This window comes from Urocampus carinirostris, chromosome 11 (genome assembly GCF_059441175.1).
Source record: "Urocampus carinirostris isolate Australia breed hairy pipefish chromosome 11, RoL_Ucar_1.0, whole genome shotgun sequence".
NCBI lineage: Eukaryota > Metazoa > Chordata > Actinopteri > Syngnathiformes > Syngnathidae > Urocampus > Urocampus carinirostris.
Genome location: NC_142359.1, coordinates 26,654,001 through 26,716,279, shown reverse-complemented (window position 1 = coordinate 26,716,279; position 62,279 = coordinate 26,654,001). Strand labels below are relative to the sequence as shown.

General features: G+C 41.0%; 1 protein-coding gene and 1 long non-coding RNA gene across 4 annotated transcripts; one reads left to right on the top strand and one right to left on the bottom strand.

Moving 5' to 3' along the window:
• Positions 1-4,558: 4,558 nt before the first annotated feature.
• Positions 4,559-58,166, top strand: dysf (dysferlin, limb girdle muscular dystrophy 2B (autosomal recessive)). Of its 2 annotated transcripts, XM_088346806.1 has the most exons (57): positions 4,559-4,673; positions 9,582-9,637; positions 11,755-11,846; positions 11,920-12,025; positions 12,141-12,264; positions 13,170-13,420; positions 13,484-13,612; positions 13,877-13,939; positions 14,012-14,062; positions 14,140-14,170; positions 14,238-14,353; positions 14,428-14,554; positions 14,617-14,720; positions 16,489-16,557; positions 16,632-16,675; positions 16,765-16,847; positions 17,485-17,517; positions 17,623-17,738; positions 21,652-21,765; positions 21,823-22,000; positions 22,070-22,194; positions 22,260-22,366; positions 24,960-25,155; positions 25,223-25,369; positions 27,646-27,777; positions 28,642-28,808; positions 29,492-29,606; positions 29,685-29,790; positions 29,853-29,995; positions 33,785-33,958; positions 34,030-34,114; positions 34,180-34,257; positions 35,409-35,590; positions 35,653-35,793; positions 35,856-35,885; positions 35,967-36,002; positions 36,173-36,214; positions 36,302-36,404; positions 37,513-37,673; positions 40,595-40,784; positions 40,845-40,918; positions 42,214-42,273; positions 46,098-46,196; positions 46,266-46,394; positions 46,466-46,621; positions 46,690-46,781; positions 46,853-47,023; positions 47,103-47,245; positions 48,032-48,171; positions 48,247-48,335; positions 50,376-50,471; positions 50,540-50,681; positions 50,757-50,856; positions 52,993-53,165; positions 54,532-54,641; positions 54,732-54,879; positions 56,505-58,166. In XM_088346806.1, exons 1-57 carry the CDS (start codon positions 4,586-4,588, stop codon positions 56,559-56,561), a joined length of 6,414 nt encoding a protein of 2,137 aa, XP_088202932.1. In that variant the 5' UTR covers positions 4,559-4,585; the 3' UTR covers positions 56,562-58,166. The 2 variants fall into 2 exon arrangements, with proteins under 2 accessions (XP_088202932.1, XP_088202933.1); XM_088346807.1 differs by lacking the exons at positions 4,559-4,673; positions 17,485-17,517; positions 42,214-42,273 and adding an exon at positions 8,029-8,268.
• On the bottom strand, positions 21,234-25,882 carry LOC148356977 (uncharacterized). Of its 2 annotated transcripts, XR_015851955.1 has the most exons (4): positions 25,529-25,882; positions 25,239-25,419; positions 22,269-22,360; positions 21,234-22,191 (listed from the first exon to the last, which is right to left on the bottom strand). It is a non-coding gene; the product is annotated as an uncharacterized LOC148356977 (long non-coding RNA). The 2 variants fall into 2 exon arrangements; XR_015851954.1 differs by having other exon boundaries at positions 21,234-22,360.
• Positions 58,167-62,279: the final 4,113 nt, after the last annotated feature.

Here is a 62,279-nt window from a genome sequence, read left to right as displayed (position 1 = left end):
AATTGTCCACTCGGGTAAGTGATTGACGACCACTGTATATATGTTTTAGGAAAATCTTACAATGAAAATTGTTTTGCAAAATATTTTTCAATACCCAACTTAATTAGCTGTCATTCACCCATTCCTTTCATCTTTGTTTCACTCAAGACTAACACATCAACCTTCCTTTTAGTCATCATACTTCCGATCTCCTTTCTTCCACTCAGTCGCTTTACGTGTACATCCTCTCACATTTAGTGACCCGAGAACTCGAGTTTGCGGGATCTTTCGGTCTCCCGCCCCCCTTTCTTTGCCTTGCTGTCTCTTAGGGAGTAGAGACAGATATAGAGAGGAGAGGATCCTCAGTCCCCTCGCTCCCTCCACTTTAGTCGCCTCTTACGTCACGCAGCGGACCACGGTGGGAGAATTCTCTCACTCCTTAGGGGGGAGAGGGCCCCTCACCACAGGACATTTTTTTTTAATTTTCTTTGTTTTTGTATGTTTGTCTTGCTGTCGGTCACCCCTCTTGAGGGATATGACCAAGGTTGATTGATAGACAATTTATCAACCGTCAACCTTACTTAATCCGAATGACAGGAAACAGAAGTGTGAGAGATGTTTTGTTTTTTGTGAACTCGTTTTAAAGGGATTCAAATATTGCAGTGTAGCTTTTTAGCCACTCGATGGTGCTTAGAGACATGCCTTTTATCTTAGTCTTTTTGGATGATGTTTTAGTTGCCAGATCCTCAGAAGAAGAGCACCTAGTGTTTGGGCCCTCTTCACATGGATTCACCAGCACGCCCTGATTATTAACCCAGGAAAGTACATCTTTGGGGTGCTGTCCATCCAGTTTCTCGGGCATCTCATCTTTCTTTTGGGGCCGTTTCTCTCCTGTCAAAAGTGGAAGCTATCTCCGTGTTCCCCGCCCACGTTCAGCACGGGGGCTCCAAGAGTTTCTAGGTATTGTCATGTTTTACCACTGGTTTATCCGCCGGGCGGCCCACGTCATAGGGCCACTGTACGAGGCTCTCAGAAGTCCCCCAACCAGAATATTGTCTGGACTGCTAAGAGGGTCCAGACACTAAATAAACGCAATGCCGGGCCTCTATTCTGGTCCATCCGTTGTCCAGAGCCCCCGGTCCCTCTTACAACAGATGCGTCCGAATAAGCGGTAGGTGCTGTGTTGGAACAGTTGGTCAACCGTGTCCTGTAGCCTCTTGCGTTTTTCAGTCGCCAGCTCGTCTCCAGAGAGCGCAAGTACATCATCTTCGACAGGGAGTTCCTTGTTGTCTCGCCACTTCCACTTCAACCTGGAAGTCCGTAAGTTTACAGTGTTCGTCGACCATAAACCCCTTGCAATTTTCCATCTCCAAGGTGGCCGAGCCGTGGTCTACCCGCCAGCATTGCCAGCTGTTATTCATCTTGGAGTTTACTACAGATATCCGACAGGTTGTCGGCAAGTCTTATGTGGTCGCTGATTGTCTTTCCAGTTGTCAAAACCACGCAGCTGGGTCTCGACTACTCACGCATGAGTTTGGAACAGACCTCACACCATGCCGCACAGCTCCTCAAGAGCTCGGACACTGTACTGTGCCTAGAGGAGGTTGCGGTTGGTGACACTGGAGTCAAACTGGTGCGACCTTTCTACCGGCCAGCCTAGGCCCCTGGTCCCTGGTAACTAGCAGCGTTCTGTTTTTGATGCGGTCAACAGCTTGGCCCATCCTGGTAAGAAGGTGTCCACGAGGTTGCAGGCTCAGAAGTTTGTCTGTAAAGGGCTAAAGAGAATCATGCAGACCTGGGTTGATTCCTGTGTAGCCTGTCAATGCGCCAAAGTGCAACGACACAACAAAGCTCCGTTTTGGGACGCCTTCCGACCTCTACTCCGACCAGGGCACACTGGGGCATAATTCAAATTATTGGTGTATAGCTAGGCTTACTTTATTGACCCTTGGCACGTTGTCTTCTCCGGCAGAGCAAGAGCCATGACTGACGGCAGGAGGCACTTGAGCGCACGGCAGTTTAATAGGCAGTTGAGTTGAAACAAATACCAACAACCACAAAGGAAGACTATAGCCCACTTTTTACCATGGTGATTTATTCCTGTGCTGTGGGCAAACTTCTAAGCCCCAATTTGGAATTGTGAAGAATGAAGATGGCAATGTTTATCTGCAGTCAAACGGAGGGACTGGTATTGTGCCGAGGCACATCAATGGCAGACTGTATTCCAGAATTTCCCTTTTTAATAAGGTATGGTTCATGTATTTCCGAGCAATTTAGTTTTAAGTAGGTACGAGTCACATCACAGACATTCAATATAATTTAGCCAGTGCTCACTATTTAGGTTAGTGGCTTAACCTTGTCATTTGTTATTACATAGATGAGCTGCTTTTATTGTGACTAACCATGGATTCGAAACAAATCTTAACCAGTTTTCAATACATGTGATGTTAATTATGCCAAAATGAACTTCCAAATAATCAACAGATAAAATGAGAGACGAACGTTCAGAAGAGAAAACGTCATTTCACAAAAGTCAATATTTTCAATATTTTGCTCAAACTTGAATGCGCGGCTTTACTGTTTTAATACATTCCCCAAAAATTTAGATATAAGGTTATTTTAGCAAGTGTGTGCTTCGCCTGAAGTGCGTGCGACGCTAAAATGCGGCGCCAAAGTGCAGCTTCGGTTTATTTTGGGCGCGGCCCCTTAAATCAAGTGTGCACTTTGGCGCTGAAGTACCCGCTGCCCAGAAGTCAAGTCAATCCTGTTTGTTTGTATAGGCCTTTATAACAAGGAGTCTCAAAGGGCTGCACAGACCACAGATCATTGCAAACCGCAGACTATTATGACACTATCTCCTGATCTAAAACCTACATGAGGGCAAGGAAAAACTCAAAACCTCAACATAAAGTAAATGAAGAAACGTTGAGAAGGGACAGCACATGAGGTCATCCCCCTTCCAAGATGACCAGGCTGCAATGGATGTCGCAATAACAAATGAGACACAGATGTTGTCAACGTGAAATATAGGTCATTTATAAGCTATAGAATAGAAGTGTGTTTTAAGCCTAGATTTAAACAGATCAACTGAGGTTGCGGATTGAATCTCAAGGAGAAGAGCATTCCACAGCACCGGGGCCCGAATGGAGAACGCTCTCGAACCTGCGGATCTCGCTTGGCTCTTGGGATCACTAGTAGACCAGGATTTTCAGAGTGAAGGCTTCGGACCGGAACATAGGGGAAAATTAAACCTAAAAGATATGAGGGAGCAGGTCCATGCATGATTTTGTACATCTTAAAATCACATCTTAAGCTAAGAAGGAGCCAATGCAGGTTAGCTAAAATGTATGTAATGTGATCACACTTTCTTGTTTTAGTTAAAGGCCTCGCTGCAGCATTTTGTACCAGCTGAAGGCTCTTGATTTTGGACTTTGGGAGACCAGAGAGTAGTGCATTACTGTAATCGAGACTGGAGGTAACGAATGCATGAAGTGCAGCGCCGAAAAGCACACTTCGGCCCTGGAATGCACAATTCTGCGTCGACGTACACACAGCGCTGAGTTGCAGCGCCGAATTGTGTTACCAAGTAAAAGTACAGTTACTTCAGAATAATATCACTTAAGAAGAAGTAAAATGTAATCATTTGGCGAGAGAGAAGCTCGGCCTGGCCCGACTTAATGATTGACATTTTGGGCCGGGATCAGGTCAGGCTCCAGTACGGGACCAAGATACTACCTCCAACCAGTAGTAACTGAACAGTGAAGTCGAGAGGGGTCAATTTAGACTCTAGCATTCAGAAGTTTGGGGTCACCCAGACAATTTGGTGTTTTCCAAAGTCACAATTTTTTAATAAAGCAAGTGAGTTTCCAAATACATAGAAAGTATCGTCGAGACATTATGAAGGTCCGAAATAATGATATATATATATTTTTAAATTGTTGTTCTTCAAACTTCGGTTTGTTCGAAGAATGGAATTTTGAAAAATGTAATTGGCACCTTCTATGAAAACTCCAAAATTTGAAAAAAATGTGTGTTAAAAATGTCTAACTGATGATTGTTACAAATATTAAACAGTTATATTCATATCAAATCTTCACAATGAAGTTATTTGTGATTGGTACTTCAGTGGAGTTTTTGCAACGTGACATCATTGTCTAAAAAGGATTTTTAACCTCAAAAGGATGCTCATCAATGCTACTATAATTAATTTTCTTCCAAATCTGAAAAATATTTTTTTATCCATTCTGGAGTACGATTTTCAATGCTTAGTAGCTCTGCTTTATATTGATGTTTCTTTTAAAATAAGTGTTTGGTTGGTCTCAATCTTGTATAACTTGTCTTCTAGTTTTATCTTAGCAAGAAGGGTGATTGGGTATAGCATTATGGTGTGTGCATGAACTTGTGGTCCGAAAATAAAGTCCACTGTTGCTCTTGTGTTTGTAAGCATAGGGGGCATGCTGGGGGGAGTGACACAATTCATTGCAGCAGCTGTGACTTAGCAGTCTGCCTTTTTGGCTCACAGACGCTATCTAATAATTCAAACCTCTCTAAGGACAAGACTGGATATTTCACTACACTTCTACTCCTATATTTGTATGTTTGTGACATGCTGCGAGTGTTCATCCTGTGTGCAGAACGTCTGCAAACCCCGGACGATGACATCAGCGACGCGTACTGCACCGTTACTCATGAAGGTAAGGGTGCGGTTTAGACAGCATGGAAAGGGACGTGAAAAGGAAATAGATAAGAAACACATTATTGTTATATTTTCTATAATTAAGCCAAGCACTTCTACCCCTTCCTTCTTGAAAACAGCTGAGAAGCTATTATTGGAACGCTGACTTTGGTGGTTCCCAGGGGGAGGGGTATGCACGCTCTCCATTCAGGTTATGTATCTCATTTTATTCATTTGATTTTTTTAAGGAGAGTTGAATAGTTTACAAGCAGTTGGTATGTTTATATGCAGGCAAATATTTTATTGGAAATGGAATATTGAGACTATTCCAATAATAATTAATGCAAGTATTCATCATAAAAACAAGCACAATAATGCAACTAAACTCTTAGTCTGACTGTAATTTTTCCAATTGCAATGTTTGGGTTAGTCCTTTGATTTTCCAATTGCACATGTGCAATGCCGGAGGGGCTAATCGGGAAGAACGGGAGATTTCCCGAAGAGTCGGCTCATGTCAAGGTGGAGTTTGGGCTGGCTGGATGAAAAAAAATAATTGGACCATGTACTGTCACTGGCACTATCTAAACTTAATCGTGCATTCATTCTCTTATCGGCTATCTGGCCACATTCCGTGAAACGGATCAGGTAAGTTTTACTATTTGAGGAAATTTCCCGCTCCCAAATGTGTAGTTGGTTTGGCCAACCCCCACTCTTCACTAGTGGTAAAAGGAACACAGAAAAGCGCGAATAATATGAAAGGTGCTAGTTGAAGCTGAAAAAGCCAGGAAAAGAAAATGATTGTTATCATTAATTTCACTCATATTGCACTTTTTGCCTGTCATCCGTGTGTACCCAGGTGTGTGTTGTGCTACTTGTTTGCAGAATTTAGCTGTTAAATGCCTTCACCAGGTAGCTCACCACACTTAAATAAGCACATAGTGATTGCAATTCGGTCTATTTCAAGAAGTATCTCTTTCTTCTTGGCTCCCTAAAAAGAACCGACTCTTTCAGCTCACAAAAAACTCCTTAGATTGTTTTTGTTGCTTCCATCCATGTTAAAATGCATGTAACATTATGCAGAAAATTACTTTTGGGAGACAAATACAGCTAAGAAAAAAAATAAAAGTAGACATAACACCATGAATAAATAAATAAATAAAGACATAACAGGACAAAAAAAGAAACAATGTTAGAAGACACAAATGAATGCAAGAAAAATGAAAAAAGGGAAGGAAAAGCAGGGGAAAAAAAGAGGAAAAATGCTAGAAAAAGAAAAGCAAAAAAAGCTTTGGAAAAAAATAGAAAAAGAAGGAAAAAAGCAGGTCCTCTCACAATATAACTTCCTCACAGATGCCTACCATGTCATTGGGCTGGCATATAAGTTCCTGTTGCCCCTTTTCTGTACTCAGGTTGCACGTGAGCAGAGCTCCTCTGCTTTAAAATGTGTGAAAACTGAGCTAGGAAGCCGATGTACACTGAGAAGGAAATTCTCATGTCTATAGACAATGACATTGTCATCAACATAGTTGCAGAGACCAGTGCTTTGCTCAGGAGGATTTTAATGTTTTAAGTAGCGTACTTACAAAGCTACTTCATAAGAGTTATAGGAGTTTAGTGCAAAGCCTAACAATCAAATGAAATAAAATGATCTGCATCTATATAGCGCTTTTCAAGTCAAGACCTCCCAAAGCCCTTTACAGTGTGCTTCACATTTCCCAATAGCGGCCGTGCAGCCATGTAAGGCGCGAACCTGCTTATTGGGGGTATTAGGGGTTCAGTGTCTTACCCAAAGAAACTTCGACATGTAACACGGAGGAGCCAGGATTCAAACTGTGATCTCTTGATCCCAAGACGAGCGCTCTACCTCCTGAGCCACTCCCGCCCGAATCTGTTTGTAAGGCAAATGCAGTTTTTATTTCAAGTGACTGATACTGCACATTGATAAATGTTTCCATCTATATCAGAATATTTAGATAATTTTCCTTTGAAAAATGGTAAAGTGTTTTCTGCTAACTTTTCAACACATAGTTGGATTTCTTTCCAATAAAAATGCATCATAAGAGCTCGCTGCTGTTCCATTCATTCAAATTCCTCCTCTATCGTTAAGTGGGCCTGCTTTGGGTAAAACACTCTCGGGCTAAAAAAGTGCGGTTTATGGGAACCATTATATGCGGCAATCCGCAAAGAACCGCACCACCATTTTTAATATTCACTTTGTCAGCCCATGCCCGCAGTAATATTCGACTGGGGATAATGGGTTACAGCCACACTGGTCCTGTTCATTTTAAGCAAAAAGAATGGGGTAAAATGAGCAGCCCCGCAAGACACAAATTTGCTCCCTTGCCCCCCTTTCAGTAATAGTTGATTGGAAATAATGAGTCACAGCGAAAAGGGTCCGTTCATTCTAGGCGAGCCACAATGGCAAACTTCAATGTCCCAAACTGGGCAAAAAGGCGCTTTGCCAGCCCCTTCTCTCAGCAATAGTTGACCAGGGATAATGGATAGTGGTCACAACCGTGCATTTCATTTTGGGCTGCCCAGAAAGGCACGCCTCACGACAAAAGTGCCTTCTGACTTTCACTGCTCACAGCAATCTGCACTCAGGGAATATGGATCTCGACAGCACGAGTGCAGTTCATTTTAAGTGGAAATTCGAGTAAACGATTGCTTGTGTGCACAAGTTATCTCCCACATCTAGGATATTTTTATGCCGCAAAGCACTATGGAACTTTCAACATAGATACAAATTATACATGCAAAGACCAGTTTACCATAAAAAAAAGCTTATTATTTTGTTGTTGACCTATCCATTGTATTTTATGCCCCCCGGCAAAAATACAACTGTTGAATTTATCCATATACCATCTAAGTCTATTTATCTGGCACGCCACGACAAGCACACCTTGTAAAAGGACGGGACCTCCACTTTTGGAGAAAATCTCGGAAGTCAAATGTGGAAACAACATCCATTTGCTCCATGACTCATGATGTTGCCCTTGTAATCTGAATGCTCGCCAACCTCATGCATATGCAGTTATTTTTTTATCCCTTGAAATGTGAACTATGTATTCGTATTGCTCGAGAAATCCAATATTTCCTTTTCTCGCCGGATTATCGCCTGCATGTAAACGTAGTCACTCATGTCGCAGATAAAGTCAATAAATAAAAAGGAACTGAGACTGTGTGGTTAATAGGAGAGAACAGGAAATGTTGGGATTTCCTCTGGATGGGAAGGTATGTGTGTGGTTGTGTTTGTGTTCCGCACACACAATTGTTACCCATTTTTTCTTCTGAGCAGGAGTCAGTCCTTAAGAAGAGCTGCCATAAGAAGGACTTGTTTGCTTGGGATTGTTCTTTTTTGTTTTTTTTTAAAGTCTACTTTTTAAATGTGAAACTTCCAAAGTTTCATTATATCAGATATTTTTTTTTGTTTTTCCTACTTTAAAATTAGGCATCAGTGGTCATAGATTCCTAATTTTGGGCCTGGGATGTAACTTTCTTCAGTATCGTCGGAACTGACTTGATTAAGGTTTTTTCGACTATGTTGCGCTGCGTTGTTCAGCGAGCAAATGGCCTGAGACACTCGGACCCCCTGGTCAGTGTCACCTTCAGAGGTAAGAATATGGTTAAGGATATCTGAGGGCAAAGACTATATCCTTCGAATATTCCCCGTCTTTCAGAAATAGATAGAGAGTGGTGGTTCTCACGATCGAACATGTATTCTCACTGTACAGTGGCCACTTTACATACGAGTTTAATTGGTTACAGGAGAGCTTGCATGTAGATTTTTTTCGTATTTCAAATGAACTTTCCCGATAAGAAATAACTGAAAACCAATAAAAAAGCCAGGCCTTTCCAAATCATCATAGTTACCCCTAAATAGCTATGAAGCACATCTTCCTAAACATTAAAACCACATCTAAATAGTAATTATAGATGAAAAAAACAGTAATAATAAAGACAATATTAACTAAATAAAATGCAAGGTTATTATGAGCACAGATTATAGATGATAATTGAACTGCTTCATTTGATTTACTCAGACAAAAACCATGTTCCTGCCTATTATTTCCTGCTTTAATAATTCAATTGACTACATTCATTTTCTCTTTATATTTTTCCTTTTCTTTTTTTTTCTTCTTTTTTTTTTTTTTTAGCAGAAAGCACCTTTCCATTTAATTTTCCAGCACTCATGTCTGGGGTCGCAGTTCTGTATTTTGGGAAATGTACGGGCTAACTGGGATGAGCTGATGCTTGTGGTTTGCAGTCTTGAGTGCTTAGCCCTGTAGTGGTAGCATCTAGAAAATTTTGTAACTTGGGTTGTCTCTCAAATGTCGGGCAAAATTTTCCCTAACAATACATCTCTTATCTCGACTTTCTCGTAACTGAAGTAGCTCGTAGGTAGAGGGGCTACTGTATTTCCACAAGGTATTGTCCGGTTCTCAAGGTGAGGGCTTCTTTTAGCTTCCTGCTTTTGTTTTTTCGCCATTTCCTGGTATGCAGCATCTCAAGCGAGTGCACCCCATCCTCGAATGGTCTCTGACGCCCGAGCAAGCTGGCTGACATGATTGAAACGTTTTCACAGGAAAACGGAACAGAAAGGGTTCAGCAGACTAGGTTCACGGCACCGTCGCCATCTATTCTCGGCCAGGTGGACCTGTGCCAGGTTCAAAACACCGGGAGTCTGCACTGTGCCACTTCCCGTCTCAGAGACATCTAGTCAGAGCAGTAGATGGAGACTAAGCACATGCTCTTGACCTCTCTAGGAAGGGCAGACGTGTTTTTTTAAGATATCTGCTGAGAGCAGATGGGTACTTGCATGTTGTACATGTGCAGAAAACAGGAAAGCAAAAGAGTAATTAGTCTTTTCCGTGAACTAAATCGTGTGCGGTACAGATGGATGATGTTCTCCTTTCACTTCCTTCAGGGACTAAGAAGAAGACCAAGGTCATCAAGAACAATCCCAATCCTGTTTGGAACGAGGTGAGCTTTCTGGAACTTTACAAATCTGAGACTCAGCTTTAGAAATAAACTTCACAATTGCATTTGTTAGGTGTGTGGGTGAACAATCTTAGGTGTTGGGCACGAACAGCAGAGGGCTCAGCACACATCCTTGAGGGGAGTGGGTGTTCAGTATTGGGGTAAAAAATACATGGTCATTCAGTTTCACAGACAAGTGGGGTTAGATAAAAAGTCCATAAACCAGCGGAAGAGTGGGAGAGTTTCTCCTCCAGGCTCTCTGGAGTTTGATTGCGTTGAACACTGAGCTGAAGTCAAGGAACAGCAAACTCATCTTGACGAAGTTGAAACCCGCTTTTAGAATGTGGAAGATGATAACATTGTATTGGCCAGCGAAAATGAAGCACTACGCAACAAAATCGAGCAATTGTGTTTCCGGGTAGAGGACCACAAAAATCGTGACCGGCGCAATAATGTCAAATTGATCGGGCCTAAGGAAGGAAAGGAAAAGGGTCTAGCTATGAATGAATACTTGGGGAATATTCTCCGCGACCGACTTGAACTCAAGAGGAGTCACAGAAGTGGAGAGCCACCCCCAAGGATCATCTTGGTTAGATATCTGCTCTACACGGCACGCCAGGAAATGTCGACAGAAGCAAAAATACATCGTAGGACACAATGGGAGGACTGCAGACTTTTATTGTTTGAGGACATGACCAAAGAACCTTCTGACAAGCGGACGCAGTTCTCCCCCTTGATGAAAGAACTGTGGGACTGATAGGTGAAGCACACCCTTGCACATCCTGCTGTTTTCAAGTTTTAATGTAAGGGGAAAAGACTGAGCTTCACCAACCCAAAGAAGGCCAAGAATTTTATTCAGCTGACAAACGGACATCGGTCAAGCAAGATGCAGAGTTCAACATTGTTTTGAGAACCAGACTGAAACTGAGGCAGAGTTTTCGGTTGCCCCTGCCTCGGGACTGGACGAGAGGAAAAAAGAGGAAGAAGTCGTCTTGGTGAACCGTACGGACCGGAATCCTGAGAGCTAAGCTCACTAAAACTCACTGTCATGTTTATTTTAGATACAGTGTTTTATTTTTTTATTTTTCTAGGGTTGGGATACTTATTTTTGGGGGGTTCACAACAGGCATAACGTGCTTCGTCAATTAATATGTGGAGCAGTGTTACAGGTTGTAGCGGGGTATGGAATATAGTATCTCTCACAAAAAAATGTAATAAGAAGCACACAACGAAAAAAGATACAGATGTATGTTAAGTCCCAAAAATTCTAAATTCATTTATTTCAGATAATGAAATAGGACTCCATCAAAATACATTAGACCATGTATTGATGTATTGAGCATACTGACTATAATCATTTAGAACTGGATGATCAGTGAGACCCTGACAACCACTTCCTATCATCTATCTCAAATAACTGCAAGTGTTATACTGAAAATGACTATAATGGTCCTGTTAATTCTAAAGCAAAATGATCAACTATTCACCTAAACAGTAGAAGTATGTAAACAAATTTTGGAGGAATTACAGAATACTTACAGCAGTTTGAGAAGCCATTTAGTGTTATTGCAGTTTCTGAAACCTGGTTCAATAAGCAAAAAGGAGACGATCTTCAAATAAATATAGTTTAAACTATGTAAAAAAACAGGAAGAGGTGTCGCTAAATATGTGCACTAGAGATTACAATTTTAAATAATACAAAACATGTCATTGGTAATCAATGATTTACTTGGAAACTTAACATTAGAGATTATAAAGAAAAAATAAGAAATATTGGGTCAGTTTTGTTTTCAGATCACTGGGCTCAAGACTAGAAACTTTGACAAATTAGACTGAAAAAACACATCGAGCAATAAGCAACAAAACAATATTCATCTGTGGCGATTTTCACATTGATCTGGTAATCTAAACAACTCTAAAACCGCTGATGATTATGTTAACATAATGTACAACATGAGTTTATACCCAATTACATGAAGACCTAGTAGAATTACTTCACACAGTGAAACACATACAGTATTGACATTATCTCTACAAATAAAGTTAGTGCATTATTGGGTTGGGATATTTCTGACTAACTGCCAGTCAATTTAATTTTTATTTATTGCTATGACTTCCAGGGATTTGAATGGGATCTAAAGGGAGTTCCTTTAGACCCAGGATCTGAGCTACACTGCGTCGTCAAGGACCACGAGAAGATGGGGAGGAACAGGTGACCGCCACTTAAGCTAGCATTAAATAAGTTCAGTTGTTGGCAGCTGTTTCCACTGACACCTTGTTTGCAGGTTTCTGGGTGAAAGTCGGCTTGCCCTTAGAGATGTGCTCAGCTCTCCCAACTTTGCTGCCTCCTTCACAGTTTCGCTCCTGGATACCAAGAGGAATAATACAGGGGTATGAATATCCGACATTACCTATTTCCTCCACTTGACTTATCACATAATTCTATTTAAATTGTTGTTGTGGTCTGAAAAAGTTTCCTTTTTTTCCCACTGTATCCTTTTCCTAGGCCACACTCACCTTGCAGGTTTCCTACATACCTCCTCTTGGATCAGCTCCGGTCTTCCAATCTCCATCCCTACCTGAAGGCGTGCCTCATAGTAACCCCAATGTGGAATTGGACACTGTCACAAGTAATGCCTGACAATAAACAAGATTGATTCGATTAATTCGTAATTTGGAAAATCAATGATTTGAAAAATGTGAAAAAAGGAGAGTTTTAGAATTGAATTGGAATCATTCAAAGATGGTGATGAATATAAAACAATATTTAGTAACTATTCAATTGTGGTATTTCGGCAAGACATAGGCACTAGTAGAGCTGGGCAATATGTTTAAAAAAATAATATCTCAATTTTGCCAGTCAGTCTAGATGACAATACATTTTATTATAAACAATAAACTCCACCTAACACTCATTTATTAAATCAATTTTTATACATTTTAAATGACTTTTAAAACAAGTTTAACCTCATAACTTATGAAAAAAAAGGTTCCCCGCAGCTTGTGTGACTTGCTTTAAGGGATTTTGTGTATTATTTGGCACTTACTAGTGGTAAAAGTAAAATTATTCATCAAAAAATGAATATGTATTTAAATAATAAGGAAAAATCCACCATGGCCACAACCATTCATTTCATTTTACGCTGGCAAGAACAGCACGCCTCCCGTCAAAAATTGCTCAAGCTCAGTTCATATTTGGCTATAATAAACTAATGACAAAAAAAGAGCAGATAAGTCCAACAAAAGTGCACTCTGCCTGTACCTGCTCACAGCAATATGTGATCTAGGATAATGGATCGCGGCTGCATGAGTGCAGTTCCTATTAAACGGAAATAAAGTAATGATAAAAAAGCCACCGAGTTCAGCAAAGGTGTGCAGTGCCAGTCCCTGCTAGAGGCAATATGCGATCGGAGATAGTGGATCTTGGACCCATGGGTGGAGGTCACTCTTTTGTGGAAATAATGGCAAAAAGAGCCACTATTCTCAAAATAGTGGGAACTTGTCCAACAGATTTATTTGTGACATGTTTGTTCAGTGATTTCCCTGGACACTCTGGGTGAGGAGGACACAGAGAGCATGATCATGCTGGAGGTCCCAGAGGAGCAAGGCATGGACGATGGGCACTCCATGGTGGTGGTTGGCCCTCAGGGGCCACAGGGCCGGGAATCGCCTGCCGCCAACACCCCCAAACGCTCGCCACCTTCTTACAAAAGGGGGCTGAAAAGAAGGCGAAGAGGTGCCAACAGTCAAGCCAAACCTTTGGCCAACAAGCCTCAGGATATTCAGGTACTTGAATTGACTGCAAAGGCATTTGATTGGCTTATGCTTAAGATGATGCAACCTGCACAGGTTCGCATTCGAGTCATCCAGGCTCGACAGCTGCCAGGTGTCAACATTAGCCCTGTCGTCAAGGTGACGGTCGCCGGGCAGAGCAGGAGGACTCGCATCCGCAAAGGCAACAACCCGAGCTTTGATGAGGTAAAGGGAAAATCATAAAATATGCGATTGGGGATAATGAACCGGGCCGGACAAATGCAGTTGACTTTTTGGTGGCCAAAAGAGCATAAAAAAGAAAAAATGCTATCTTGACGGCCTTCATTCGCAGTAAAATGCCATCGGGAATGATGGATAGCAGAATACATTTCAACCTGCGATGCACTGAGGCCGCAAAGTAGCGAGAGATTACAGTATCAGAGGGCAATTTGACAACAATCAATTGATGTTACCTTTTCTGGTGTGCAGACTTTCTTTATGAACTTCTTTGAGACGCCCACTGATTTATTCGACGAGCCCATCTTCATCACGGTAAGTGTCCCTTGTCACTTATCCTCTGCTGCTTTCCGACTGATGGTTTTTCCCACATGCTCCCCCCAAAAGGTGTGCGACTCACGCTCCCTCAGAACGGACGCCATCATCGGAGAGTTTAAGGTGAGAGCATGGTTAAAAAAATGCCAGCCTTTCGCAAAGCCGCATTAACCACATATCTCATGCAATTTTGCCCACAGCTGGACGTGGGCGCAATCTACGGCGAGCATCGTAAGTATCTAGTTTTTAGTGCCGCTATCTCACCTTAATCGGAATAAGCAGACCATGTTTTTGGTAGGGCACTGCTACTTGAGGAAGTGGCTGCTGCTCTGTGACCCCGACGATCTGTCCGCGGGGGTTAGAGGTTACCTCAAAGTCAGCTTGTGGGTTTTGGCAGCTGGAGACGAGCCGCCGGTGAGTGTCGAGCGCATAGATTGGTAAATGTCCTCATTGTGAGCAAAATTGAGGATTCTTGAATGGAATTTCAGGCGGACAAGCGCGAGTGTGTGGAAGACAAAGAAGACATCGAAGGGAACCTGCTTAGGCCTGCTGGTCTCTCTCTCAGAGGAGCAGCCTTTACCTTGAGGGTGTTTAGGGCTGAGGACCTTCCACAGAGTGAGTCTTGCGCATGCTTCACTGGTCACAGACACTGACACCTGAAATCCTGTCATATGCAGTGGACGATGCCTTCATGGATGGGATGAAGCAGATTTTTGGATTTGACAGCAACCGCAAGAATTTGGTGGATCCTCTGGTGGAGATCCATTTTGCTGGCAAAACCGTAGGTGTCCGGTGGATTTCAGGTTACTGACTAGGGCACAGGTGTCAAAGAGGCGGCCCGCGGGCCAGATCAGGCCCGCTAAGGGATTGAATCCGGCCCGCGAGACAACACTCAGAGAAGCGCAAGAGAAAAACAAACTGCAGGTTGAAATATGTCAACTTGATGTTGCCAAAGCCAGGTGCCTCTCACAAAGACACTGTTCTTGTATTTCTCTCTCTCTCTCACTCTCTCTCACCCCTTTTCTCCCACTCTGTCTCTGTCTCTTTCACTCTCTCTGTCTCTTTTTTTCTTTTCTTTGTAGCTCTTTGTCTCTTTCTCTCTCTGTGTCTTCTAGGCTCTTTTGCTCTAACGTCCTTTTCTCTTTCTCTCTTCATACCCTTTGCGCTTTTTCTTTTCTCTTTTCTGTCTTTCTATTTCTCTTTGGATTTCTTTCTTCCCCTCCCTTTCTTTTCCCCCTCTCTCATGACTTTTTATCTTTTGTTTCTCCCGCTCTCTCCCTCTCTCTCTTTTTATTTTTTTTGTCCCACCCACCCTCTCTCCTTTTCCCTCCCTCTTTCTCTTATTTATTTATTTCTTTTTCTTTCTCTTTAATCTACTAGTCCGGCCCCCGACAGAATGTTTGTTCTATCGTGTGGCCTCCGAGTTAAAATGAGTTTGACACCCCTGGACTAGGGCATGTGTGAGCAGACCTGACTTGCGGGCCTTATGGTTCTAAAATTTTGCAGAGGGGCCGGTCCAAGAGAAAAAAAGTAACAATTTATTGATTCGATTTTAAGTATTTGCAAATACAGAGTTTATATCCAATTTGTTTCATGATGAAATTGATTTTGAAACAGTAAGAATCACAGCAAAGTGATATAATATGTCCCTTCAGTATTTCCCATATAATTATGAGACCCTGATCGGTGGACAGTCTAGGGCAGGGGTCTCAAACATGCGGCCAATTTTGGCCTGCAGAATGATTGTTTGAACACCCCACCTTAATATGAACATTCAAAGGGACAGTTATATTGTTTAGCTTTAATTAGTGGTATGAAAAAATCACTCATTAAAAAGAACAATATTCATTTAAAAATAATCCAGAATATACAAAGTATGATACAAACATACATTTTAAAAAATACTTATTGTTTGAGAAATTGGCATTTATTTTATATAACATCAGCTAATTTTGTGTGTGTGAGTGTAAAACCTGATTTGGCCCGGTTTCACCTCCAGAGGCCCCCAAGAAAATTGAGACCCGGGGCAGGGTTGAAAATAATGAAAGTAATGTACATTAAAATAAAATGAGTCAACACAGGGGAAGGGACCAAATTTGGATTCATTTCAATAATATTGAAGGCTCCAAAGCAAAGTGCATTGTTGATCAGTGGCAGACAAAGCAGAATCAGTCACTTAAAGCTCAGGCACTTTTTAAATACAAATCCTCAGTAGACACTCACTGATATATATATATATATATATATATATATATATATATACATTAAGGGCTTTATAGGTCAACTGAAACATGTTGATACAAAAAAGAGAACCTTTGATGGTACAGTACTATTCTTTCCATGCCCGGAATCCTCACTGTAATTCTAGTCACCAATAATGCAAATGACAACAAATGATGAATTTAAATGACATTTTAGGGCACCATATTTTGTGGAAATGTGGGCATAGCCGCAAAAGAGGAAATCTTTCTCTTTTTAACATTTTTTTCTCCATGCATGGATTAGGGCAATATCAAGACTTTATTTTGAATGTATTGGTTTTTTTTCAGGTTTGCACAAAAGTTCTGGAGAAAAATGCCAATCCCCAGTGGCACCAGAGTCTCACAATACCAATCAGGGTACGGCCTGCAGTGTTGTAATACAATCTGAAGAGTTTTTCAAGAAGTACTTAATTTTCATTCCTTTCATCCAGTTTCCATCCATGTGTGAGAAGATGAGGATCCGCCTTCTTGACTGGTTGAGCCTTTAAGTTTGAGCGTTAAATATGCTCGTTGAAATCACATACGATGACCCCAAACCAACTCACCCCCATTTTCTTTTGACAGGGACCGAGCCAGTCACAATGATGTCATTGGAACTGCCCACTTATGTATGTCCAAGATCTCTGCACCGGGAGGCGAGATTGACGGTGAATTGCTGACATTTTGGAATAATATGCTGAAGTTATTTGAATAATTGATAAGTTTATAGTTTACTAAAAACTCAAAATAGGGAGAAAAGACATACATTAATTTTGAGCTTGCAAGGGTACAGATGAAGACCATCCAAAACAGTCAAGATGTACAAATCCAACTGGTTCTAAGATTCCTCCATCAACCCCTCTCTTTTTATTAAATAATTATTAAAGCAAGCAGATCAACCCCGAAGTGTATAGAAATCAAAGAACAGCAATATGATTGGCCTCCATGCACGATCATGGGTGAGAGCAATCACAATGATGCAGACAGTGCCCTAACGCTCAATAATAAAGAACAGTAGTGTGCAGTAGTAATCAAAACAACCCAACCCTAGCGAAATAAGCAATCGTCTTTGCAGGTGTTCAATATACAAAATAGAACCACTTTCTGCTTTGTAAGCAAGCAGAACAAAAACAAATGTCACACTGATTTTGAATAAACAATAAATTATGTTCTTATCAATTATTCTACTCTGTTCTTCCTTTGACACATTATTTTCAAACTTTGGGACTGTAAAAAATGTGCTGAATCTTACTATCTTACTTTAAATCTCTTTCTGTCTTTGTGACTTCCTGTCCAATGCTTTAGACGACTTCACGCCAAGGAGAATCCCTTCTGGCAGTATGTCCTCTGTCCCCTTTTTCTTTCCTGCTGTCGATTCAATTCTGTTTATGTCCAAACAAGCAATTCAATGTTTAAAGTATTTGTCCATCTCTCTTTCCGCAGTGGACGACACACTCGGATTTCTTCCCACATTTGGTCCGTGTTTCGTAAACTTCTATGGCAGTCCTAGAGAGTTCAGCACCTTCAACGACCCACATGAAGCCCTGAACCTCGGAAAAGTAATATTTTTTGAGAATGTTATTCTTCTTTTTATTGGGTTGGTTGCTCCCTAATAATATAAAAGCATACAAAACTTTTAGTTTTTATTTTGTAATCTTACACTACTCTGGTTGTAGTCTGTTCCTCGAGAACCCTTAAACTCCCTGTGTTCCAGGTTACCCACCTCCAACACACCTAAATCATATAGTGAGGACAATGATCCTGATCATTGTAATTGGGTGTGTCAGAGGAGTGAGACATAGAAAAGAGGCTGGATGTGGATTAATTTTAAGGACTGGATTGAGAGACTTGAATTTTTGGCACGGTTGACTACCTTCTAATCTGATCTTAAAGTATTATGTATTTAAAGTGCTTATACATGGCCAAAATACTGAAGGTGTAGCGTTCTATAGCTTTTTATGTAAAAACAACACACATTTTTGTTTAATCAAAGTTGTCTTTATTGACATTGATAGCAACAATCTAGTGCCTTTTTCTTAATTTCCTCATGTTGAGGTATTTGACTTTTTTTTTAGGTTTTAGATCAGGGGATTGTGTATACAAATTACAGTGAAGAAACCTTGCTATTCTGCTATTTCTCCCACTGCGAAATCATGGAGGGGTCGGAAATTTTCATATTAGGTACATGTCCACTGTAAGAGAGATAAACTATTTTATCTATCTATCTACCTTGGTCATATCCCTCAAGAGGGGTGACCGACAGCAAGACAAACACATAAAATAACAAAGAAAATAAAAGGGAAAAAAATAGCAAAAAATAAAAAACACACACAACATTTTTAGGACCATGGCCAACCCAATTGCCCAAACACCCAAACACCAAAACCAAAAACCAGTGAAAGAGAGATATCAGTCGTTAAAGAGAGATGAACTAAAAATAAAAATTGGGAAATCACAATGCATGATTTTTTAACATCTTATTTGTTTGATACAGCTGCAAATAAATATTGGAACACCTGTGTGTCCTCTTGAATTAGGACCCTGAAAGACTTGTTAGTCCGCCAAGTAGAAGTCCACCTGCACTTCATGTATCATTCATTCTGAATCAGATGCACCAGTTTGAGGTGTTTGGGGTTGCATAAAGACACCTGAGGCGTGTTCAGGAGAGTGATCAGACATGTAGTCTCTTGTTAATCGCTTGCCGCGCACTGCTGAACGGTTGTAATCGCTCACTGTGATTGCCTTACTGATCCAAAATGGCCGACGACAGTACAATGGATTTCGTTCTACAGCTTGCTTTGAGCGAGTTGGCTGATATGAGCGACAGTTCGCATATTGACACAGTTAAGGTTATCCTTAACGCAGTGGAAGGGCCATACCTGTCTTGCATTGTTCACAAACATTACCAGGCAATGTAAGACGATATATTACATCGCCAACAGCACTCGTCAGGGTGAGATCCTCCATCTTCTGCACTGTCGACGCCATGTTGGAAATCAAAGTAAGCGGTCTTTCTCCCGTGATTACTCGGGCACGCGAGCGCTCAATAATCACTGGCCGTTCAGAAGCTAGCGATAGCTCGCGATAGCAATCACTCACTCTCCTGAACACGCCTCTGTCCACCCCATACAATCAGTAAGACTTTACCTTGTAACATGGCGAAGACCAAAGAGCTGTCCAAAGACACCAGAGACAAAATTGTACACCTCCACAAGGCTGGAAAGGGCTAGGGAGCAATTGCCAAGCAGCTTGGTAAAAAAGAAAGGTCCACTGTTGGAGCTATCATTAGAAAATGGAAGAAGCTAAACATGACTGTTAATGTCTATCGGAGTGGAGCCCTATGCAAGATATCACCTCGTGGGGTCTAAATGATTCTAAAAAGGCAAGGAATCAGCCCGGAACTACACGACAGGAGTTGGTCGATGACCTAAAAAGAGCTGGGACAACCGTTTCCAAGGTTACTGTAAGTAATACACTGAGACATCATGGTTTAAATTCATGCATGGCACGAAAGGTTACCCTGCTTAAACCAACACATGTCCAGGCCCGTCTTATGTTTGCATATGACCATTTGGATTATACAGAGAGTCATGGGAGGATGTTTTGTGGTCAGATGAGACCAAAATAGAACTTTTTGGTCATAATTTCACTAAGCGTGTTTAGAGGAAGAAGAATGAAGAGTACAATCTGAAGAACACCATCCCTACTCCGAAGTGTGGGGGTGATAGCATTATGCTTAGGGGGTGTTTTACTGCACATGGGACAGGACGAGTGCACTGCATTAAAGAGAGTTTGACTGGGGCTGTGTATTCTGAGATTTAGGGGAACAACCTCCTTCCCTCAGTCAGAGCATTGAAGATGGGTCGTGGCTGGGTCTTCCAACACGACAACGACCCAAAGCACACAGCCAGGAAAACTAAGGAGTGGCTCCGTAAGAAGCATATCAAGATTCTAGCATGGCCCAACCAGTTTCCAGACCTGAACCCAACCAAAAATCTTTGGAGGGAGCTCAAAATCCGGGTTTTCTCAGTGACAGCCCAGAAACCTGACTGATCAAGAGAAGATCTGTGTGGCGGAATGGGCCAAGATCCCTCCTGCAGTGTGTGCAAACCTGAAGAAACATTTGACCTATGGAATAGCAAGCAAAGGCTACTGTACCAAATATTAACATTAATTTTCTCAGGTGTTTAAATACTTATTTGCAGCTATATCATAAAAATAAATCGTTAAAAAAACACGTATTATGATTTCTGGATTTTTCTTTTTAGTTTATCTCTCTCAATGTGGTCATGCACCTTCAATGAAAATTTCAGACCCCTTCATGATTTCTAAGTTGGAGGAATAGAAAAATAACAGGGTGCTCAAATACTTATTTTCCTCACTGTAACATAAATTGACTAGGGAACTGTGTTTACAACAAGGTTAAATGTCGTACTGTGGGATTGTCTTTCCTTAAGTCAGACCAGTTGAGAACGACTGTTATGGACTTCTAGAGGAATCAATTAATCTCGACTCAAATGAATAGGAATAACATGTCATAAAAAACTTAAAAGAGAAAAATTCAATTTCAAAAACTGTTTGGATAAATAGGCAATATTTACAAGATAAAGAAGGTTTTTAAGTGCTTTAGAAAAATAATGCAATATGTTTTCTTCTCACAGGCTTTGTTTTACTCCAGAGGGACCCCTCTGTTTTCAGGGGTGAGGGGGCCAACAGATTCGAAATGTCTTTTTCGTCATTGATAACAATATAGGTAATGTTGTTTACAAAGAGATTAGATGTGGCTCTTCGGGATAAACATGTCATTAAAGACTTAAAAGTTAAAAATAAGATAAAGAAAATAATCTTAGGATACATAGGCACATATTTACAAGGTAGTTAGTGCTTGTAAACTGGCCCAAGTTGTAAGTGCATCAGAACAATAGTGCAGTGACATTAGCAGCATTTTTTGCACTGTTAAGTATTTATGTAACAAGATATATTTGAAGTATATCAGCTTTTATTAAAAATGGGATATTTTTAATACAAACTACAAGTTTAAACAAATGTCAGGAACTTCAAGTGAAAGAACAAAGTTCAGCCCAATGTCAAGAAACTACGAGACCAAGGTGCAAACAGCGAACTGAAACTTTGTAAATTAGCTGATAACAGAAAAATGTTGGAGCGATGACAAGCAGAAAACTGAAGTTGTGGTTTCCTGTTGACCTATACAATGCCTCAAAAAAAGTTATAAAATATTTGCTTCAAAATGTCCTAGTGAGAACATTGTTAAGATTGTTCGAATGAAGACTTGTATTGCGGTGGACTTCAGATTATATTCTGCCAATAAAAACTCTCGAGAAGAAGTTCATCTCCAACCTCCTTATTTACCAACATTTTCCTCGCCCGGAATGCAACGAACACACAAAGGACAACATCAGATTTCACTATCTTGCTTCATTCAGCAAAATAACACCTTCTCCTGTCTCTTAGGGTGAAGGGGTGGCTTACAGAGGTCGGGTCTTGCTGGAGCTGAGCACCAAGCTGTTGGACAAACCAGAACCCAAAAACGAAGACATCCAGTCGGATGATCTGCTCGTAGTTGAGGTGAGATGATGGTGAAATTCCACGTAACCAGCTCTAACGTTTCTTTTCACTGAACAGAAATTCCTCAGGAAGAGGAAGTTCTCCCTCCTGGTCGCGTTCTACTCTGCCACGCTCCTCCAGGACGTTGACGACGCAGTCCAGTTCGAGGTCAGCATCGGCAACTACGGCAACAAGTTTGATTATAGTTGCCTGCCGCTGGCCTCCACCACACAGTTCAGCAGGGCTGTGTTTGACGGTACGTCGATCTTTTCCAGTGTTGACGTACTGCCATCTTGTTAGTTCAAACTACAACATTGTCCACCAGGTTGTCACTACTATTACCTCCCATGGGGTTATGTGAAGCCGGTGGTCGTCCTCTCCTCAGCATGGGAGGACATTGCTCCCAGGATTGAGGCTCTTAACATGCTTTTGGCTGCTGTCGATCGACTGGTAAGGTTCACAGTGGCCCTAAAGTTATGTTTGACACGAATATCACCATCTGTGTGTTTGTTTAGGAGGCCAACCTGCAGCGAGTGCATCTCGAAATGAAGGCGGGTAGCGATATGGACGAGCTAGAGCTGCGAGTTGTAGAGCTCTTGAATCAGGTGATTGCGGACTGCAGGTAAGAAGAAAAAAGGAGCAGTGAAAATCAAACCAGGCTTGTCTTACTACTTTATTGTGGAGTTGTTTCTGCAAAACAACTTAGAACCATGGGCCAAAATAGTATTGGGTTTGTCCCATTTCTCACCAAAACTTAACCAAAGTTTGGGTTGATTTGACTAATTATTCTGGATCTTACACAGAATGACCACATTTATTTGGTTGTTCTTCACAAAATGACTGTTTAGCATAAAATAATTTACTTATTTTCAAATTCAAAGCCCTAGTGTGTCGCTTTGACCACTGGAGGGCACTGTTGTCAAACACAAACGGAAAGCAGTGCCACAGTGCACAGCATAGCAGCAAGATCCCAGACCCTAGGTAAGGATTCCACTACGTAAAAGAGAGGCACATTTTTTGACTTCTGATTTTTAGTATTCAATTCATTTTTTTGTTTTTTATTGAAAGAAATTTTTTCTTACCACTCGAAGGCATTAAATATTACCCTCTATTCTGTCAAATATTATTACTCTTTATTTTTATTTTTTTTGCTGGATTATTTTGTGCAAAAAAAAAAAACATGATTCAAAATTATAATAATAATAATAATGCATTTTATTTAAAAGCACCTTTCAGGCCACCCAAGGACACTGTACAGACAATAAAAAAGTACAATTTAAAAAAGTTGTAAGCAAAGTAATAAATAAAAACAAGACATAAAATCATAAAAACATAGGAAATGGAGAACAACAAAATTGTGGGGGTTTATGTCTGCAATATCACTCAGGACAATATGTCAAAACCACAAAAGTATTGGTCTGGTCTCATTTTTGAGCCAAACTTAACACAGGTTTTAGTCGTTTCTAATTTTCTACCAAAAAAAAAAAACATTTTAGGTTGTTCTAGACCAGAGGTCTCTAACTTGGGTCAAGTGGGATTTTTCACAAAAACAACGCTGATAAAAACATTACGCTGTTTTTAAAGGGACAGTGTTAAATACTTGGCCGATAGATGTTTCTGTAATGTGTAGTGCAACCAAAAATGAGCCTAAGGAAGACTACAAACTACTGAAAATGAAAGTGAGCAAAAAGCACCATTTTCTTCCAATTTTTACCCAGCCTTTCTCAAAGAAAGACAGAAATAAGGGAAAAAATATTGGTTTTTTAAAAAGGAATAAAAATTAAGAGATAAGAAATTATCAAAAAGAGGCAAAAAAAGGAAAATGAGAATAAATAAAAAGTAGGGAAAAATAAAATTAAATAAAAATTAAATAGTTAAAATGAATTTTTGTTATCCTTTTTTTCTCGAGTTTTACCTTTTGTCTTATTTCCTTTTTTTTGCATTTTTTCTCCTTTCCTTTGTCCTTATTTTCATTTGTTTTTATTAGAGGTGTTTTGGACACTTTGAGTCTCTGTCATCTGTTGTGCTTTGAGCACTTGAAAATAGAACACACTGTCCCTTTAACTTTCATATTAAGACGGGGGCCTCAAACCATCACCCTGGGGGCCACGAGTTTGAGATGCCAGTTTTAGACAAAAAGACACGGGAAGATTATTATAAAATGAAACATTTTTTAAATTGTTCTTTTAAAATAACTAATGGTGCTCTTTTTTATATCTGAAGCCTCTTGTTCAAAAAACCTAAAACATGATTACATTTTTAGGGGGTTATTTCTGCAAAATAATTTTGGGACAGTGGGTCAAAAAAGGCAAGTGTTGGCTTGGTCCCATTTTTTGGGGGATGACTTGACTCCTTTTTCTGCGTTGTTTTACATAAAATAACCAAATTTTTAGGTTGTATAAAAAAAGACCCTGACTCATTAATATAATGTGAACCATTTTTATTATTTATTTTAAATTTAAAATGCAATCAGTGTTTTTTGGCTCAATTCTGTTGTACAAAAACATGATTTAAATTTGATTATTACTGCAAAACAACTCAGGACAGTGGGTTAAATTAACCCATGTATTGGGTAGGTCCCATTTTTGACCCAAACCCAAGGCTATGTTTGGGTCTAAAATGGGACCGACCCAACACTTGGGCTGATTTGACCCGTGTATCTGTTCCCTTTTACACAAAACAACAAACTTTTGGCATGTTGTAAACAGAATGACCCAGACTGTTTGTAATATTAAATTAAGCTTTTTTAATTTTAAACAAAATTTTGCATAACTATTTTGTGCAAAAAAAGAAACCTAGAATATTACAAAGTTTTGTATGGGGGTTGTAGTCACGGGCGAGGCGGTCAGCCGCCCGCGGTGACATTTTTACCATGACAAATGGGGGACGACACGAGAACTTCCAAAACAAAAACAAAAATCATAATATTCACCTAATTATTTGTATTTATTATTTTAACATATTTTGAGTAAATATTTGCCATTGCTTGGAGGGGATCTCACCCAGTGAGTTATTTAGTGTAGAACTGCCACTGGGGTGGTCATTTTTTTGACTCATATTTGGGTAAATGACCCAAGTTTTGGTCCAAAATAGACAGACCCAACCTGCGTCAATTTGACCCATATTTTGGGTCGTTTCACACTAATGACCCAATAATTTGGCTTATACTGAACAAAATGACTAAGAGTGTTTCGTCATGTGCCGGGACTCTCCAGTCAGGAGCTGCCTTCTCTCAAACATTGGCCATGCGCAACCCCGCTGGACCGAGCACTGCGGCACATCCGTTCCCTCCACCTGCAGCAGATCATGACCGCAGCCCTGGCCCTCAAACACGGACCGGCCACGGAACTTACCACGGTCATGGAGCAGGCGGAAGACTGGGCCAGCCGACTTAAGAGTTTAGCGGAAGAGGTGAGCGTCTCAAGCAAAGAGGGAAGTATAACATTTGTTGAGGGGAGCTAATCCTGTCTTTCTGCAGCCTCAGAACAGCCTACCTGATATCGTGATTTGGATGCTGCAGGGTGAACGCAGGGTGGCGTACCACCGCATTCCGGCGCACACCGTCCTCTACTCAGAGCGGCATGGTGGCAAACAGTGTGGACAGCTTCAGACTGTTTTCCTCAAAGTGAGGGGCAAAAAGCTACAGTTCTTCAAAATTGTGCACCCAGTTAAAACCTGCCCAAATAAATCATCAAGAAAAATTAACAACCTACACAAACCCCTCTCGTTACAAAAACTTTTCGTTAATGCAATATGTACCGTGTAAACATTATTTATTGCATACCTTGTCAGAACCAGAACAGGAGGAGGACCCAGATGTGTAACGTTTACTCACAAGTTTGAGTTATAGAGGAAAACAAACGCCAGCGATCCGGTGCTCTCTGGACAGGGGGAGCAAGCGGCTCACGGGATCGGAGCGTGATCGGAATGTTGAAGTGGATTTGCTGGGGCGTGAGATCTGAGCGTGGTGAAATGGGCATAACGGGTCGATAGCCAGAGTGGGAGATCAGAGCGTGGTGAAATGGACAAAGGGGTCGATAGCCGGAGACAAACGGGTAATCATGAACAGACGGGTAGATAGGGATGAAGACGAGACAGACGGGAGCCAGAGTCAAAGTGCTTGCCTTGCATATGCTGAGGTTCGGTGACAGACGGACAGGGAGAGACTGGCGTACTGGGTATAAATAGGAAGGGAATTAATCAGGCCACACGCAACAGCTGGCGCCAAACGAGCGGGCACAGGTGAGGGCACTGAGTAATCATGACATACATAATCTGAGTGCTCCCAAATCCTTTGAATCTTTCATAGTTTACAACATTAGTTAATAGCTAATTACGATATACACAATTCCTATGAAATCTACAAAAGTGATGTTAATTTTTCTCTTCTATATAGTGCTCTTGCTTCAAACATAGATATTAGTTTAATACATTTCCAGTGCATCTTTAGACAAAGAGCGCCATCTATGGCAATGTTTCTCATCTGGTAGGGACCCAAAAGTGAGTCGAGGACCAGTTTTCAGTGGATCACATGCCCTTGCCTGGAATAAAAAACGCTAAGGGAAAGGGATATGTAAACTCCTTATCTGTAGATGGCAATAATTCCCTGCAAATGGGGAGGACACAAACCATTTGAAACCAAATATAAAGACAGATATTGTTTTGTTTACATGTTGAGCATGGCCGAATGCAGATACAGTGAAGAATATCAGATACGGATTTTATTACCTAATAATGGGTCGAGGACCAGTTTTCAGGAGCTTGCCTTGAAAAAATATCGCCAAGAGAATAAAATAAATAAAAGTATTTAAGCTCCTTAGCATAGATGGCAATAATTCAATGTTAATGCCAGGACACAGACCAAAAGAAAACCAAAGAAAAACCAATGAAAAAGACCGATAACCTTCGTTTTCACATGTTGAGCATGACCGAAAACAAATACAATGGAGAATATGAGATATTATTTTATTAACTTTTAGCCGAAGCCACTAAACTGCACACTCAATCCATTCAATAAATTTGACAGATGACATTAATTTCTAGATTTGTTTTGCGGCCTGTAATTAGGATAGGATTATATGTCCTACCAGTCAGACCAGTTGGGAGATGGAATCAATTCATCTCACAAGTGCTCTAGGAAACCTGGTGTCCATCATTATTTACATTTTAATCACTGAATCCGTTGAGTGTTACAAATATTTACCAGTTACACTCAAATGTTTATAATAAAGTTAGTAATGTGTCTACTTTTTTTTTGGGCGGTTTTTTAAAGTGATAGCATTGTCTAAGAAATTACAAAGATACAATTCTTGTGTTATTGGTAATTGTTTAGAACTTTTTTTGACTACATTAATCTTTGATAGCACATCCATGACTGTTATTAGTTGTCTTTAAGCTAAAAACTTTTTCTCACAAACTATCTTTAATATGGGCGGCATGGCGGGTCAGTGGTTAGCACGTCCACGGCACAGTTCTAAGGTCATGGGTTTAAATCCATCCTTTTTGCATTTTCTATCCGTGCCTGCGGGTTTCTTTCGGAGACTCCGAGTTCCTCCCACATTCCAAAAACATACATGGCAGGTGAAATAATGACTCGACCTTGTGCCCAGATATGAGTGAGCCCATGAATGGTTGTCTGTCTGTGTGCCCTGTGACTGTCTGGCAACTAGTCCAGGGGTTCCCCTGCCCACTGGCCAAAGATAGCTGAAATGGGCTCCAGCACTCCTAGATGAGGATAAGCAGTGTAGATAATGGATTGATACTGGATGGATCCTTAATATTAAAGGCCAGGAGATGGGAAGAACCTGCAATATTTTATTAACCTTAGTGTGGCATAACAACATAATTGAGAATCACAGCTCTAAATGTTACTTTTGTGCCACTTCTGTCTTTGCTTGGTAGTATCCAGAAGGCAGTGAAGGACAAGCCAAACTCCCAGGTCAGCTCAGAATCAAAGTTTGGTTCGGACTGGCTGCTGACGACAAACACTTCAACCCGTACGCCGAAGGAAAGCTGTCTGTGTTTGCCGAAACGGTAAAATGAATCCCTGGATTAATGGGTTACTTTAAATTTACATGGCTGATCTTCTGTATTGAAAGAACAAGTCCATGCAAAAATACGACTGGATGGCTTGACTTGCTGGTACCTTGCTAAGACTATCACCTATTATACTGTTTGGGTCTAAGGTGTATGCCAAATCAGAATAATTGGTCCTATCATCGCCCTCTACCATGAGGCATGAAAATCGCATGCCTCACTTTGCATCTGCAGTTGAGCAGCACAGTAGTATGTTACATACTAATTGTATTGATAATGATAGTGAAAATTCATCAATTTTGAAAAACAAATGGCTAAGTTCAATGGCAAATAGCTTTATTTGTGGATAATTATATCTAATATATATTTTTTTAATATTTCCATAACGGCAGACGAGGCACAGCTTCACATGCCTCGTCTGACTGCACACTACCACTTATGGGACACTCGATAATATAGCGCTTCTTTTTGGTAAAAAAACATTATTCATTAAAAAAATATATTGATTTGAATAATAAGGTAAAGTACATTAACTATCATAAACATATGCATTTTTTTAAATTCTCATAGGTAAAGAAATGTGTATTTATTTAACTTAACACAAGGCTCACGCAGAGGAAGCTGACATGATTATTTTCCATCTTGCTGTAAACGGTACCGCAAAGAAAAAAAAAACCTTGTGAAAGACAAGGGGAAAATTATACATAAGAACATGGTGCGTTTTGGTCACCTTGATTCTCTGTAGTTTACCTTGTCTTTGTAGCACTTGATTTTGGTTTCAATACACAATTCAGCAAGATCTGATGGTCAAATATTACAGAGTGTTCCTATAAAATACTGTACTTTTTTCTTTCACAACAGTATGAAAATCAGACTCGGCTTGCCCTAGTTGGCAGCTGGGGGACTACAGGTCTTACTTGCCCCAAGTTCAGTGATGTGACAGGAAGGGTGAAGCTGCCCAAGGAGAGTTTCAAACCCTCGCCCGGCTGGTCCTGGGCCGGCGACTGGTACATAAGCCCTGAAAGGACGTAAGTTGTTATGGCTCCAAGTGAAACCTTCAAAAGTTATTGTTCATATTGTTGGGAATTAAATATGTTATAAATGTAAGTTTTACCAAATTTTTCGAATTAGTTATCTGACTCCATTAACTAAACATAACCTTCATTCACCAAACGATGCATGCTTGTTTCTTTTTACGAAAAAATGGGCAACAGACCGGCATTTCCACACGGGGGCAGATTTAATTTCTTAAATAATAAACTAAGCGAACTCCATCTAATTAGCCGAATTAGTCTTCGTCGAGCCTCTTTTCCGATTGTCCCTCTCGTTCTCCGATCTTCTGAAGTTCTTTCTCCCGGCCCATGCCTTTTTCCCAAACTGCCGTGTCGGCCACCCCCCTGGGCGAGCCAGGAACGCCCATGTAGGCTACACCTCGTCGCCACCTCGTCGCCTCGATGTCTAAAGAAACTCAAAACAACACCAAGCGCTTTCACGTCACCAGGGCCCCGTTCTCCAAACATCACCCACCATCTGCGTCAGAATTCTGTTATCAACAGAACTAAACAAAGCATTCGCATTCGGAACGGCGTGACCGGTCATTGAACTTAAGCCTTCTCTGTGAAAAAGCTTCATTGCATTCAATAAATGTAACTTGTATAAAATCCTTTATAGTAAAAGGTATAAAATCCTTCAATATGATATTCCAAACCAGACTGCTGTTTGATGCGGATGCTGGTCACATGACCTACGCGGAGGAAGTCTTTGAAAACCAGATGCGGTTACCTGGTGGGCAATGGATTGGCATGCACGAAGGATACACAGATGTGGTACGGTTTTGTTAATTGGCACGCCGGCATAATCAATAATGTGACATCGTTCATCTCAAACTCCTCAATATGGAATAGAACGGGGAGAAGGCCGTGCCTAAAGATGACGTGGAATGTCCTCCAGGCTGGGTGTGGGAGGAGCCTGAGTGGAGTGAGGACCTCAACAGGGGCGTGGACGATCAAGGTTCGTCAAAATGCTGGTGAAATTACTTCTTGACGAGCCTTCAGTTTGAATCGTGTGTACAGGCTGGGAGTATGGCATCACGATCCCCCCGGACCGCCGCCCCAAATCCTGGGTCCCTGCGGAGAAGATGTACCACACCAACCGGCGAAGGCGGTGGATGCGCATGAGAAGGCGGGACCAGCAGAAGATGGACGCTCTCAGAAAGGTAATTTATTTCAAAGTTTTGTTAAGAAACTGTTGGAAAACTACAGACATGTCCACCTGGTGAGAATGGCTGACTTTTAAATACACACAATAGTTTCCTCCGGTTTCCTCCCACCTTCCAAAGACATGCATTTCAGGTGGATTGGCTGGTCCAAATTGTCCCTAGATGTGAATGAGTGAGCGAGTAGTCTGACCCTGTGTGCCCTGCGATTGGCTGGCAACCAGTTCAGGGTGTCCTCTGCCCACTGCCCGATGATTGCTGGGATGAGCTCCAGCACCCTCGCGACCCTACTGAGGATAAGCGGTGCAGCTAGTGAGATGAGATGAGATGAGAGCACCGGTGACAACACCAAAAGAAGCGCAAAATAAAAATGTGCTGCAGTTCTAAATAAATCCACTTGATGTCAGCTAGGCCAGGTACAACTTGCCTCGTGGTTTAAGCTGCGGGTTGAAATATGTCAACTTGATGTTGCCTAAGAAAGGTGCCTTGAACAAAGACACTATACTAGTACTTCCAATTATCTCTCTTTCCAGTGAACTCTCTCTCGCTCTTTCTCTCTCTCTCTCTCTCTCTCTCTCTCTCTCTCTCTCTCTCTCTCCATTCTTCTATTTGGCCTTTCACTCTCTTTCTCTTTTTATTTTTCTCTTTTTTTCTCTCTTTAACCATCTCTATATCTACTTCTCTCTCTTGTGCTTCCTTTTTTGTCTCTTTCTTTCTCCTTCACATTTTTTCTCATCTTCCGTCTCTTCTTTTCACTCTCTTTCTTTCATTCTCTCTCATGCTCACACTTTTTATGTGTCTTTTTCTCAAGGTGTCTTTTTCTCTTTTTTTCATCCTTTTGATCTTTTTCTCTCTCTTTTTCTCACCTTTTTCTCTTCTCTTTTCTTTCTATCTCTCTTTCTTTGTTCTCTCTTTCTCCTACTTTTTTCTCCAATTATCTCTCTTTCCAGTGAACTCTCTCTCTCTCTTTTACTCTCTCACTTGTTCTCTCTCTTTCCTTCCCTCTCTTCCTCCGTCTTTTTCTCCCTCTCTCATTCTGTTTTCTCAAACCTCCTTGTCTGGCCCCCGTGAAATTCTGTTTCTGGCATGTGGCCCCCAGCTAAATTGAGATTGACACCCTAGCAATAAATACAGCAACGATTGGATGGGAAGAAAGGTCTTATTTTGGTTGACTTAACTGTATCAATCCACAAGAAGGCAGTGTAGTACCACATATCTACTTCCACCAAAAGTGCTTCACTGCTCAGATTTGTACTTTGTATAAAGCACAATCCAGAGGGAAAACACTCGTAGTAGAATAAGGCCTACATTCTGATTGAAATTTTTTAATGTTAAAAAAAATTAGGTGTTAATGTTAAACATATTTTTCTATTGTGCGTCTTTGTAGAGTTGGAAAAACATATTTGTCAAACAGGAGTAAAAAGTACAAAGTAAAGAGTAATATATTTTTCAGACTATAAGGCGCACCAGAGATAACATTTGAGAAAAATTGGACGTATGCTTATTAAGTGTCAGACTGTTGATAAACAAATATATGTCTGGACAATGTCACCAATCACTGAAATATGTCATGCCACATATCATTAGAAAGCTCTAACTCATGGGATTTAAGATATGATGACACCCAAAAACTATAAATCCAGGGTAGCTCATCAATTGCGTCCTCTGGCAGTCATGAAATGAATTTAATATCAGCAAAATGGTGTTATTACATCCAGGATAGTCCCGATAATCCAACCGTGTAAAATATTTACTCCAAAACGCACGATAATGCCAACACATAAACAAAAATCTGCCTGAAAGCATTTATGCATCGTTGGGCGTTCTTAGCTGTGTTCTGTTCATTTCGCCACATTACTTCTATTTACAAATAAACAAACTCCTACAAATTAAACCAATATGGCCGTTAGCATGTCCTTTTGATTGACACAACTCTCGGCCAATAGTGGGCTTTTTTCACAGACCACAGCCCACATTAGCCTAGTGGCCTGTATTGACAAAACCGAGATTGCCCTTTTTAGCTTTGAATATCTTTAGCCAGTAGTAACCCACTCAAATGATGATTGACACATTGGTTAGCCAATGAAATTCCCCCTAAAAGTTTGGCCATTTTCCAGGGATGTCTTTAAATCAGAGCCAAAAATGAACGTGCGTGCAAGCTGTGATCCATTTTTACGCGCTATCATCACGCGCAAGTGTCCACAATCATTGATTGACTTCAGGAAAGAAAGGTCAAACATTTAGAATGCTTTCAAAATGTCTTAAAAATTAGCCAAAATAAAATAGGTCTAAACTTGTTGTCTTCAAATGGCCACTTTTGGAAACGGCCAGACTTATTCTTAGAAAAATGAGTAAAATACTATGTTTTGTTTTTCCTATTATGATAAAATTTGTCGAAGCTATTGTCTCACCTGTTTTCCAACTAAGATGCCCATGCTACACTCATCGATTGAAAAAAAGAAAAATCAGGCGAGAATAAAAACCTATTTCCGTGTGTTTCAACTCAGATTACTCAATGTTAGTAGCAGTGATTATTTGTTTGGGAAAAAACTTCAGAGTGTTACCTTTCAAAAGAGACCATTAGCTCAGGAGGTAGAGCGCTTGTGTTGGGATCAAGAGGTCCCAGGTTTGATTCCCGGATCCTCCGTGTTATATGTGGAAGTGTCCTTGGGCAAGACACTGAATCCCTAATGCTCTCAATAAGCAGGTAGGCGCCTTGCATGGGTGACTCCCTATTGGTGTTGGTAAGTGTGAAGCACATTGTAAAGTGCTTTGGGAGGTCTTCATTGACTTGAAAAGTGCTATATAAATGCAGAACATTTACCAAAATTTTCCATATTCTCCAAATGGTTCAGGAACAGCATTCAATTTATTTCAGGTATGTCTTGGACTGGGATTTTAGGCAAATTTTACAGGAACAATAAGTGTTAAAAATGTCATTGAAGATAAATATTATAAAATATGGTTTTCCAACTTAAATTAACTGATTCATTTCAGTTATTCCATTCCAATTCTGTTTTAGTACATTTTCTAATATGTATTCTTTTGTTTTTTAGCAAGATTTTTGCAATCTAAAACACAAACATTGTTCCCAAATATTTATTCAGTCACCAAATAAAAATGGAAATACATTATTTAAAAAGTAAATTCAGTTTACTTGTTGAACCATATTTTAAAATATTTATTTAAAGAAAAGAAAATCACACTTTTTTATGCAACTTTAGCTCTTACAGTAGTTTCATGCAAGCATAATCTAGTGTGCTTTATATGTGAAAAAACTGTATTTCACCAAATACTATATTTAAAGTGTTTCTTAAATTCTGGTGTGCCTTATAGTCCTAAATTATGGTACAGTACGTGAATCTTTTGGGAAAATGTTACATATTTATAAAGTACTGAAATTGGGGTCATGTTTAATGACTTTTTAGCACATTCGCTTCACAGTTCAGAGGTCCCGAGTTTAATTCCAGCTACTGGCCTCCCTTTGCTGAGTTTGCATCATCTCCCCGTGTCTGTGTGGATTTTTCCCTTGTTTCCTACCACAAAAACATCATGGCAGATTGATTGGTGACTCCAAATTGTCCCTAGTTATGGGTCTGTGAGGGGTTGTATGCTTTTGTGTTCCCAGTGACTGGTTGGCAATCAGTTCAGTCTCCCCGATATCTGCTGGGATGGGCTCCAGTGCCCCCGCGATCCTAGTGAAAATTAGCAGATCAGATATGGAATAAATAAATAAATTAACGAAGTACTGAAGTAAATTTGAAAAAAGCTGCTCTCATGCCAATCCAGCAACGTCCGGATGAAGCGGCTTCAGAGGGCTGGGAGTACTCCTCCTTATTCGGCTGGAGGTTCCACCTGAAGCCGAGGAAGACGGACAGTTTCCGGAGGCGGCGGTGGAGGTGCCGCATGGAGCCTCTGGAGAAGACGGGCCCGGCGGCCATATTTGCTCTGGAGTGTTCCCTGGTAAGACTGGCCCATGGTAAACCTATCTTCGAACGAGCATTCGACCCCCGTTGCCCTTCTTGCTCCCACAGAGCAGCATCGAAGACAAGCATGACGACAAGTCTGTCACCACCACCTTCGGAGTCAACCGGCCTACCATTTCCTGCTTCTTTGACCGTGAGTCGCTTCGCTTCATGAAGTCTTCCTCCACATCAGTCTGCTGATGTTTCGTCTATTTTTAGGGGGCACCCGCTACCATTTGCGCTGCTACATGTATCAAGCCAGGGACCTGATGGCAATGGACAAGGACAGCTTCTCAGGTATACTGCTTAACATTTTTCTCTCTATGTTGTATAAAAAAAATGACCAAGGCCCCTTGTTCAGGAATGGGCAAACTCTGCCGTGCTGGTCCGTTAGGCTTTTGAATACGACCCACCAAACAGAAATAGTAAAAGTATAATGTTAAAAAGGTACTACTAGGGATTTTCCTTTTGCTGCAATGCCCACATTTCCCCAAAAGATAGCACACTGAGACCACCTTGTCTATTATTGGAATCACACCATCTTTTCCGTGCTGCGCAATCTGTGACGACCAGAACTAAAATAAAATCTTCGCGCACGGAACGGATGGTACCATTAAAAGCTTTTCTTTTTAGTTTTCTTTTCAATCTGTTTCGAGTTGATATTCAAGCCCTTCATTAAAAATGAGCCGCAGAAAAAAGAAAATACACAGTGCAACAGCCCGATTGGAGAGATGACAGAACGATCATGATGGTAATTGCAATCCACGTAGCTTCAAAGGAGTTTTAAACATGTGACAATTGTTTGATGACACTCGAGAGTGGTGCCCATTGGTGGAATTTAACAAGCTAATGAATTAATTAAGCTTATTTAATGGTTAAATAAGTCACCCTGTCACCTTTATAGCAAACACTAGCCTATTTACGACCTTTGTGTCATTCTTGTCTCCAGAGCCCCCTTGTGAACTACCTCCTCCACCCACCTCTAAAAATATATTCCCTATAACCCATATTTGTTTATCAAGGAAAACAAAGAACAACAACACACCAAGCGTTTCCAATGTCAGGCATAACACACTTCCTTGCCCTTTTGCCCTTTAAGTTTTTAACACATTTTGGTGCTTGATAAAGGGACTTATTGTATCATTTGGCTTTAATTCTTTCCAATTCCATGACATGTAACAGATCCAGACACTGTATTGGCAGATACCCAAAATCAAATTTCCTCCGGGCTCGTCCCTTCTGCAAAATTGAAGAACCCAAAGATGGTCAAAAAGTTTGACCACACCTGACCTAGCTACTACCACGGTCAGTTAGATAATCATAACCTCTTTAGGTTCTCCATATTTGTTTTCACACGATTTCATGCGCGATTGGAAAAGCTCACTGCAAGAATTGCATGTGTTTGCACGTTGTGTGACATTAGACTAAGGAGATTTCGTTTTCTATAGATCCCTACGCCATCGTGTCTTTTCTCCACCAGTCCCAGAAGACAGTCACGGTGCGAAATACCCTAAATCCCACCTGGGACCAGACTCTCATCTTCTATGATGTAGAGATTTTTGGGGACCCAGAGGCCACAGCGGCCAACCCCCCTCTTGTGGTGGTGGAACTTTATGACCAGGACACTTACGTGAGTCAAAAAGTTTGTATGGGAATTCATCAATTTGCAAATGGATACATGTTCAACCACAGGGAGCGGACGAGTTCATGGGTCGTTGCATGTGCACGCCCACACTGTGCCGCTCGCCGCGCCTGGCCTGGTTTCCCGTCCGCCATGCCGACAAAGACGTCGGGGAGCTTTTGGCAGCGTTTGAGCTCATACGTCGGGAGAAGGTCAGTGGGCATTTGGGGGTGTTTTGAATGCTTAAGGTCTTTAGTAATAATGTGCTGTGCAGCCAGCAGTTCACCATGTTCCCGGGCTAGAGGTGGGTTCATTGCTTTCCACTTCCATCTTTATGTTCGTTTGCACGTCATTAAATTTGTTCTTGTTTCTCTTACATTTACAGGCCGACGTGGGCACGTCTAATAATGCTCTGGACGAGGTAAGCCCCAGGGTTGAAATAGAGGTTTTAACACTTTCTCAGGCTTTTTCGCACATTCCTAAATATCTCTATGGAATTGTAAACACAGTAATGATGATCTTGTGTCGTGTTACTCACAAATGTAATAAACTAGTGTGAAGAGTTTTTCTTGTGTTTTGTGTCTCCTGAAGATGATGTTCCCGGGATTGTTCTCTGACAGTCTGCAGAGATTGGTATGGAAAATGAACGGCAATTTCACAAACGTCAACACAACCCAATGATATTATTATATGTTTACGAATGCTGCCTCAATTTGGCAGCCAGAGGAGTCCGACCTTCCATGTTTACCACCTCAGAGGGAGCCCAACGTCTTCACAGTGCCTCGAGGAATCAAACCTGTTCTGCAGAGAACAGCCATCGAGGAACGGCTGAGTGATTTTTTTGTATAATATCTTAAAGGCTTTAAGAACACATCCTCTTAAAATGTGCATCTCAAAATCTGTTCTAATAATGTATTATTTTTCTTATAATACTATATTTTCAACCTCTGTAATCCCTCTCAGCTTCATACTTTATGGTCTCTGTGCGGGTTCAAAAATATTCCGTGATCCATTAGCACCGATCTTATATTGTTGCAAGTGGGAGCTGGCAGAGCCCATTTTTGTTGGGACTAGTGGCTTTTTTATGTCTTTCTGTCAACTGCACTCATGAGGCCACAATCCATTATCTGCCATCTCATGTTGCTGTCAGATGGAGTGCCATTCTAACCCGCCTAAAATAAAAATTTTCATTGTAGATGCGATCGGATATCGACTATTGCTGAAAGCAGTGGTTGAAAGAGGAAATCTGTGTCTTGCCGGCATTTTTTCCGTTATTTCCGCCTAAAATGAACAGCACCACTGCAGCCACCATTTTTTTTTTTTTTTTTTTGGTTGGGGTCGGCGTTGTAGGCCGTTTAAGTATGCCATTGTGTCCCGCCCAAAATGAAGTGCACTGTTAAGCCTCAATCCATTATCCTCAGTCAACTGGTGGTGCAGGCGCAGGCGGAGCGCATTTATTAACGAGGAATGGTTAATTTGTGGATTTTAGCATATCGTTGGGAGTTCTGATCCCTGTTACGGCACTAAATGAGGGATTACAGTATTTTTAGTAAATATCTTTATTTGTAAAAATGTAGTAATAAAATGATATTTAATTGTGTTTTATTTCTAAATGTTTAAATTACATGATTGAGTCAATCAGTCAATATTACAGCAGCCATATAAATGCCCTGAAAAGTTTGAAAAATAATTCAATTGTTATAAAGGAGAAGAAGCTTTTATCATTATTGGATTTAGGACTCAAGTAATGGAAATTGATATACGATGTATATGATGTCTGTGTCATTATGTAAAAAAAATAAATTTAATATGTTTTTTTTAAACTCATTTAGGCATTATTATTTAAAATAATTCACCTGTAAAAAAGTGTAAATAGAAATGGGAATCGCTAACCAATTTCACAAACAATAAGATTTTTTCTTGCGTGTAGGTTTTGGCATGGGGCGTCCGCAACCTGAAGAGCTTCAAGTTGGCCAGCGTCACCTCACCCAGTCTGCAGGTCGAGTGTGGCGGCATAACAGTGCAGAGCTGCGTCATCCGCTGTGTGAAGAAGAAGGCCAACTTTGACATCAACACGCTCTTTCTCGACGTGGTAAGCAACAAGAGTCGGGGACTGACCTTTACACCGCACCTTCAGGAAAGCCACAGCCAAATGTGGAAATGTCGCACACTTTTTTCCAGCTCCATCACGATTGCTGTTGTCTTATTGAGGGAGCGTGCACTCGCAGATGGAAACATTCACAAATATTTTCCCCTAAATCACTCGACAGGGTGCCGCGGTGTGACACTTCTAGTCCCGTGCTGGAAACGTTCACATATTTTCCACTTAAAGCTGTCTGGCAATTGTATGTTGATTCATTTTATTTTCAGGTAATCAGGTGGGATGACTAACATACTGGTAATGATGTTAGTCTGCCAATGTACTCTCAAAATCACTTTTTCAGCACTTTTTCTTTGTCGTAAGTGGGAAATTAGTGACACCGGCTGGCAACCGGTCCGGGGGTCCCCTGCCCAATGCCCGGAGATAGCTGGGATTTGCTCCAGCACCCCCGTGACCTTACTGAGGATAAGCGGTGCAGATAATGGATGGATGGATATTAGTAGAAACATATTTCAAAAATAAGTGAAGAGAAATAGTGAAATGACAGAGGAGTCGATAAGTAAAATAAAAGTAAAATAGGCAGGACAAATGTATTGGTTTTTTTTTTTGTGGAGCCAGTAACATTACATTACAATGATCTATTTTGTGGAAATTGAGAGCAGGGAATTACAATGCAGTCTTACCTCTACATACACTAACAAAAGTGATGGGTCACCCAGACAATAGTGAGTTTTCCATGAAAAGTGACCTTTTTTAAATCAAAAGAGTTGCAAAATAAGATAAAGTATCGTCGAGACATTGAGAAGCTTAGAAATAATGATTTATATTTGGAAAAAAATAATCCCCTAAACTTTACTTTCTTCAAAGAAGGAAATTTTCTAAGTGACCCCAAACTTTTGAACAGTAGTGTACGAGCACCTCTAAACACCAGAATTTGTATCCACAAGATTTATTCATTCATCCATTCATTATCTGCACCACTTATCGTGGCTACAAGGTTTGATTAAAACAAAATCTTGCTCTGCGTACCACTGAAAATCTACTTGAGAACGCTGTTCGCGCTACTGTTCTTTTTAATGACCATAACCTTACACATTTCGGAACAATTTAAAGTGGAGGCAGGGACAATTTTTTCAGATACGTTTTCCTTTAAAATCCCCTAGAAAGTGAAAGTATTGTGAATGCAGCTAAAAGGGCAATAGATAGTGATGTGTAAAAATTGAAAAGTTCAGTAAGTTTACGTTTAAGTGTACAGTAAATGCTTACATGGAATAAACAGTCTCATGCTCGCTGTCACTCTTCCCGCACTCCTATCCCCACTGCCCCCATACCACGCATAACCCTTCGTTATGGCAACTACCTCATAAAAAAACACACAATTTTGTTACGTTATTCGCATTTTATTTATCTTATTACTGTATTTTCTATGTTTGACTTCTATTTGAATGTGTTTTTGTGTGTGATTTTTTTGTGTCACTATTTAAGGTGATCTAAGATGCTTTTGGGAGTTCGGGGAACAGACCAATTATTTTAAATTTCTTTACGTCGGGAAAATTTGCTAATTACACGAGCAATTCGAGCTACGTGCTTGATCCTGGAACATATTGGGCTCTTATGAAGAGGTACCATTGGAATCTATTGGTTTTCCTTGCCCAGATGTAGGTTTTAGATCCAGGGATGGTGTAATAACAGTCTTTAGTTTGCAATAGTCTTTGGTCTGTGCAGCCCTTTCAAACTCCTTGTGATTAAAGGCTATACAAATAAACATGACCTGAATTTTGGGTTCTCCTTTATTCTCATTGGTAACAACATAGTTTAGAGTGAGATGAACAGGAAAAATAAGATAAAAACGGAATGTTAAAATAAAGCAATTATTTAAATGGTAAAGGGTCTGCATTTATGTAGCGCTTTTCAAGTCACTGAAGACATCCCAAAATAATTTACAATGTGCTTCACACTTGCCCAATCAATCACACTTTAGGGGTTCAGTGTCTTGACCAAGGACACTTTGACATTTAACTCTGAATCGAACCTGCGACCTCTCGGGCCCAAGAGGAGCGCTCTACCTATTGTGCTACTGCTGCCCTCTTTACAAGGTAGTGCTTGGAGAGAAGCCTAAATTGTAAGTGCATCAGAACAATAGTGGAAAGAAAATAGTGCAATGACAGCACAGTAACATTTTTCCAAAAGAAAAGTCGAAAAATAAAATAAGAACACTCATTATCTTATACATAGATAAGATATCATATATATATATATATATATATATATATATATATATATATATATATCTCATCTCATCTCACCTCATCAGCTGTACCGCTTATCCTTATTAGGGTTGCGGGGGGGCTGGAGCCCATCCCAACCATCTCTGGGCAGTGGGCAGGGGACACCCTGAACTGGTTGCCAGCCAATCGCAGGGCACACAGGGACAGACAACTCGCGCGCTCATTCACACCTAGGGACAATTTGGACCGGCCAATCCACCTGAAATGCATGTCTTTGGAATGTGGGAGGAAACCGGAGTGCCCGCAGGAAACCCACGCAAGCACGGGGAGAACACACAAACTCCGTACGGTAAGTCCGGTAGCTGGATTTGAACCACACAGGAGGTTCCCAAGACCTTAGAACTGTGCCGCACAAGCGCTGACCACTGCGCCGCCATGCTGCCCATATATATATGTATATATATATATATATATATATATCATATATTTTCGGTTCTTTGCACTTGTTTAGGGAGGTGGTGTCCAAGGGTAAGAAACTGCCAAGAGGTTAATTAGAGAGAGTATTTATTGCTGTGACATTGGTCGCATGAAGTCGATCATTTTTGACTATGGACTCTGATTGGATTATGTCCCAGTGGGCATTGTTTGTTTAATTGCCGACTTTGGCTCCTGTTTTTTTCTCAGAGACTCCCTCTGGAGGAACTCTACATGCCCCCCCTTGTGATCAAGGTTATCGATAACCGTCAGTTTGGCAGGAAGCCCGTGGTGGGCCAGTGCACCATCCGTTTCCTGGAAGATTACCGCTGTTCTGATGAGGAGGAAGACAAAGAGGACAGGGACCAGAGAGACCAGGTGGCTGTGGATGAGAGCCGAGGTGAGTTAACAGTGTGATCCTGTGATGTCGAAAGGGTCTCAGCCGTGTTTGTTCCCACAGGTCTGATTCCACGCGTGGTCAGCGGTGACGCCTTTATCACCGTGGATGACGAGGAACCGCTCATTACGCATCAGGTTGTGTAATTTTTGTCATTTTGAATCCGTCTCTCGCTGCTAACAAATGTTTATCCTTTCTGTTTGCTTTGTTGCACTAATAAAGCTAAGTATTAGCAGTTTCCTAATTTTTACTTACAAAGCTCAAGATATTGCATTTTTGAGGGCCAATATGTAGATAAAGTGTTCAAAAGACACTTTTTTTTTTTAGTTTAAGGTCCCTCTTATGAACAATTGGGAGTTCTGCTTAAACAAATGGAGGTCACCTTCCCACTCAAAAAAGATGCAAGAGACAATATGCTTAAAACTACCTAGTGTGCGGCAGGAAATTGCATAATTTTATCCTCGCAAAAAAATCCATGCCAAGCTATTGAAAACTTTGTTTTCTTCAAGTGATCAGCCGAGTAACCGTACTATTCATACATATAAGTAGCTGGCAACAGATTACTTTTTTCGTATATAAACTGATTACTATTTATACGCTCTTGAAGGGTAATATACTTAATAACTAATTTGATAAAGCTGTTTAAGATTTCACAGGAAAAATAATAAATCAAAAAAAGAATAAATATATTAATGTTATTGTTTTATTATTTCCCCTAAAATAAATAAACAAATTTAGAAAGTAGAAAAACATTTTCCATTGGCAGGTAATTTTTAGCTTAGTTAAAGTGTTATTTTTGTTATTTTCCAACAAGATAACAAGGTAGTAAAATGTATTTGACCAGCTCGGTGGCCTTGGGGGTAGGGCGCCCGCTCCGAGACTGGGAGGTTGCTGGTTCAAGCCTCAGCCGAGTCATACCTAAGACTTACAACATTGGTACTCATTGCCTCCCTGCTTGGCGCTCGGCATTAGGGGTTGGAATTGGGGGGTTTGGTCACCTAATGACTCCCAATACAGCAGTTGGGTTGAGCGAGAGGGCTGGGAACCCCCTCCTCTGTGTCAATCTCCCAGAAAGAGTCAGGAATGTGTTCTTGACTCTAGCCACCTCCCACTAGGGGGATATGGCTCCGGTATATGTACATAAAATGTAAAAAAAAAACAGGTTAAAATATAGTAAATTAAAATATTTCAGCAAAAAAATGACTAAAATTAATAAGAAAAACTTGATTCTGTCAATTTACACAACATGAAATTTAAGCTTTAAACAAAATAAATGTGCTTTGCCTCAAAAATGTTAAGAAACACTGGATCAGATCTATAATGTGGCAGACATTACAAAAACACTTGCCTCCATGTAATCCTTTTCACTCAAAGCTTTATACCACTAACCTTTTTTTGTGTGTGTTTGTTTTGTATGTGTGCATGTGTGTAGCTTGCAGATGGAGCAAGTTCTGTTATTATTAACCTCTCCACCTCTAGCTTCAGTCTTCATGTGGGTAACAAACTTACTTTCATTCTTGCATACACACACGGCATTGATGCATACTGTACCCATCAAGCTTGTTTTTGAGCAAATTTGTGCTGATTTAAGGATCACACTGTCACTGATTCAAAACTGAACAATGCAGATTTTTTTTTTTTAGATTACAGTAATTTCTTATTTTTCACTGGGGTTGCGTTCCAAATAGGAACCGCAATAATCAAAACCTGCGGAGTAGAAACTTTTACTTTCTTATAGTTTGAATCCAAAGAACAAATCCTATTTAAAGTCTCAAGAATTTATTTGACATTAAAAGTACTGTGAAAGGGATGGGCGCAGTCAAGCTGTATTTGCCCAAGAAACACCACAGGAATTGTGCCCCTACAACTCTTGTGGTTAAGGGATCTGTGAACCATGAACTTTGTGAAACGTTTTTTATTTATTTTTGATTGATTCAGGACACTATAGGTTTTTTCAGGGTTGCCCCATAATTTTAAAAACTTAAAAAGTTTTGAATTTGATAACCGTAAATTAAGGCATTAAAAAGGTCTTACATTTTGTCTAAAAGTCATAGATTTAAATCTCAAATGTCTTAATTTTACTATCTTTCATCTGCATGATAGAGCTAATAAATGGATAATAAGTAAACAAACAAAATTATTGAAGGTTATGTCATAAAATGAGTTTTCATTTTCTCAGACATTATCGATCACTGACCGATAAATGCAATGTGTCGGTCGGAAAATACAGATTTTCGAGTTTCGAGAATTGTGGGATTTGGTCTTGAAAAGGTCTTAAAAAGTGTTGAATTTGAGTGGAAAAATCCTGGGGGAGCCTGGTTTTTACTTTTGTTGAAAATTTGTCACCATCATGTGGATGTTATAGGAAAACAAAAACATAGCGTGAAAAAAGTATTACAAACAACAAATAAAAGTAATGTTCCCTAGAAAGTTTTTTTTTTTTTTTTTTGCAAATAACTTCTGTACTGTCAGACGTGCTATCTATTTTGTACACTATCTGCACTTTTACTTCAGATTAGATTTTGTCGCCATCATGTGGATCTCATGTGGATCAGCATGTCAAGAAGTCTAACTTTGTTGGCGATAGAAAGCATCTTTTTCTCTGAGTTTTGGTGCTTTTGTCTGTCCAGAGTGATCTGTTGACATGATGGCTTTTAGAGAAACTCCAAATTTAAAAAGATTTGAGCGTACATAATGTAGGTGTATCGGGCTTTTTTTGGTATGTGTACAGCTTAGAGCGCAACGTTTTCGATGCACAGGCAGACACAGGCAAAAAAAAGGAGCAGGGAAAATGTTTAACCAATCTGAATGCAGAACACAACGCACGATGAAAATCCACTAAGTTGTGAAACTGCGAAAAGTAACCCGCCATACAGCTAAGGATCACTGTAATCAAATGATCGTTGTTTTCATTTTTACTGTTTCTTCATTCAAATGCACTACTATCAAATTTGTTCAATTTGTAACGAATTTTAGAGCATTTCAACGCACTCTGATCTCTCCAGCCTTTGTGTTGTAATTTTGAAAGAAACCTTATTTTTAGTGTTTTGTTTCAAATCTTGTGTAAAAACATAGACAAAAGAATTAAGCTGCTGGCTAACGAGAGTTCGGCCAGTTGGGACATTTTTACTGATGAGCGTTTATTTTCTGTGCGCCACTGATGGATCACAGCGTCTGCTCCAGGATGAGGATGGAAGATGGAAGGAGATGAAACAGGACACTTCTCGTATTGTGCGCTTGCGGTCGTGGCCCGCCAAAAGAAGCGGCGCTTGCGAGACGAAGCTTCTCGAAGCCTCGCGCGTCGCGCCGTGCGGTTCCGCGCGAAATCAGATCCCTCCGTTCGAACGTCAGACTGTGCTCATCGTAACATTCTTCCATTTTATTTATTCAAGCCAGGTCAATTAGAAGACTTAGCATGAACCGGACCAGACTACACACGTTAGCACTCACGTTGCATGTGCGAGTACACTTCCTGGCCTGTCCTGGCCCCCGATCACCAGTAATTGGGGGTGATTTCTTTCTCTCTAAACAGAGATATTTGTTTTATTAAGGGTCCGATATTGAAGCCAGTCAAATTAAAGGCTTGGCTTTCTTTCTGGCTGCAGCCAAAGTCAACAGTGCCGCTACACTGTAGATCCTTTGCACCGCAGACACTGAGCATAGAGCGGCTTGAGGAGGGACAAAGTCAATAAAGCAGAAGCGCAACTTTAAAAAGGGAGCAGAAATAAGCAGGAGTAATAAGTCATGGAGGGCAAAAAAAAAAGGCTTTTGCTTCTTCTTTTTTCACTGGCTCCATCAGGTGGTGATGACGTTGACCAAATCAGAATTGGAATCGTTTTTGTCAACATCCTAAACATTGTTTGCAACGTGTACAGACATGACGCTACAGGAGTAACACGTTATAAGGACGAAAAAAGTACATTAGGATAGATAAGCAAATCTATTTTCAAGGTAGTGCTTGGGGACTGGCCTAAATTGGAAGTGCATTGTAACAATAGTTCAATGAAAAATAGTGCAATAACATTTAGCAGCAGTTAAATCACAAAATGTTTTTGTGTACATTGTCTGTGATCTCATATTTTTTCTGGATTTGAAAGCATTTTCAGAAGATGGTTGTCAGCCTCCTTGCTGTGACACCCCTTTCGATATTTCTCAGTTACAATGGGCGCAAATTTGGCGTAGTTGACCCCGCAGAGAGCGGGTTAAATGCTAAATGCTGCCCTTCGGAAAAAGGAGTAAATTCGTCATGCTTATGCGCGAGTGTAGGAAAGGACCATGAGGGTGTCCTATGCCGAGAGCAGGGTTGGGTAGGGTTACTTTAACTGGATTACTTTCAATTACTTTTGGATTACTCCAATACCAAATATCCTGATAAAAGACAAAAGAAACTCAATATGAGTAAAATGATGACTCACAACATGTGGTAAGCTTTCTCTCCTGGCTTTGATCTCTTTGATCTCCGGCAAAACTAACAAAAAATGCGACAAAAACAAAATGAAAACAAATGCAAACAGCTTGCCAACATCATTTTTGCCGTTCCATGTATTCTGTTACTCCCCAAGCCTGCACAAATTTTAGTCATTTTATTCATATTTAGTTTCTTTTGTCTTTTATTAGCATATTTGGTATTGGAGTCATTCAAAAGTAATTGAAAGTTATCCAGTTAAAGTAACCATACCCAACCCTGGCCGAGAGCAACCCTGCCATGAGTGAACTCTTGTTTAACATTCGAGCGCCCACACGAAGGAAAAAGTGGCGCATGGACATTTTAGCGACATTCGGCAGGTCTCTGGATCAAAAGTAAAGAAGCGTGCAACACTTTGTAGCCCTACTGAGAAGAATGGCTAAAGTGAAAATGAGATAACTTTTAGTCAACTTGACGACAATCATGCTGGGAAAATGAGTCCCCATTTGAAAAGAAAAATAAATAAAAAGCGGACCACTTGCATCCAAACCGCAGAGTGCCGTCAGTCAACATTTGTGAGAATAGAAGACGGCCAGAGCGGCCTCACATGACTCGTTGCAGCCCCTCTCGCACTTTACACACTTTACTTTCACGCCAGCACACATTCCAGAACAAAGAGACTTTTTGTTTTCTCCAAGAGCAAACTCTTCATGTGGTTTGAGGAGAAAGTCAGAGAAATGTGTTAACAAGCGACATAGAAAGCGTTTAATCTTTTTACTTTGGGACCACTCCGACAACTCTAGAGGCTCCATTTTCTCAGATTTATTGATTGATTCTGGTGTCAGGTGCACGATTCCATCCATCTTAAGCGAACTCTTTCCATAAATGACCTTTGTTTATTACCCCGCCAGGAAGAGGAGTTGATGGACTGGTGGAGCAAGTTTTACGCTTCCACAGGGGAGACGAACAAATGTGGGACTTATCTGGAGCGAGGCTCGGACATCCTTCAGGTCAGCATCCTTATGATGGTTTTTTTTCGGCTATTGTTTTTTATTTTACTTTTTAACTATACGGCTCAGGTCTACGACAAAGAGTTGGAGAAGGTAGAGGCGTTCGAGGGTCTTTCGGATTTTTGTCAAACATTCAAGCTGCGGCGTGGAAAGTCGCAGGCGGAAGGGGAAGATCCTTCAGTAGTAGGCGAGTTCAAGGTGAATCACTCGTTTCAGATCGGCGATGCATCTAAGCGTGATGTAAAATATCCGTCTTTTTTGTTAAACAGGGTATGTTTAAGATCTACCACCTGCCAGAAGACCCCTCGGCCCCCATGCCTCCCCGAAAGTTCAGGAAGCTTCCCCCAAACGGTGTAGAGGAATGTATGGTCCGGGTTTATGTGGTACAGGCTCGAGGACTTCAACCAAAAGACACCAATGGCAAGGTCTGTTGAGTGAAACTGTGGAAAAGAAGCTTTTGATGCATATATATCCTGTCTTTGCTTGAACCCAGTGTGACCCCTACGTGAGAATCACACTTGGAAAGAAGACAATCAACGACCAGGAAAACTATATCCCATGCACTTTGGAGCCCGTCTTTGGAAAGTGTGTTCTGTTCTACCGTACGTGAACTTGAATTGAGCGTATAACTGACGTCCCTGCGGTATCTCACCCAGGATGTTTGAGCTAAGCTGTTCCCTCCCCCAAGAGAAAGACCTGCGCGTAATGCTCTATGACCACGACGTGCTAACCAAAGACGAGAAGATCGGCGAGACGGTCATTGACCTGGAGAACCGCTTCCTGTCCAAATACGGAGCTGGCTGCGGTCTGCCTCAGTCGTACTGCCTGTGGGTGTTTACGTCACGGTACCCCTGGTGTCAATAGCGGGCACGCCTAAACCCTTCCTGTCTCCCTCACGCATGATAGTTCGGGTGTGAACCGGTGGCGCGACCAACTTACACCCAAAGAGCTGCTGTTGGGGGTTTGTGAACGGCAGAACCTGCAGAAGCCCATTTACAACAGGGATACGGTCCTCTTCAGAGGGGTGCAGTACACTGCCGCTGATCTTGGCAAGTTGCCTTTTTTCTGTGGAACATACTCACCTGAGTCTAACAGCAACATTTAGTTACAGCTATGCCTTCACATGTGGGAAAGGATAGCAACAGCCAATTCATTTGTTAAGTGCTCTGTCAATGAAATGAGCATGTTGGCCACTGCTGACGCCAAGACACTAAATTCACCAACCTTGCCCGGCCCTCTAATGCACGGCTCTAACACAGCCAATAAAAAAAGTGCAGCAGTGTTTTTAAATCTTTTTTGACACATTTTTATCAACTGATAAAATCTTGAGGCAGATTTGTTTGATGCAATTATTGGCCTCAATTTAATCTTGAACACTTACTGTGTTTTCACAACTAAAATAATGAGGTTTCCTTCAAAATGTGTGCCGCACCCATGTTTTGTGGACAAAGTAGAGGACACCATGAGAATGTTGAAGGGGTAAGTGTGGTTGTTGATTGTATATGGAAGAGCAAGTATGTGCGTTTGTGCAGAACTTTATAATTTATCAGGTATTTTGCTTTTGTTGCCTGGTGCTACATTCCTTAGCCCCGGTGTTTGATCACGACAGTATTTTCCACAATATCTTTTGCATCGGCATAATTTCTTCTCTTATCGTGCATTACTTCTCACTTACATCACAGAAAACTTTCAATGTTGTGGTTAGATCTCGAAAATATTTCAAAATATGTTCAAAACGTATGCTCTCAATTTAAAGCATTTTATATGTCTTTGAAGTCAGTGATTGCTTTGTCATGATTAGTAATAAATGTTTCCTGTCCTGGTTTTTTTATTAGCGGACGGACAATTGTGCCAGCAGCACCTGGGCCCTATTGAGGAGCATCTCTCGCTCCAAATCCTAAGGCAAATGGGCCTGGTGCTGGAACACGTGGAGACCCGAGCTCTGTATAACCCGCTGCAACCGGACATTGAGCAGGTCATTCACCAGTTCCACTTCCTGTTTAAATCTCATCCTCACTCTCTGATAGGAGTGTTTTGTTCGTCCTCACAGGGGCGTCTCATGATGTGGGTGGACCTGTTTCCGAAGTCTTTGGGACCACCTGGACCGCCGTTCAAAATCACACCACGCAAGGCCAAGAAGTAAAACTACCTTATTTAAAGCTATCTATTCAGGCATTGATTTTAATATACTACTGTAATCCCTTGCTACTTTTTACGTTGCAGCATCAGTAGAATGCAGGTTTGAAATATTTATCTATTTGGAAATCAGGCCTTCCTGGTGTTTAATGGATGTACGATTGCATAGTGCATTTTTTTCCGGTTCTGGACAGTCGAGTAAGCCACCGTAGCCCACCTAAAATTAACTGCTATGTTTTTTCTGTGATTCATGATCATCGGTCACTCATTGCTAAGAGTGGGGACCGGAAGAGAATAGAATAGAATAAAATAGGTTAGAATAGAATAGAATATAAATTTATTGTAATTGTTACAAAATGGGTTGAAAATATTCCTATATTATAGATATTGTAGGATGTTACATACAGTTTTGGGATCGTATTAGTGCAAAATAGTCAACATTGTGCAAAGTGAGCATAGGCATGAATACAATTTTACATCTCTATGAGGTAGTGTGTTTGCAAGAGTTTCAGTTTTTGTGCGGTGTGTGTTAAGGGTGGTAATGGCTCTGGGGAAGAAACTATCTCTGAGCCCAGTTTTGTCAGGCCTGGTGGCTCTTTTTTGCTGTTCTATCCATTAATGGATAGAAAGCCATACCCCCAAGGCCACCGGGCTGGTGGCTTTGGGGGTATGGCGCCCGCCCCGAGACTGAGAGGTTGTGGTTCAAGCCTCGGCTGAGTCATACCAAAGAGTTAAACATTGGTACCCGTTACCTCCCTGCTTGGCGTTCAGCATTAGGGGTTGGAATTGGGGGGTTTGGTCACGTAATGACTCCCAACACCTCAGTTGGGTTGAGTGAGGGGGCTGGGAATCCCCTCCTCTGAATCAATCTCCCAAAAAGAGTCAGAAATGACTCTAGCCACCTCCCACTAGGGGGATATGGCTGTGGTATATATATATATATATATATATATATATATATATATATATATATATATATATATATATATATATATCCATTAATAAGTGAACTGCACTTTTGCCAGGAGGCGCTCCAGGCTGGCTTGAAAAACACAATTAAATTGCACAGTTGTCGTCACTATCCATTATGCCTAGTTGACTATGCTGAGTTCTGAACTGCAACCCTGTAGCCGCAATCAATCATTCCCCGTTGCCTATTGACGCAAGCGATGGCCTGTGGAGGGCATTTTTGTTGAGCCTGGAAGGTTTCTTTTGCTGTTCTGTCCCCCCAAAAATGAACTACACTCGTGCGGTCGCGATCTATTATCCCAAATCGCATATTCCTGCGAGCAGGGACCAACAGAGTGAACTTTTGTTCATTGCCGCTACTTAATTTTCACGTCAAAAGTCAAGTCAAATTTATTTATATAGCCCTTAATCACAAAAATGTCTCAAAGGACTGCACAGGATTACAGTTACAAAATTACACAATTACCTGATCTTAAACTAGCAAACCAGCATGCGGGCAAGGAAAAACTCAAAAACCTCAGTGTGAGGAGAAAAGAGAAACCTTGAGAAAGGACCTCACATGTGGTAATCCCCCTTCCAGGATTGAACAGGGTGAATTACAATTAGCATTACTGTACACAGAATAGTAAACACTAGGTAAGATGAACCTAATATGAACTGCACTCATGTGGTCACTTTCCATTTTCCCAAGCAGCAGAAGGCACTCTAGTTGGGAGGCGTGCCAGTCTAAAATGAAATGGATGGTTTGGGCCGTGATCCATTATCCCTGATTGACTTTTGCTGGGAGAATGGGACGAAAAGTGCGTGTTAAAAATGAGGGGTGGGCTACTTCGCACATTTTCATATATCGCTTGGGATTCAGGTCCCCATTACCCACAATAGACAAGGGATTACAGTATTCCCCTTCTTATTTAGCCAAAGCATATATTTCAGATTATAACTATTCAATATCACATTACACAAAATAATGATCATTGAATATAACAACATAAGACTATTACTGTTCAGAAAATATTAAACAGACGTGATACAAATAAAGTACTCAACGTGGCACACTAATCAGTAGACTCGCAGATTCTTGCTGCGCTGCATCATCTGGAACACGAGTGATGTCATCCTGGATGACGTCAGCATCACCGGCGAGAAGATGAGCGACATCTACGTGAAAGGGTAGGCTTCAAAAAAACTTCACCAAAGGCAGCCTCTGTCAACCCTGGTGCATACGTTCTTCCCGTCAGCTGGCTGGACGGCCATGAGCACAACAAGCAGAAAACAGACGTCCACTACCGCTCACTGGATGGGGAAGCTAACTTCAACTACCGGTTCAGTTTCCCTTTCTTTTACCTGCCCACCGAGCAGCTTTGTGTCGTCGACAAAAAAGTGAGCAAGGAAAAGGAAGCCAAGTAACGCTGTCAGTTTTTTTTTCTGGTGTTACATGCTTGTCTCCATCTGTAGGACCATTTTTGGAACCTGGACAAAACTGAGTCCAAAATTGCTCCCAGATTGACCATTCAAGTGTGGGACAATGACAAGTTTTCCTTCGACGACTACCTCGGTTGGTATTTAAACACATTTGTGAATGTTTTGTGCATGTTGGGAATTAAACTGACAATCCTTCCCTTGCTGCTGGCACCTTAAACTCCATCCACACTTAACGCCATTAGCATGGGGAATTTGGCGTTGACGCCATTGGCTGCAGAAAGCCATCCCTTGCACAGCTGAAGCCATTTTCAGCTGCACTTTTTTTTAGCTTTACTCCAAGTTGTCTTGGTCACAGGTTTTTGGATCATATAGCAATACAGGGTAGCAACTATCACAGTCAAACAGCAATTACCAAGACGAGCACATATTTATTACCATCCCAAAGGAAAAGACAACTGAGGGCTGCGTCACGTAAAATGTAGTGTAAGCTCTGTAGTTGTAGACGAATGTGCCAGGGCACTTAAAGAACCATACTGTGGAGGACAGGGAAGATTGCAACACAGACGTGAGGAGTAGAATTATTCTGTTAATGTCAATTAGAGGCCTAAAAAGATCAAGCCCAAGCTGGGCCGTGGGCGCAGTCGGCCAAAATCACGCTACCTCACAAATGAAATAGGAACATTTGGGTTTGCTTCAAGCTTTGTCCCTCAAATCAAGTTAATTTGTCAGGCTCGGGCCGGGCCGGGCTTTAATACTCGCGGACTGGGTGTCAGCTCCGGGCCTAAGATCATACCTCTAATGTCAGTGGTGGTTGCCAGCAAGAGCAAATTTCATTTGTCTGTCTTCGTTTCTCGAAGATTAAAGGAATCCCCAAAAAACTGGACAATGACTCTGATGATGCAAAAAGGGAAATATAGCGTGTTTGATCAGTAATTACCACTGCTGTTTAATTTTTTTCTTTTGTTTTTTTTTTGTAGTCGCCAGTGTATCGGGCATTTGTTTGTCATCGTTCCCTGAGGATTCAGTGGAACTCCAGTGTCTGGACAAAGACCCCGATGACACAGAAAGGGAACTGTAGCTTGTAACTTTGCTGAACCCGCTGTTCAATTCAGAAGTACAAATTCAGGACTTTGCTTGATTTGTTGGTGAAAAGACTAAAATATTGTTAGTACATTGAAAACATTAGATAAAGTAACATTAAAAAACAGTTTTGCTCCATTTTTAAATCATTTGAATGATGTTGGCAAAAACAAAAAATAATCCTGTTACCTTTGTAAAACTACAAATTCATCCTAGTTGACATTTAATTTGTCTTGGCTAATTTCTGAAGCTCAATCTCTCTTGCAGTGATGTGATAACCTCGTTCCTTTCTTTTTCACCCGACCAAGCTATCAATTCTATTATGCTCAACCTGGACGCCCCACCAACCAGTTTTGTCAATTAACTGGCCGCTTGATTTTTTTTTCTTTCTTTGAAAAAGAAACGAGAACGGGGAAAGCGAGCACGGGGAAATGAGGAATCCAGATTATGATCCGTCACCATGTCAGTGCACTGCAGCGTTTCCTGTCGTTCAGGTTTATTCGGCCCCTTAGTCGGCGCGGCGGCGTGGCCACCTCAAAGCATTTCTTCCATTCCAGCCTGTCTTCAGCTCATCAGTACGACCGCTGCCTTTCTTCATGCTCCTACTCGTTGCGAGGGTCAGACATTTTCCTAACGTCGGAATACCCGGCAACGCTGGAAAAACGTTTCCAGCGGACGCTTCGTCTCCTTCCAGTCGTTCATCACGCCACAATGCCTCCATATTTAACGTCACTCCTGATCAAACTGCACTAACGTTCACCTCGGGATCCCTCTAAGGTCCCTAAACACGGAAAAAAGGGCTGACGCTGATCTCATTTTCCTTCATAATCCTTAAAATCATCCAAAACGGCTTTGACCTTTAGAGGGAGACACATTTCCAAGTCGAGGCGCATTAAACGCCACACCGCTCGATGGCCATCTTGGAAATTCCTGTGGCGAGCGAACCGGCAAACGAAAAAACATGAGAACGCCATGATATTCTTACAATTTTATGACCACCGTTCATCAGTCACAACTCAACATTTTCTGTCTTTTTCCTTCGTGTCATTTCCAAGAATGTCTTGGTAAAGCCATTATGGAATTGTCCCAGGACAACTAATCCTTTCCTTACCCTCAAGTCACCTGGTGATGGACTGGTAAATCCATTGTATAGACGGCGCAGGATAACTGATCCTTGCCTTGCTCTCAGGTCACCTGGTGATGGACTTGAACCGCATGCTTCGTCCTGCCAAGTCACCGGAGAAGTGCACCCTGCATCTTCTGGAGCAACCGACCGAACCACGGGTCTCTCTTTTTGAGCAGAGGACCGTGAAGGGCTGGTGGCCTTGCGTCCGCCATCAGGACGGTCAAAAAATCCTTGCTGTGAGTCACCGACTGAACCAAATCTATTTCGATGGACTAATTACTTGGTCCATTTCTTACGTACCATGCTAAAGCCTTAAACTCCTTCCATCCCCTTCCCCTCTTACACTACCAAACCTACCTCACAGACAGACATGATACCTTAGTAAGTATGGAAGTATGTTCCTTTGGAACCCATTAAGTAAATCCAAGGAACCGCAAGGTTCAGTTTTCGGCCCGGTACTTTTTAATTTTTATGCTTTTGCTTGTCATCAGAAGACACGGCGTCAGTTTCCATAGTTACGCTGATGAGATCCATCTGTACTTTGCCATGTCCCCTGATGACACAAGTCCTAGATACCCTTTTTAAACACATTTTTCGATATGAAGTCATGGATGGCGGAAAACGTCCTAGAGCTAAATTGGGGTCAAAACAGGTCTTAGTAATCAGTCCTGAAAATCAGAGAACGGTTTACTTTTAATGCAAGATGTTAGACCTTTAGAATATGTTAAGAACGTTATTTTTGACTCTGAGCTTTATGTTTCCCACATATCAAAAATATAACTAAGATTGTGTTTATCATCTGAAGAATACCGCCAGAGTCCGCCCATTTCTCTCTCAGGCAACATCGAAAAGAATATGGCTAGGATGCAGCTATTGCAAAATTCAGCACTATGTGTCCTTGTAGGGGGGTGGGATCCCATGACACCAGTTTTAAAATCTGCATTGGCTGCCCGTGCGTCAAAGGATGGATTTCAAGGTGCTTTCACTTTTTAGAATAACCCAATTCTTATTGGTTGTTATTAAAAATAGATCGTTTTCTGGGTTGTCAACCAAATAATCCTATTTAGGGGTTTGTTTTTTTACAAAAGAACCAACATGCTTAGATTTTATGCAATACAGCCTGATTTTTCCCCCATTTTTAATGAAAATAGGACCCCATTTTTGGTTTTCAGACAAAATGACTAAATTTTTTTGGGTAGTCTTAAACAAAATAACCTAGTTTATAATAATAGGAGGTCAGTTTCATTTCTGTCTGTTTTAAAGCCGAAGACCATTTTGGGTATTTCAAAAGAAAATGAATCAACTTTACCTTTTTGTTTAACTTGTAATTAAACATCTAATAGTTAAGGTTTAAAACAAAATGGCCCATTTTCGTGGTAATTTTAAACAAGAGGACCCAGTTTACTGGAGTTATTTTTTGCGATTATAGGCCGGCTGTTTTCTAGCTTTTATGAACTAAAGACATTTTTTGGTATTCCAAAACAATGATTCACTTTCAGAGGTTGTTATACCTCTAAACAAACACATTCACCCATTTTTGGATGGTTGTGTTTTAAAAAAGTTCATTAAATGCTTTTACCTAATGTGTGGTGTTTCTCGTAGGGGAAGGTGGAAATGTCTTTGGAGATTTTGACAGAGCAAGAAGAGGAGGAGAGACCAGCCGGGCTCGGCCGGGATGAGCCCAACATGAACCCCCACCTGGAGGAACCGAGGTAGGTGCAAACATGGAAAACCATGGAAAAAGAATATAGTAAGGCAGGCAGTTTTTGTTTTTTAATGATTTGCTGTTTTATTTTTTTCAGGCGTCCTGACACTTCCTTCCTGTGGTTTTCATCCCCTTACAAAACGCTGCGCTTCATTCTGTGGAGGCGCTATAAGTGTTTCATTGTCCTCTTCCTGGTCCTCCTCCTCATCCTCCTTTTCCTTGGCGTCTTCCTCTATTCCTTTCCGGCAAGTTTGCAGATATTTTTGGAATCATTTTCCTCATTTTCTCAATGATCCCTCATTTTTTATGGGGTTTGCAGTCCAAAAATGACCCGCGATAGGCAAAATCCACAAAGTAGAAACCCTTATTCTTTTACAAGTAAGGCACATCAAGGTGTGGGTGTGATGGGTGTTGACGCTATGTGATATTTGCCCAGTGCTCTTGGTGTCAAAGTCAAGAAAGCCAATGAAGCGTGGGTAAACGGCGGGGGTAAATGACTGTTAGCCAATCAGAATTGACTGTTAGCCAATCAGCAAATCACAAAGCCAGATGAAAGTCCTCAAAGTAGTGAAACTGTGAAAAATAAATGCCGATATAGCAAGGGATTATTGTACACTAGCCAGTAATGAAAAATCAAATGTTTTAAACTATTGGAATCAACTTTCTATGAGAAGTAGACACGGCTGACTGACAAATATTGAGTACAAATAAGAACAACCTTTACAGCACTGGGATCCATTGCTATGTCTCACTTCGTACCTCAGTGCATCGAAAAATATTCTGCTATCTGTTATCCCCAATTGCATATAATTGCGAGAGGGCTGGCAGAGTTCATTTTAGTTTTAGCCTTCTTTCCACCAAAAAAGTGAACTGCACTCATGTGGCCGGGCCGCTTTATCCCCGATCACACATTATTTATGTAGACCCCTTCGGGAAATTAATTTGCAGAGCGTGCACCAAATGACTAATTTACAGCCCCTGGTATTCCCAGGCTGTCTGCTATCCAAGTACTAAGCAGGCCCGACCCTGCTTAGCTTCCTGAGATCAGTTGCATATTGCTGCAAACTGGGACAAAGTGCACTTTTGTCAGGCCTAGTGGCTCTTCTTTTGCCATTACTGTATTTCCAACCTTTAAACCCCTGGGCAACCACAATCCATCACCTCTAATCCCACATTGCTACGAGTGGGGACTAGCAGGAGGCAAGTTGTTGGGAGGCGTGTCGTTATGGCCCACCTAAAATGAATTGCATGGTTGTGTCCATCATCCATTATCCCTAGTCGACTATTGCTGGTATGGTGGCCAAGTGATTAGATTTGTGTCATCTCTGTCAGGCTCTTTTTCTTTCTTTCTGCTGAAAATGAACAGCACCCGTGTGGCAGCGATTCATTATTCCCAGTGGGGCGCATGTTAAAAATTGGGAGGGTTACTTCGCGGATTTTTGCATTTTGATGGGTTCTGGTTTCCATTAACCGTGATAAACGTGGGATAACAGTATTGTCGACTTTACGGCTGGCCATCAGATAGCAGTATAAAAGTCATGTAGACAAGAGTTCTATTTTGTCCCACCTCTGGCGGTCGTACGTGGCTCAAAGAACCGTAGTTAAATTCTTAACTTTCCTTTTATTCAACAGTTTTTCATTTTGCAAGTTTTTTGCTGCAGAAAATGAACATATGCCCTTGAGGTTTAAGTCATACTACATAGCTGTTGAAAATGTTCTGGAAATGTTTCACCCTCTAGCTACATTCTAAGTAAATATTCAAACAGCATTATAAAATATCAAAACACACTTTCCAGGGCACGGTAGGAAGTGATTCCCATCACAACCTGTTGGAATTTTAAATATTCTTCCCTCGTCTCTCGTCCTTCAGAACTATGTAGCCATGCGAATGGTTGGCCCGTTCGGACCGGCCCAGGCTGCAGAGTGACCCAGAGGTGAACGGTCCCATCTGAAATCCAGGTCACGGCTCACGCTGCTATCGTCTGCGTCACGCCCTTCTCCCGTCTCTCATCTCGCTTTCCGTTTCATGTGCGCTCACGCAGCGAGGCGGCCGACAAAAGCTGAACGGCTGCCACCGAATCGGATTCTGATGTAGCGAGCTCCTGCTGCGACTTCTCCGACTCGTGAGGAGGAAAACTTCCAAATGGACTCGTTATTCTCTTTGAATGCCAAATCGTGAGCACGGCCGCTTTTACGCAGAGTTTTCAGATCCATCACTCCTTTTTTTATTTTACGTGTCATTTGGGCAATTTCTGCATTCATTTTGTTGACAATTCTGTCTATGTAGACTTCTTTACCCTTTAATTTAGAGCAGACCCAAAGGTCTGTCAAAGCAAAATATTATAATTATATTTTTCTTTTGAGAGAGAGAGAGCCACACCATATATTTTAAGACAAAATTAAACAAAACTGCCGGAAAAAGGTCAATTCTACAGTGCATTTTATTTCACTTTGCGAAATTTGATGATTTGATAAAATTTTGAATAATTATACCAGAGTCTGTGTCCCATATCAATATAGATATACCATTTAAAATGTGTCTCTCTCCTGCAGTTATTCAAAGAGTGTTGAGGTTCATTTTGACTGTCATGTTTGTCCTAAATAATGGTTTCAAAACCAAGTGCAAGCAAAATGCTTTTGTAAAAATGTCACAAAATACTGCAAACGAGGATGCCAATGCATCTAAAACAGAGAGAAGAGGTGCTTGCGCTATGTGTGCATAACTCAGCCCAGCTGTTCCGCTCACCCAATCAAATTGTTCTGGATGTTCTGGTGGCATTTACGGTTTGTTCTGTGTGTTTTCATCCTAGTGTCTCAACAGTGAACATACATTGTTAAATGAGCTTCCATATTAGGGATTCCGTGGCAATGCACTGTCAATGGGGTCTGTTGGTGTGACACTGTGATTGTAAACTGTACTTGAGACTGCGCTTTATATATATATTGGATTGAACCATCACAATTGTAGCTTGGTCTTCACATGTTATAGTGTAGTCTTTGCACATTACAAATTTGGAACGACAAAGAGAAAAATGGCATTAGCCTAAATTTTTACCTCCAAACCATATGTACTCATGAAATGAGCCATATCTGGCTTGCCTGCCATAGTTTCCCGACCTCGGGTTTAGAACCATGTTTGAAAATGGCAAACTTTTCCAATCTCTTGGAAACTTGTACCAAAACAAATGGTGGTCTCCTATCTCCCAAAGGGAGTTGAATGCAAAACTCTACGGGGTGTTTCATTTCGTGTTATGTCTCAATTTCTGAATTGAGAAATTACATGTTAAGCCTGTGTTTTGATTTGGGAATTTTTGTGGATTAATTTTTGCCCCTGTAATGAATAAATCATAGAGACGAACATATTGCTCAAAATCATCTCACTTATTTTGTCTTTTCCAGTTATTTGCGTCAATGTCCATTTTCTTTGATGTTCTGTTGATGTGGCTCGATTTCCTCTTTGATTTCATCAAATTATTTCCCCATTCTCACTGCCAGAAAATTGTGTGCTATGTAAGCCTCAAATTGGTACAAAAACCATGATTTAGAAAAAAAACTATATTTGACAAATAAACAAAAATACATGAATTATAGCATAAACATGCTTTTTTAAAAAAAATACCCGTAGGTTAAAAAATTGGTATTTCTTTTCCATAACATGAGGCTCACTTTCAGGGAGCTAAAATGATTGTCTGCAATCTTACCTCCAAAACCTAAAACTTTGTGAAAAGCTGGGCAAAATAACGAGAAGAAAAATGGTAGTTTATGATCACGTTGAGTCTGTGTAGTTTGTATTCATACTCTTCGTTTTTGGTTGCACTACACGATACAGCAACATTTAGTGGTCAAATATTATGCTCCGTTCCTTTAAATCCCCCCTTTCATTTCTTGAGTATTATCGTTTCATCCTGCACATATTCCACTTCCTTTTTGTTTCGGTCATATTATTCAGCGTTTTCTCCATTCTGTCTCCATCTTTTGGAATCTCTCTTTCATTTTATTCATCATTTCTTTCAACTCACTGTTTGATCCTCCTTGGTTTTCTTAAGTCGTTCTTTGGACATTTTATGTTGTTGGGTGATATTAATGGTTTTTGGGAAGAAAAACAAAAAATAAAATAAAATTTAAGGTCAGCAAATTCACGTTGCCATCATCGTCATCATCATCGGTAGCAGCAAAGGTGGATCAAGCCACCAACGGAAAAGTTCGTCCATGAACGCGACACGAGTGGAAAAATTGACTCGGCTCGCCTGCATGGAGTGAGGGAGCCTTGTAAACAAAAGTCCCATTGACTGCTCGAACATTGGAAAGATCGCTTGCATGTGCCACGTCCAAATTTTGCTCATTTGGTTCCTCCTCTTTTTTTTTGTATTTTTTTTTATACTTCTGTCTCCTACTCACCAGGCAATCTTGTCTAATGAGCCTTGAGCTTGCCCTAAGCAACTTGAACAAAACCTCACGCGAAAATAGGGAAAATTGAGCTCAAGAATCTTCTGTTAAATTTTTCATTAGATGGTTATAGCCAGCGATCCTGGTATGAAAGTAATTGTCCAGGCATTTGTGAAACCATACAGCCTTGTTCTTTTCTTCACATTGCTCGAAATATTCTGTTAACAAAAATTCTAGAGGAACTGCTTAATTCCGGCGTTTGTTTCACGCAAAAGAGGTACAGACCCTGCCCTACTAACGAACGAGATTGCTGGTTTTGTTCATAAGTGGCCTCCGTGCTATATTTTGTATATTTGAGGTTTATATAAGTATGTTTAAGGCTTGTATAAGTAACCTGTATTGTTTTTCTACTAAAAAATAAACATTTCTTAACATAATATGCACTCTGAAGATAAATAAAGTTAAGTTTAACTTACTTTTGGAAGATGAGCTTCAAGCGGTAGGCGACTTCCTCCTCTGTGGTAAAAGGTGGCCCAAAAAAAGCGATCGAACCATTTTCTCAACCGCATCAAGCTGTCTTATTCCACTTACATTTGAAAAGAAACGACCCGCCTCTTCTTTACACTTTACACCGACCATACTGAATGGATGCATGAGATATTGAACAATAAGAGTGTCATAGTTCTTAGCGTGCTGGAGATGGTGTCGGTGTAGAATGTGAGGCGGTGCAAGAGTGTTGGGGAGCGGGAGAGTTTAGTTTTGGAGAGAGTTCGGTGTGTACAATAAATGGGTGCTGATGGTTGTCGCTCTCCAAAGAGTCAAAATGTTTCGGAGTATTTTTTCATGAACGAGGAGCAATGCATTACCCACACAAAACGACACGCTACATAGGTGGCAGAGGTGGGATTACGAGCAGGTGAAGAGGATATGATCACACAAGAATTAGGAAGAGGAAGCGCTTTTTTTCCACTTCCGGGTCGATGCTGGGTGACATCTCACAGGGCCACACGCCGGTAGCGGTAGAAAGAAGCACTACAGTAATGTCTTGTACTCGGAAAAAGGTGCACACAATACAAAGTCTAACTTACAGCAATGTCCAGATAGTTTGCGACATCCTGAAAAAAATGTTCGTATATACCATTTTGCGTAAACCGAATGATTGTAAGTAGGCGAGCGTTTGTAGTCTTCGAATATGGCAAAAACACACAAAATCAGAATTAATTCTCAACACGTGTTTTGGGACTTACAATCTCTCAAAATTATGCCAGCCAAGTACCCAAGATTCCTGCATATCTCAATCTGCAACATGTTAATCTGTGTCCAATTTTTCGTTTGCATATGGCAAAAAAAAAACCACGAGATCAGAATCAATAACCAACATGTGACCGACGATGTCTTGGAATTATGCTAGCCCAGTAGTCAAGATGGCCACCCTTAGTACTGAGTTCGAGATCCGATTTTTCATTTAAACAGCGAAGCAAAACAGACTCATAATTTAGGTCAAATATCGATTTGTTCGAGTGCAGGATAATTCTAGTTCCGAGATATCACTGTATTCTGTTTTAAGCAGAAAATAATCCCGTTGTGTATCCACAACTTGTTTTTAATTTTGTGTAAATATGAAATATAGATAGGCCCAGATAAAGATCACCTTATGCAAATCAGCACAGGCCAAAATGCCTACGTTCTTGTTCTAGTCTCCATGTAAACATACAGAAAACACGCCTCGTTTTTTTTTAGCAGTATTATCAATAAAGTTTGACTTGACAGCATCGGCTCCCGTTCCGACCTGACCCGTTTGTGAACCCCCCCACAAACTCTCGGGAGTGATTTGCGTCGGGAGCTCCAAATGAGCCTTCCCGCCTCGCCTTTTCCTCCCTGCCTGGCGCTACCGCATCCGGCCTCATCCTCGGCCGCTCGCCTTGTCCTTGTCTCGTCTTGGGTTTCGTTCTCGTCCTCGGGGCCTTGTTATGGTCATCGTGAACTACAGGTGAACCGCCGACCGCAGTGTGTGGGTGGGCTGCGGTGGGGATTCGTCTCAGCTTCTCCACTTTTGTCGACCTTTGCCTGCTTCCTTCTCCCTGATGTCCCTGCTCTTCATCTCCCTTGCCTGCTTTTCTACCTATCTAATTTGTTGTGGGGTTTTAATTTTTTCCCTGGTCTCATGGGGAGTGAAGGTAACCCAAAGATACCCTTCAAGTGACCATATTTTGTAAAGTTTTTAATTTAGTAAACACTCCATATAAGGAGAGAAGACATCAAGGGATTTTGAACTTGCATTAAATTCCAACCAGTTCTAAAAGCCCCCTCTAAGCCCTTTCTTTTTATTAAATCTCCTAGATTACAAAAGCAAAAAAATCAAAGAACAGCGACATGATTGGTTGATGGTGACAATGATGTAAATGATGAATAATTGTCAAAATAACAAACTGGCATCCTATTTCCAGGTGCCCAATATTGTAAAAAAGTAATTCATTTTTTTAATCTGTTTTTAATGTCCCAGTGTGTGGAAAAAACTCCCACTTTGGAGTTGAAGGTAACCCACCAAAACACTCTCAAAACTGAAACCTCGACAACCATGAAGGTAAAATATATGAATATCCAATTTTTCTCATATTTTCATTGCGATTTCAAAAATACATCTCTATTTTTTTGCTTTTTTTGTGCTTTTTTGCACATTCTGTTAAGGCAAAATAAAAATGACTAAACAATGGAGATACTGCAAGTCTTTTTAGCCACCATATAGTTAAATAAGCATGCACACATTTACAAGTACATTTTATATTTCTTTTTTTTCTTGGTCTGTTTAACCAAATTGGTTTTTAATGTCTCTGAATTAGACCAAAGTAATAAATTATGTCTATTGAATGTCATATGTCATATTTGAATATCTCATCTCATCTCATTAGCCGTACCGCTTATCATCATTAGGGTCGCGGGGGGCTGGAGCCCATCCCAGCAATCTCCAGGCAGTGGGCAGGGGACACCCTGAACTGGTTGCCAGCCAATCGCAGGGCACACACGGACAGACAACTCACTCGCTCATTCACACCTAGGGACAATTTGGACCGGCCAATCCACCTGAAATGCATGTTTTTGGAACGTGGGAGGAAACAGGAGTTCCCGGAGGAAACCCACGCAAACAGATTTTAATTAGTATTACTTTTGCTTGAGAGCACGGCGGCGCAGTGGTTAGCGCTTGTGCGGCACAGTTCATGTCATGGGAACCTGTCGTGGGTTCAAATCCAGCTCCAGACTT

Coding starts and splice junctions, on each gene's coding strand:
- dysf (XM_088346806.1), top strand. CDS start 4,586: ATGCTGCGAGTGTTCATCCTGTGTGCAGAACGTCTGCAAACCCCGGAC. Junction 13,613..13,876: donor ACAACCCGAGCTTTGATGAG/GTAAAGGGAAAA, acceptor TCTGGTGTGCAG/ACTTTCTTTATGAACTTCTT. Junction 14,354..14,427: donor CAGCTGGAGACGAGCCGCCG/GTGAGTGTCGAG, acceptor ATGGAATTTCAG/GCGGACAAGCGCGAGTGTGT.